General features: G+C 45.1%; 1 protein-coding gene and 1 long non-coding RNA gene across 3 annotated transcripts; one reads left to right on the top strand and one right to left on the bottom strand.

Moving 5' to 3' along the window:
• Positions 1–16,978: 16,978 nt before the first annotated feature.
• Positions 16,979–22,526, bottom strand: LOC123063335 (vesicle-associated protein 1-1). Of its 2 annotated transcripts, none has more exons than XM_044487093.1 (8): positions 22,152–22,526; positions 20,841–20,911; positions 20,452–20,533; positions 19,887–20,002; positions 19,272–19,796; positions 18,707–18,769; positions 18,470–18,547; positions 16,979–17,651 (listed from the first exon to the last, which is right to left on the bottom strand). In XM_044487093.1, exons 1-8 carry the CDS (start codon positions 22,198–22,200, stop codon positions 17,544–17,546), a joined length of 1,092 nt encoding a protein of 363 aa, XP_044343028.1. In that variant the 5' UTR covers positions 22,201–22,526; the 3' UTR covers positions 16,979–17,543. The 2 variants fall into 2 exon arrangements, with proteins under 2 accessions (XP_044343028.1, XP_044343029.1); XM_044487094.1 differs by having other exon boundaries at positions 19,320–19,796; positions 22,152–22,385.
• Positions 22,527–52,333: 29,807 nt separating this feature from the next.
• LOC123059249 (uncharacterized) lies at positions 52,334–54,847 on the top strand. The gene is made up of 3 exons (XR_006427395.1): positions 52,334–52,600; positions 53,462–53,564; positions 54,402–54,847. It is a non-coding gene; the product is annotated as an uncharacterized lncRNA (long non-coding RNA).
• The last annotated feature ends 17,242 nt before the right edge of the window (positions 54,848–72,089 follow it).

The raw sequence follows: 72,089 nt of genomic DNA, 5'->3' as shown, positions 1-72,089 counted from the left end.
TCTTTGACAAAAACAACATGTGCTAATAAAACAAACTTGATGGATATCACCTGATTTGTTTGGACGACGAATGATCCATTTATCGCGACAGAGGTGGCTCAAGCAGACCAGTGACTCAATATAGTTTCGGCGGCTCAGGCAGACCAGCGATTTAATATACCCCGGCGGCCCAAAGTGGTAAGGGTGGCTCAACGCGGCTCCGGCGGGTTAATGTAGATTAAACTGCACGGGCGGCGACTTGCACACACTTGCTCCATCAGTAAGCGGGCGCAGATGCCGGTGCGTGATGGTCCTTACGTATACTTCATAGGCACAACATGGCACCACCTTTGTTAGAGGGATGTCACCGGATTCGGCCGGACAACAGATGAGTCGGCCGCGGTGTTGTAAGCCAGTGCGGATGAGAGAGTCGGCCACGGTATTGTAAGCCGGCGCGGATGGGCAAGTCGGCCGCCGCGTTGGAAGCGGCGCAGACGCGTGCGAATCGGCCGCGGGCACGGACGATGAGTTAACCGCGTGCGTTTATGTAGTGGGGGTGACGACTCTCTCGTCCGCGCTAGTGCTAAAAATAATATTGGCGCACGTCCCTTTGCGACACCTTTGTAATAATAGTCCTTAAATTGATTGCAGCTTCACGTAACCACGTGACCGAGTACTAGTAGTACTTGGATTTGACTAGTCTCCACCACAGGAAAAAATAACAACAGCACCAATTCCTTCAGGTCTTGAAGCTGCAGGTGGATGGAAGTCGGCACTTGGCGGCTCGTCCTTTGTTCCCCTGACAATAATGGGTTAAACGCGGCGGGTCTGGCGTGGCAGGAGCGGAACCAGCGAACGGGTGGATCCAAGTGACAGGCACAACAGCCGGTGGTTGGCATCACGGGGCCAGTTATGCAGCAACTCGACGCCAGAGAAAGGCAGGGGCGGCTCAACGACTCAGTGACCACGTGAATCAGAGGTGACAGCGACTCTCCCACTGCTTGAAACGGTAGAGGCAAGGCGCGGCCGGCCCGATGACGCGGGCCCGGCGGCTGAGGCGGAGGTAGAAACTGATTCCCTGGCTTCATCCACTTCCAAAACTGCAGGCGATTTTTGTCTCCTTCCTATGAGGATGACCCGGTAGTGGCTCTTGATGTAACAATCGATCTGTCTCCTAAATCTTTCATGAATCTCACGTAGAGTAGAAAAGGTACAAAGTGCTCAGGACTAGTACTCCAAAATTTTAGCAAAATATCGCCTGATTTCATCGGGGCTTGAGCTCTGTATCAATTGATGTCAGACGCGGGACTTTGATTTGCAGTGGCCACGGAAATTAACCCGGACTCGACGGATCCTCTGGTCGCGTGTGCTGGCGCATCACAACCCTAATTTTCTCTTGATCTGTCGCTTTCACTATTTGTTGATGATCTTATCTTCTGCGCCGGCTTTTCTTCATCCGGCACATCGCGAACTTCTTGATCCCTGAAGAAATCCCTTCAAGAACTCAACACTACCGTGTGCAGGCCCCACGGTGGGCGCCAACTGTCGTGGAATTGTCACGGCAGATGTCCTTAGTGTTAGGACTTAGTCGCGAGGCCAACGCATCTATGCGGTAGCTTGAAGGGGTTGGTCGGAATCGAGAGATGCACGGCGGATCAACACACAAGACAAGGATTTAGACAGCTTCGGGCCCCGGGAAACATCATCCGGTAAAAACCCTACATGTTGTTTGGGGCTAGGTCTCATTATGATCACGAGAGAGTCGCCGGTAAGCCGGCTCTTTGTGTCTAGCCCTAGAGATTTGTTTCTTATTGCTTGTCCCTCTCGGGGTGCCCTGCCCCTCCTTATATAAGTTAGAGGGGCGGGTTACATGTAGAGTCCTATTAGGATTAGAACTAACTTATTCTCTATTACAAGTCGGATACAAGTACGGGTCTTGCTTCCTTGTAAAGGAAATATTCCTCATGCATTCTGTCTTAAGCCGGCCCACCATAATATGAGCCGGCCTACTGGGCCTTGGGCTTAGTCTTCTATGTGACCCGCCGTCGGGGTCATTCGTGAGTCATCAGGCTCGTGAGTCGTCTGCCCAGTGAGCCGCCAGACCCGTGAGTCGCCAGTCCTCCAGCGGATCATCGGTGAAGCGCCAAGTCCGGTCGGGTCATACTTCCGGCCGGGTTATACCGCAGGGTATATCCCCGACACCTACAAAATCATATAGTCTGGCTATGCTCCATCTTCCCCACACAAAGTATTTAAATCATGCACAACCCCGTTGACAAGCCAAGCAATTGTTTCATACTCTATCTTTTTCAAAACTTTTTCAATCTTCACGCAATACATGAGCATGAGCCAAGGATATAACACTATAGGTGGAATAGAATGGTGGTTGTGGAGAAGACAAAAATGAGAAGATAGTCTCACATGGACTAGGTGTATCAACGGGCTATGGAGATGCCCATCAATAGATATCAATGTGAGTGAGTAGGGATTGCCATGCAACGGATGCACTAGAGCTATAAATGTATGAAAGCTCAACAAAAGAAACTAGTGGGAGTGCATCCAACTTGCTTGCTCACGAAGACCTAGGGCAATTTGAGGAAACCCATCATTGGAATATACAAGCCAAGTTCTATAACATAAAATTCCCACTAGTATATGAAAGTGACAACATATGAGACTCTCTATATGAAGAACATGGTGCTACTTTGAAGCACGATATATGAGACTTGCTATATCATGGTGCTACTTTAAAGCACAAGTGTGGAAAAAAAAGATAGTAGCATTGCCCCTTTTTATTTTTTTATTTTTTGGGGCCTTCTTTTTTTCTTGGCCTTTCTCTTTTTTTCATACAATGCTCTATTGAATGATGATCATCACACTTCTATTTATTTACAACTCAATGATTACAACTCGATACTAAAACAAAGTATGACTCTATATGAATGCCTCTAGCGGTGTACCGGGATATGCAATGAATCATGAGTGACAAGTATGAAAGAATTATGAACGGTGGCTTTGCCACAAATACTATGTCAACTACATGATCATGCTAAGCAATATGACAATGATGGATGTGTCATGATGAACTAGATGGTGGAAAGTTGCATGGCAATATATCTCAGAATGGCTATGGAAATGCCATAATAGGTAGGTATGGTGGCTGTTTTGAGGAAGGCATATGGTAGGTGTATGATACCGGCGAAAGTTGCGCGGTATGAGAGAGGCTAGCAAAGGTGGAAGGGTGAGAGTGCGTATAATCCATGGACTCAACATTAGTCATAAAGAACTCATATACTTATTGCAAAAATTTAGAAGTTATCAAAGCAAAGTATTACACACATGCTCCTAGGGGGATAGATTGGTAGGAAAAGACCATCGCTCGTCCCCGGCCGCCACTCATAAGGAAGACAATCAATAAATAAATCATGCTCTGACTTCATCACATAACGGTTCACCATACGTGCATGCTACGGGAATCACAAACTTCAACACAAGTATTCTTTAAATTCACAACTACTCAACTAGCATGACTTTATTATTATCACCTCCATATCTCAAAACAATTATCATGCTTCAATCTTTTCTTAGTATTCAACACACTCAAAAGAAAGTTTCACAAATCTTGAATACCAAGCATATTATTATTAGAAAAATTACCATGCTATTAAGAGACTCTCAAATTAATTTAAGTGAAGCATGAGAGATCAATAGTTTCTTTAAAATGAATCCACCACCGTGCTCTAAAAGATCTAAGTGAAGCACATAGAGCAAAATTATCTAGCTCAAAAGATATAAGTGAAGCACACAGAGCAAAATTATCTAGCTCAAAAGATATAAGTGAAGCTCATAGAGTAAAATTATCTAGCTCAAAAGATATAAGTGAAGCACATAGAGCAAAATTATCTAGCTCAAAAGATATAAGTGAAGCACATAGAGTATTCTATCAAATTTTAATTTGTGTATGGCTCTCTCAAAAGGTGTGTACAGCAAGGATGATTGTGGCATACTAACAAACAAAGACACAAATAATACAAGACGCTCCAAGCAAAACACATATCATGCTGGTGAATAAAAATATAGCTCCAAGTAAATTACCGATGGAAGTGGACGAAAGAGGGGATGCCTTCCGGGGCATCCCCAAGCTTTGACTTTTTGGTGTCCTTGTATTATCTTGGGGGTGCCATGGGCATCCCCAAGCTTAGGCTCTTACCACTCCTTGTTCCATGATCCATCAAAAGAATTCACCCAAAACTTGAAAACTTCACAACACAAAACTCAAAATAGAAAACTCATGAGCTCCGTTAGCAAAAGAAAACAAAAGACCACTTCAAGGTACTGTAATGAACTCATTCTTTATTTATATTGGTGTTAAACTTACTGTATTCTAACTTATGTATGGATTATAAACTATTTTACTAGCCATAGATTCATCAAAATAAGCAAACAACACACGAAAAACAGAATCTGTCAAAAACAGAACAGTCTGTAGTAATCTGTCGCTAGCGCAAGATCTGTAACCCCAAAAATTCTAAAATAAATTGATGGACGTGAGGAATTTATCTATTAATCATCTGCAAAAAGAATTAACTAAATAGCACTCTCCAAATAAAAATGACAGCAGTTCTCGTGAGCGCTAAAGTTTCTGTTTTTTACAGCAAGTTCAACAAGACTTTCCCCAAGTCTTCCCAACGGTTCTACTTGGCACAAACACTAATTAAACACAAAAACACAACCAAAACATAGGCTAAATAATTTATTTATTACTAAACAGGAGCAAAAATCAAGGAATAAAAGTAAAATTGGGTTGCCTCCCAACAAGCGCTATCGTTTAATGCCCCTAGCTAGGCATAACAAGCAAGGATAGATCTAAGTATAGCCATAGTAATAAGATAGATTGATGAAACTCATTTCATATTCTCTACGCTCGGCAGCAAGTTTTCTTTGAGGCAAGCAAAAGTAATCAAAAGGATTAAATTTAACGGGACAAAAGTCCCCAAGATCAACCTTGGGAGGTATAGGTTCCTCCTTTGGTCCTTCATAATGCACCACTAATTCATCATTATAAGCATTCTTTTGACAGAACTTTGTGAGCCTATATTCAAGAGAATATCCTAGTTCATTATTTCGAATAGCCAAATCATCATTAAGATCAGAAATTCTATCAACTAAAACATTGGTAGGAACCTTTCTTCTAAGATTTTCATTGAAAGCAACATAATCTAGAGATTGAAAACGCATTATTTCTTCTTGATCAAAGAGGATAGCCTCTATGGGAGGATGGCAAGCGTCCACCCTATAATGCGCAAAGATTTCTTTGGCTTCTCTTATTATGAATCTAAACTCATGAGCCAAAAAGATAGTAGCGGCACGCTTAACAGAAGAATGCTCAATATTAGAAAATTCCAGAAAAATCCTTTGTATAGAAGGATGCATGTGCATGAATTGTCTTTCAAGTTCAACTACAAGCATAGCAATAGCATCCGCAAGACTACTAGTTCTGCGAAGGATAGAACTACCCATAGAAGGTAAAGCACCGGCACAAGTAAAGAAATCTTGAATAACTCCTTTTCCAATAATATTACCACTACCAACACGGAATTTTTTTGTATGAAAGATGGTAGGTTCTTTAGCAGGAGTATCAGAATTTTCTATGATATTGTTGTCGCCCAAATTGGCGATAACTTCCCCAGTTTCAGACATAACGATAAGCAGGCAAACAAACTAACACACAAGCAAACAAAAAAGGCAAATAGAGAGGGAGGATAGAGAGAGAGGGCAAATAAAACGGCAAGGGTGAATTGGGGGGAGAGGAAAACGAGAGGCAAATGGCAAATAATGTAATACGAGAGATAGGGATTGTGATGGGTACTTGGTATATTGACTTTTTGCGTAGACTCCCCGGCAACGGCGCCAGAAATCCTTCTAGCTACGTCTTGAGCTTGCGTTGGTTTTCCCCGAAGAGGAAGGGATGATGTAGCAGAGTAGCGTAAGTATTTCCCTCAGTTTTTGAGAACCAAGGTATCAATCCAATAGGAGCCCATGCTCAAGTCCCTTCTACCTGCACAAAGCGATAGCTACTCGCAACCAACGCGATTAGGGGTTGTCAAGCCCTTCACGGTCACTTACGAGAGTGAGATCTGATAGATAGAACATTTTTGGTATTTTTGATATAAAGATGCAAAGTAAAAAGTAAAAGCAAAGTAAATAGCAAAATAATATAAAAGTGATGGAGATTGATATGATGAGAATAGACCCGGGGGCCATAGGTTTCACTAGTGGCTTCTCTCAAGAGCATAAGTATTCTACGGTGGGTGAACAAATTACTGTTGAGCAATTGATAGAATTGAGCATAATTATGAGAATATCTAGGCATGATCATGTATATAGGCATCACGTCTGTGACAAGTAGACCAAAACGATTCTGCATCTACTACTATTACTCCACTCATCGACCGCTATCCAGCATGCATCTAGAGTATTAAGTTAAAAACAGAGTAACGCCTTAAGCAAGATAACATAATGTAGAGAGATAAATTCATGCAATATGAAATAAACCCCATCTTGTTATCCTCGATGGCAACGATACAATACGTGCCTTGCTGCCCCTTCTGTCACTGGGTAAGGACACCGCAAGATCAAACCCAAAGCTAAGCACTTCTCCCATGGCAAGAACTACCAATCTAGTTGGCCAAACTAAACGGATAATTCGAAGAGACTTGCAAAGATAACCAATCATGCATAAAAGAATTCAGAGAAGATTCAAATATTATTCATAGATAGACTTGATCATAAACCCACAATTCATCGATCTCAACAAACACACCGCAAAAAGAAGATTACATCGAATAGATCTCCACAAGAGAGGGGGAGAACTTTATATTGAGATTCAAAGAGAGAGAAGAAGCCATCTAGCTACTAACTATGGACCCGAAGGTCTGAGGTAAACTACTCACACTTCATCGGAGGGGCTAGGATGATGTAGAAGCCCTCCGTGATAACGGCCCTCTTCCGGCGGAGCTCCGGAACAGGCCCCAAGATGGGATCTCGTGGATACAGAAAGTTGCAGCGGTGGAATTAGGTTTTTGGCTCCTGTTCTGATCGTTTGGGGGTACGTGTGTATATATAGGAGGAAGGAGTACATCGGTGGAGCACCGAGGGGCCCACGAGGCAGGGGCGCGCCCTAGGGGGGCGCGCCCCCACCCTCGTGACCACCTCTTTGATCCCTTGCAGTAGGGTCCAAGTCTCCTGGATCACGTTCGGTGAGAAAATCACGTTTCCGAAGATTTTATTCCGTTTGGACTCCGTTTGATATTTTGTTTATCCGAAACACTAAAATAGGCAAAAAAAATAGCAATTCTGGGCTCGGCCTCCGGTTAATAGGTTAGTCCCAAAAATAATATAAAGGTGGAAAATAAAGCCCAATATAGTCCAAAATAGTAGATAATATAGCATGGAGCAATCAAAAATTATAGATACGTTGGAGACGTATCACATTACTTGTTGAAAGTTTTTACCTGGCGCAATACCAGATAAGTATGACCCGTGAAATCTTATGGGTTCGCACGATTTTAGAGAAGGTATAGGTTCAACCCATAGGGGCATCTTAGGAACATATACCACAAACTTCAGGAGCAAATAACTCAAGCTCGGAAGTAGAGCATGGTTGACAAAGCAGAAGATATAGATTGTCAAAGACATTATGTATCATGGGAATAACTCACAAGAATTTTCACTGTGAAGGATACTAACGGATGATAACCCAGCAATGGGACTGGCGGTCCACAATGGAGCTGATGTGAGTATCGGTACTCAATAAGAGGAGGAAAGAATGCAAATGCATCAGATTATAGTACAGCTAAATAATTCGATGCTTAGATAACAAAGGAATTATCATTTACAAATCAAGGGATCAGAAGCCAATGGTCTGATTAAGAATGCATAAGTTGAACAGACATTAGGGGTACAATCGACGTCAATTTGATTGGTCGATAACCAGCTCATGTTCAAAATGACCTCTGAGCCGGAAAGATAATTTAGAAGGGTCAATTGATGATTGTGTGCATTCGCACACATGTTGAATCAATAGGATCAAAATGATGGTGTCAAAAGATACAATGAATATTGATAGTCATATAGGAACATCCATAATGTAAGCATACAAGTACTTGTAGAGCAATAGTTCGAAGAGGATCCTCAGAAGGTCGGAAAGTATTACAGAGTATCTTATGAAGCATACGAACAACTGGGGATGAACGGATACTCGATAAGTGCGGGGAATTATCCATAGGGGTATTAATGTGGTAAGAACCGCAAGGCAGTAAGCTCAAAGGATTTTCGGAACAACGGAGAGAATTTCGGGGTATCTTGTAATAACAAGATCAACTGGGAAACATTGTATGAATGGCGAGTATATGTGATTATTCGTAGGGGTTTATCAATGGGAGGGAATTGCAAAAGCGATGGCATAAAGTCTTGAGAGAACATCGGAGAGTATCTTCGGATTCTTCTGGTGCAGCATGCGATCAGCTGTAATAAGGGGCTCTCCGGGAGAAAGTTGTTACGAGAACCTAATGTTAGAGTTTAGCAAATTCATTTAACCCGAATAGAAGAGAGATCAGAATCCTAGAGTATAGGTCGAGGAATAAAAGATCCTAATACCACCCAATGGTGACGTGGGCCCATGGGCTGCACAGCCATGTTAGTAAATCAATTTTCATTGGCTAGACTCAACTTCGGCCAAGGAGTGTGGAAGGGAGATTCCTACAGGCAGTCGGCTCTGATACCAACTTGTGACGCCCCCAATTTGACCGTACACTAATCATACACGCAAACGTGTACGATCAAGATCAGGGACTCACGGGAAGATTTCACAACACAACTCTACAAATAAAATAAGTCATACAAGCATCATATTACAAGCTAGGGGCCTCGAGGGCTCGAATACAAGAGCTCGATCATAGACGAGTCAGCGGAAGCAACAATATCTGAGTATAGACATAAGTTAAACAAGTTTGCATTAAGAAGGCTAGCACAAACTGGGATACAGATCGAAAGAGGCGAAGGCCTCCTACCTGGGATCCTCCTAATCTACTCCTGGTCATCATCAGCGGGTTGCACGTAGTAGTAGGCACCTCCAGTGTAGTAGGAGTCGTCGTCGACGGTGGTGTCTGGCTCCTGGGCTCCATCGTCTGGTCGCAGCAATCGGGTATAGAAAGGGGAAAAAGGGGGAGCAAAGCAACCGTGAGTACTCATCCAAAGTACTCGCAAGCAAGGAGCTACACTACATATGTATGCATTGGTATCAAATGGAAAAGAGGTATCATATGTGGACTGAACTGCAGAATGCCGGAATAAGAGGGGGGATAGCTAGTCCTATCAAAGACTATGCTTCTGGCAACCTCCATCTTGCAGCATGTAGAAGAAAGTCGACGATAAGTTCACCAAGTATCATCGCATAGCATAATCCTACCCGGTGATCCTCTCCTCGTCGCCCTGTTAGAGAGCGATCACCGGTTTATATCTGGCACTTGGAAGGGTGTGTTTTATTAAGTATCCGATTCGAGTTGTCATAAGGTCAAGGTACAACTCCAAGTCGTCCTGTGACCAAAGATCACGGCTATTCGAATAGATAAACTTCCCTGCAGGGGTGCACCACATTTCCCAACATGCTCGATCCCCTTTGTCTGGACACACTTGTCGGGGTCATGCCCGGCCTCGGAAGATCAACACGTCGCAACCCTACCTAGGCACAACAGAGAGGTCAGCAGGCCGGTCTAAATCCTATGGCACAGGGGTCTGGGCCCATCGCCCATTGCACACCTGCATGTTGCGTACGCGGCCGGTGAGCAGACCTAGCAACCTCCATTACAAAGGAAGTTATTTTACGCGGTCCAACTCAGTGCGTGCTGCTCAGTCGCTGACGTCACGAAGGCTTCGGCTGATACCACGACGTCGAGTGCCCATAACTGTCCCTGCGTAGTTGGTTAGTGCATATAGGCCAGTAGCCAGACTCAGATCAAATACTCAGATCTCGTTAAGCGTGTTATTTTGAAGTAACCGCGAACACCAACCAGGGCCAGGCCCACCTCTCTCCTAGGTGGTCTCAACCTGCCCTATCGCTCCGCCACAAAGTAACAGTCGGGGGGCTGTCAGGAACCCAAGCCAACCTCTACCGGGATGGAGCCACCTGTCCTTTCAGCCCCCTCATCAGAATCACTTGCGGGTACTCAACGAGCCGAGCCAACTTTAGTCACCACCTGTATAGTATGTATATATGTATGTAAATACCCGTGATCACCTCCCGAGTGATCACGGCCCGATAGTATAGCACGGCAGACAGACAAGAATGTAGGGCCACTGATGATAAACTAGCATCCTATACTAAGCATTTAGGATTGCAGGTAAGGTATCAACAGCTGTAGCAACAATGACAGGCTATGCATCAGAATAGGATTAACGGAAAGTAGTAACATGCTACACTACTCTAATGCAAGCAGTATAGATAAGAGTAGGCGATATCTGGTGATCAAGGGGGGGCTTGCCTGGTTGCTCTGGCAAGAGAGAGGGGTCGTCAACACCGTAGTCGTACTGGGTAGCAGTGGCGTCGGTCTCGGTGTCTAGCGAGAGAAGAGGGAGGAAACAATAAATATTAAGCAAACAGATGCATAGTGATGCATGACATGACAAGTAGCGGTGCTAGGGGTGCCCTAATGCGGTATGAGGTGGTACCGATGAAGTGGGGAAACATCCGGGAAAATATCCCCGGTGTTTCGCGTTTTCGAAAAGATGAACCGGAGGGGGAAAGTTGCGTGTTCGCTATGCTAGGGATGCGTCGCGGACAAACGGGCTGCCTATCCGGTTTCGTCTCGTCGTTCTGAGCAACTTTCATGTAGAAAATATTTTCATCTGAGCTACGGTTTATTTTATATGATTTTCTAAAGTTTTAATTCATTTTCAGAATTTATTTAATTTATTTAATTCAACATTATCCAGAATGGTGTTTGCTGACGTCATCATGACGTCAGTAGTCAACAGAGGTGTTGACTGGTCAAACTGACGTGTGGGTCCTGCATATCATTAACTGTCTAATTAATTAACAGGTGTCAATTAGGTTAATTAGTTATTATGTTAATTAGTTAATTTAAACAGAATTAATTAAGTTAATTAATTGATTATTTAGTATTTAATTTTATTTCTTATTATTATTTTTTAAATCGTTCTGGGGTGTTGGGGTCCCCTTGTCATTTGCCCTAGGGGCCAACCGGGGCGGGTGCGGCTTAACGGGCAGCGGGCGCGGGTGTAACGGGCGACGGGCACCCGTAGCCTGCCCGGGGCGGGGCGTGGCCGTGGCCACGATGGGGGTTGCCGCAGCGGGGCACGAGGGCCACGGTGGGTGGAGGCGGGGCGAGCGGCGAACGCCATGCCGGGCCGCCGTGGAGCGGCAGCAACGCAGCAACCAGCCACAGCACGGGCGCGAGCGCGTGAGGTGACACGTCGGGCAGGGCGGGTCGCGGTGACCGGGCGGAGCAGCGGCGAGGAGGGCAAGGCCAGGCGCGGCCAGAGCGCGGGGCAGCGGGACGACGCGGGCGACGAGCTTGGGCGCGGCCCGGGGCATGAGCGGGGCAACAAGGCAAGTGCGGCAGCAGCAGGAGATGCAGCGCGCAGGGGGAGCGAGCAGCCGGAGCGGGGACCGAACCGGGCGGCGGCTACGGTGAGCGCGCACGGGGCACGGCCCGGCGCTACGAGGCGAGGGGGAGAGGAGGACCGGGGTCCTCACCGGGACTGTGGGGGTTCAGGCAGTGGGCTCGGGGAGGAGCCGAGGAGGTCCGGCGAGGCGGCACCGGCATCGGAGAGGCGGAAGTCCAGCGGGATCCGGCGACGGCACGGTCGCGAACGGGGCGATGAGGCCTTGGTCGACGACGTTGAAGTGGCATGGCGCCGCCTCTGGGTTAGGGAGGCGACGGGCGTCAGCGGTCAGCGAGGTGGCGGGATCGACGGGGACGCAGGGGCGAGCGTCGGGGTTGGCCCTGGTGCCCGATCCGATCCAGACGGGAACAGGGAAGAGAGGGGGGAGTGGGATAGTGGGTGGATTAGGGTTTCGGGAGTGGGGGTGGCCTAAGTAGGGGGTGGGCCGGCAGGCCACACGACCAACTGGGCCAAGGCCCAGTCAGAGGGAGATAAAGTTGTTTTCCTTTTATTTTATTTTTGTTTTATCTTATATTTTTGTTTTATTGTTTTTATTTTAGTTTCCTTTTGAATTTTGTTTTATAAACTACACCACTGGTTCCTAATTTAGTTTTAATAAGTATGCCACTGCTTCATAAGTTTTTGGCAATAAAACAAATTGTTTAATACTTTATCAAATTGAAAAGGGTAGTTAGTTAAATGTTTTGCTGCTGTTTTAAATATTTTAGTGCACTTAAACCTTTTATAAAATTGGGGTTTCTCCACAATAATTACCTATGCATTATTTGGCAACACCCCAACATTTTAGTTTTAGTATTTGAAAATATTTTATTGTTTGCTTGATTTTGAATTTGAATTCGAACCGGTTTCGAACTAACGCGTGATTAGCAATAGTAATCGAGGTGACGTGGCATCATTAACGTGGGATTACTGTAGTCTAATTATTCGGGCGTCACACCTTGTTTCCTAGCATTGCAATACCGTTTACGCTCATTTTTACCACTTGCTACCTTGTTGTTTTTATGTTTTTCAGATTACAAAAACTTATATCTACCATTCATATTGCACTTGTATCACCATCTCTTCGTCAAACTAGTGCACCTATACAATTTACCATTGTATTGGGTGTGTGGGGGACACAATAGACTCTTTATTATTTGGTTGCAGGGTTTTCTTGAGAGAGACCATCTTCATCCTACATCTCCCACGGATTGATAAACCTTAGGTCATCCACTTGAGAAAAATTTGCTACTGTCTTACAAACCTCTGCACTTGAAGGCCCAACAATGTCTACAAGAAGAAAGTGTTGTAGTAGACATCATCAGGCCATGTGTAACGGCTGACGGCAACTGAATCAGAAGGTGGTGGCGTGGAGGGAAGGGGAAGGGAGAAAATGGGACGAGCTAGGGTTGGGCCGCTGTGGCCCGGCTTAAATAGTCGGAATTGGTACCTCTGGTAGCCCACCGGAGCGGCGCCATGCGGAGCCATGAATGCCCTCATCGAAAAAACGAAGGAGGTGCACGTCAGACTGATAAGTTTTCGCTTGGGATATGCACGTCAGTCCGACGTGGCGGGCGCGTCCGAGCATCCCCATATCCACCTCACATATGGGTTGAATATGGGGTTGTCGGTCAGCCCGGATGTTTCGGCCGGATTTGCCCGGTCCGGTTGGATGGCAAAATCATGACCGGGCAGGCCGCCCGTGCGTTTGCGATTGATGTGGGAAGTTCGGCTGATGCTTTAACAACATATTCAAGAAAATGCTTTTGATGGTCAATTAAAATTTCTGACTCGGTTACTAAAAAAACTAAGCTCAACGCAATAGGTGGCCAATGGGATGGCCCGAACACGACACATCCTAACACAGCGCCCGGCACATGGGCTTCACCTGGGCGGACTAGAATGCCATGCATGATAAACAGGCCGGCCCAGCACGGCACATGTACCGGCGGCCCGCGTGCTTTTCAGCCTTTTGTGTCATTTAAAAAAGAAAAATGAAACCAATAAACAGGTCATGTCGTGCCGGCCCACGAACCTCACCTCGGCGAACAAGCACAGGACATAGTGGGCCACAGGCCAGCACGGCCCATTTAGTCGCGTGCCTGGCTGGGCCCTTTACGTGCCAGGCACAGGTGCTCGTGTGCCGGCCCACGAAAAACGACTACTTGTTTGGTTTGCCTAAGAAAAAAACTTGTTTGGTTCATGGTTTTTTTTATATTGTTTGGTTCATGTTGTGCTACAGTACGATACTCCCATCCATGTTTGCCAAAAAAAAAAAAAAAAACTACTCCATACACACGCCGCCTCTTGCTCAACACCGCCACCGGCCGGTTCCTCCACAAGGAGCTCCCGGCGCTCCGCGACTACTGCGTCGTCGCCACCACCCTCCGCGGCTTCTTCGTCCTGGAAGACAGGAGCCCTCCTCACGCCGCACGCGTCTTGAACCCTCTCACCGGCGACATGATCCGTTTCACGGCGCAGGTCACCGCTGGCGTCAGCACTGGCTTCTCTCCGCACATGCTCGCCTTGTTCTGCAACTCATGTTGCAAGATGTACATGGCCAGTCCTCACAGCTTTGACGCCCCAGACATTGATCCTTCGGTTTACAGTTTCTTCCGGAGGGCGGTTGGAGGTGGTTTGGTCGGCCATTGGCGAGAATTAAGCACAACAACTGACATGGCTCTCAAGATCTGCGAACTGAGGCAGTTGCTTAGTGTCGATCTGTCAAATTACATTTTCGGTGGTGCTACCAAGATGGGAATCGCAGACGATGCCCTGTGTTTCCCAATGGAATTTGGTGGTCAGATGCTGGTCGTCATCGAGGGACAAAGCTTCTTCTGGGTTTTAAGATTCCAAGCCGAGAGCGGCATGCTTTTGCCTGCGAAGAGCATCGGCAACCATGCATTCTTCATTGGTCATCATAGGTGCCTTCCTGTGGATGCTGATATGTTCCCATCAATCGAGTCAGACTGTATCTACTATACTGAACACCACGCTTCGTCTGCTCACATCCGGAAGTACAAAATCAAGGAGTGTAAAGCAGAGAGGGTCTCTGAAGCCGTCGATTTTGTGAAGCAGCGCAAGCAGTTTGTCCTCGTGGGCGAACGTCCTTTCACGATCATCCAGCTTCTGTCGAGTTACACCATCAGCACCCGGGAGGGATTCTGAACTGGCTAGCACTGCTAAACTTGATGTTTGAGCCTATGGTATGCATTGCTTAGAAAGGTTTGCTCTTTTGTAGATTGTTATTTGGCTATGCCTTCACTTGTTCTGGGCAATAGAACCTAGGTTGTATCTTCTGTGATGGAATTACTCTTAGCTATCTTAATTAGGACATGGTATGTACCCAGTGCTACGCTGTTTAGCTTGATGCTGTTATCTTGTGTGCAATGTGGTTCTTAATTTCTGCAGCAGATGATGTCAGATCAACCTTTTCCCCCCTTTTTCTATATTTTAGCCCTGCCAGTGAATCTATGAATATATGAAATGCCTCGTTGTTGTCCATAAGCTTTGAATTTTGCAACCCCTTGTATATATCACGTGCCTGAAAGGTGTTTATAATCTATGGATATATCACGTGCCTTGCGAAAAATATTTCTGACAGAATTTATTGTTGCTGCTTCTGGATGTATTTTGTAGATTCAGCTGTTCACATAGATTTGCCTGAAAGGTGTTTTATTTTAGCACACACAGTATGTTGTTCGGAGAATTCAGGTGTTGATTACAGTAGCATACCATGAAATTTAATTGCGGAATGCTCATCGGCCGGAGATTGCAGTCAAGAACCAGTAACTCAAATTGGTTCCCGGGTGAGTACTGTTAATGCAAGGCCTGGTTCCCGGGTGGCCCTGGTTCTTGGTGGCTTCTTGGTGTCGTGGTAAGTTGGATCTTCAGCTAACTAGAAAATTAACTTTGGAATGTTTGCCAACGAAATCATCAATTCCAGTTAACATCTCAAGCATATACTACTAGTTCTTTTGAGAAAGAAAACCATGCACTAGTCGTTCAGGTTTCCTGCTCCTCTGAAGCTTCCTTTTCTTTCCGAGGCTGAGACTCTGAACGAATGCTCCTTGTGCAGCTTCTGAGCTGCAACATCGATGACCCGCATCCTCAACTGGCCTTGGAACAAATGTTTTAAGGTGCCGAGGAATCTTCTTCCATCTTTTGGGATAGTGATCTCGATGGCCAACAAATGTTAATGCTATTCCTAAGGTTTCCTGTTCTGTTAATTTCACTGTGACTTACAGCTTGCCCTGTTCCGGGCAAGAAATAGGTTGACCCAATGTTCCATCCCTTTCAGTCGATGCTCTCTCGTGTCTGTGTCCGTGCGCACTCATTACACTGCAATTTGGTGCTTAATTTCTGGCAGTAGAAATCGTCATCTCAATTTGCCAAATTTCGGTCCGGTTAATTTCGGAATGCCTCATTCTAGGCAAGGAACATGTTTTAGGTTTTGGCTTACGGGTGGCCTGTGGAACAGCTGTAGTGCTGTGCATCGTGTGACCAGGGAGGTAGAAGCTTTCGTCCTCTGAAGCTTTATTTATTTTTCTTTTCGAGACGGAGATCTCTCGAGTTTGAACCAGTGGTTCCTTAGGGCATGTACAACGCCGGGTGCTTAGCACGGGCGCCAGGATCAGATTCCTGGTTGATTGGGCAGTTATCACTAGAATCCCAGCGTTATGTGTAGCATCGACGCAAGACCGTGCGCCGGGCGCTTCCTTGTTTTTCTTCCCATGCGAAGCGCCCGGGTAGTTCAATTTAACGCATGTAATTAGCGCCTGCCATTGCAATGTAGGACGCTTAGGCACTTTTTAAATTCGGCAATATTTATTCTTTTCACTATTAGCGTCTTTGCAAGCGTCTACCATTGTAGATGCCCTTATGCAGCTTCTACCTCCTCTGTTGTTGCCGCCTGCCGCAAGATTGCTGTGGCACGGTCTTCGCACACCAGGGCCTACTGACAGAATGCCAAACATATGCACCACGACAAATAAGACAATACAGTCCTTGGCTCGCTAAATAACTCACTTGCGCGCTGTCATGAACACTACAACCATGTAACATCATCTGTCATGTATGCCTTTCAAATCTTTGCATGCACTACAAAGCTTTTAAATAGCGGACTGCGAAGCAATTGCAGATTGGGGTCGGCATTCCAAAATGTGCATTACAGACAATACAAGTGATATGCCCGCATAAGGAATTTGTAAAGAACAGCCCATAAATTTGAGATATTATATACTCCCTCCGATCCAAAATAAGTTTGACACTTGTTTTGGTTCGGAGGGAGCAACCATTGGCAACAAATATGACATAATCTAAGAAATGGTGACATGTAAGAAAAGACTATAACTGAACAATATACAATCAAAGAATAATAGCTGCATGATGGAGCAGCCGCAAAAGCTTGCAGAGGTAGCGGCAGCTATTTAAAAGCTTGATGCAATATTACCTAGTTACCTAGTACTAAATGAAATTCACCAAGGTTTGTACCTTGTTGATACATACTCAATAGTTCACAAATCAGACACCGACTAAAGTAAATAATGCAGAAAATTATGCTGTTTTGTTCTCGCTAGAAGCCTAGAACTGAACCCAAACACGCAAAAAGAATCACCAAGAGGAACAAACTCAAGGCTAATTAGCCCACAGGAGTACCCAAGCACTTTTTCAGGCGGTTCTATATAATGTAAACGCTGTTCTATACAGGCAGGCTACCGGCAATAACCCTGGTATGTTCAAAACCGTCTCAACTAATTAATAACAAACGATGGTGCTGCTAACAGGGATGCTCCTGCAACATTTATGTATATAGCTGCCCTTCAACTCTTGACGAAGACTGAAGCACCCGGCGGCTTGGATCTCCAACATACTCCAACTCATAGGCGCAAGAGGTAGCCGAGGGAGGTGCCGAGAAGCGCCACATAGACCACAAACAGCAACGGGAAGCCTAGCTGACTCTTTGGGGTTCCCTTCTTTAAAAATACCTGCCCAAGCCAATGCATAATGTTAGAAACTAATAGACGCAGATCAACAACAGGTAGTCATGAACAATTTTTAGTAACCAAAAACATCAAAATTTCAAAGCAAAGCAGATTCAAGAGCAAATTTGTCTGCAGTGTGCTGAAATAGCATCCAGTAAATATTGCAAAGTACACAACACATATACCTCGGCATACACTGCTTGAGAAACAATAGTGACAGTGACCATACGTTTCAACAAGATAAAGAATTCTACAAAGAACAATCACATTTTGTCCTGAGACTCTTTCAAAGTGTGCTACTACTTAATATTTCAGATTACTTGACCAACACTTTTAGTTTTTTCAAATAAATGCGTCGTAAGTAACAGATTATTTTCCGCAAGAAACAGATCTAGGACGCATGATAGATCATTGTAGTGTCTTATGTAAGATCATTGTACTGCCGCCTGGATTGTTTTATGTGCAAGCTTTAACATGAAAGATCATTGTAGTGTCTTATGTAATTTGCAATGAATGACCCCCGTAGTAATTGGTAAGACATTGTGACATGCAGGGGGGTAAGGTCTGGAGGAAGGCGCTTTTAGTTTTCTCTGCTTCTTCTTTGTGAATAAAAGGCTAGAACCCAATCTCTAGAGCAGCAAAGGATGTACAGGTTTCAGGCCAAGTTAATAATCCATTAAATAATGTTTTGTTCTGAACAACCAAGATATTCTGGAGACTGGATGTTGTGTTCTGTTATTGTAGAATAGCGGAACCTGGACAATGGTGCTTTTGTATGAAGAAAAAAGAAGAATCTAGATGTTTCTGTGAACAAGTCATACCATCTCTTGCTGCAGCCTATCCCGCTCCTGGGTTGTAGTCCGGCTCTCTTCTCTCAGTTTTATTATCATCTTTTCAGCCTACAAAACAGAAGTATAATATTGTTTCACGTCAGAGGGTATTCTCCAAAATGTAAGCAATCTGAGATAATAAGACAACATAAGCTCTATTGTGTCATGAGGATCTTATCAAGAAACTTGTTTGAACAATCCAAACACATTTTATGGTGGTCAACTTACCCCTTCCAATTTTGATTCAAGGTTGTTGAGTTTTGACTTCAGATTCTGAACATCTTCCGTCACCTGTTACATATCGATACATGAAAGAAGTCAATTAAAATAACCTCGGTCTCTGCAAACTGAAAAGATCCGGACTATACTCTGCAGTGTTGAGATCTCCAGGTATATCATAGTTAAAGTGCATTATGAGGATTTTCTAGCAAGGGCAAGTCTTGGTCAAATAATACAGGCAGCACTTGTCCAAAGTTATACCAAGTTAGACAAATTTGTGGCCACTAATTAAGCTGATTCCAGCTATTCTTTTCAGTATTTTTTACTGCAACTGTTCTAGAAAATACGAGTGATTTAGACTTTAGACCATTTAGCTAGAAACATATAGGTTTCTACCAAAATCTAGCCAGTCTCAAACTAGGTTCAACTTGGGGGCTGTGCAAGATCTTGTCCAGCTTGAGACTAGCAACCCAGCATTACAGTAACAGAACATGTTTAAAAGCCTTATATGTTCTTTTTTTGTGGAAAACATAGGGAAAATAGGCATAAATAAAACTATAGTATGGATCCTTACATGAGATAATTGATGATTCTGCACACTGAAAAAACCTCGGTCACTTACGGTGACAGTTTCTTTCGGAAGAGTTTCTTCCAGAGGAGACACCTTTGAAGTTACAGTCTCTTCCTTCAGAGGAGAAAGCTGTTCAATGGTAACCGCAGACGTATCCTTTATATAGGAAGGAGATTCATGTTTTAGAGGGGGAGGAGATTCGTCTTTTAGAGGGGGAGGAGATTCTGCCAAAATAGCAGGTTCTTCATGCGGTAGCACAGGAACTTCTTGAAGGATTGGAGACTCCCTGACAGGGGAAGGTATGTTAGGAACAACAGCTGAAATTTTCTCCTGGGGGGCAGGAATCTTTTTCTCCATAGCTGGCACTTCATTCTGAACATTTGGTGTATCTTTTAACACCGGAACCTCAACTGCCGCATCAGTGCTGGGGACATTATTTATCAGTTGCTCCACAGGAGGACGAGATGCATCAACAAGGACAACTCTCAATTTACTTTCCTCAATATATGCGTTGGTTTCTTTGGAGAACTGTGGAAAAGAGTTAAGAAGATGAGGACAAGTAACATATAAGGAATATTATGCATGTAAAGCTTCTGAACTGTGTGCTTAGTTACTTACAAAAGCAGGAATGAGGTCATCATCTGATGTACCAGGAGGAACAACTGTGGTCTGCACCAAAAATTTGTCTTTTAATTGCATGTCTGGTGGCGCAGTACGCTGTGCTTGCATGGTAACTGCATTTAAGAGGCGATAAAAATATACAAATCAAGAGGAATATAACCGAAGAAACCAAACAGAATCAAGGCATGAATAGTTGAATGCAAGACAAACAAAATTATATAATTGCTACCCTCTCTCTGAAGCAAGCACATTATGACATGTTTGCTTTAAGGAACAGATGGGTTGGTCCATCATGAGTGTTCATGCTATGATTTTTGTGGGATGACCCGTTTCCTCATTTTTTTAAAGTGTTGTGCTTATGAGGAACGAGGTGGCAACGGACCAACTTAGTTCATTCCACAAACCAAAAAAGAAGATGAGAAAGCAACTTAACTAAGAATGAGCCCACTTACATAAATATAGAACGAGTAAAAAGCAATTCAGCTTTAGAGAGTGGTTAAAACTCAACAAGTTGTCTATCACTATAAGGTATCAAAAAGGTCAGTAGCAGTAGTGTACACACCTGTGAAATCACATGTTGCCCTTGGAAGGATAACTCCAATATTTGGTCGGACGCAATATCTTTTAGGGGAAGTTGTCTTAACCTAGCAATTTCAAAATGGTGATCAGATGCTGCAGTTTCATTTATGCTCAAACCATGATCATCCAATTGAAAATAAAAAGCGACAGAACAGACAGTGTTTAGACACCAACCAGAAATGGCCCCTCTGCTACTATAAATAAGTATTACTCTACCAATTTGAGATAAATGCATCATACATTTTCCCTACATTGTACATACGCATACCTAGTAAACTGAAATGTGCTTTTGCACAACATGCGGATGTACAGTATAAGGCTATTAAATCAAAGCTATCAAGACCATCATCAGAAAAAAGAAGGGGCAAAAACCTTGAAAGCGACATATTCATCGGATTTGTTGACAAGATGGACAGAACATGAACTCTGCTTCTTCAGCTCAACTGACAATAACAAAAAATGAGAAAACCAAGTCAGAATTTTATCCAGATATATTATACTGAAAATAAATTCACTCAGATTTTTTTGGGCATTCTGCAAATTATACATGATTATCAACCGTAGGCATAGAAATTCAGAACTGCGTGAAACAAAATAAGCACAACAAGCAGGAAGCAGCCACACTAGAATCACATGCTGAGAGTAGGTGCCAGCACTGAGACATTTTGAAATGTGAAGAATTAAAGATCACTTGATTTGCACTTACTAACAGAGCACGTTGTATGATTCATAATTTTATAGGAAACCAACAATAGAAACTTGATGGGAAGATTTTCCATTTCACTAGCGGCCCACTTCCTATTATCAGTAGCATGTGCATCACTGCATCAGGGACATTAACAGGTGCAACAATGAATGCACCGGACCCTGCATTGCATACTGGAATACTAACTTTACAGTCTTTGTAAGCCTTAGCTCCCCTTTGTGTCATCACAATCAGTGGAGTGAACAAGCTACTCACACTTGGCCGAGTATGTGCCAACTGCCAACTACCGAGAGAGACTTTACAACCACTCGTACCACAAAATCTACCTGTCTGTAACCAATCGAACCGAAAAGGCGGCAACCAACTAATAACATGGTAGTAACGCAAAAGCTTTGGAAAAACAAAGCCAAGCCTGAATATAAAAATTACAGGAAAGAACTCTGTCATTTATATATGTTACAAAATACTACTGCCGGGTTCGCTCGGAAAAAGAATACAGCCATTCCTGCTTTCCCTGTGCCCTGAGGTTCAGGATACGAAAACTGCAAGTACCTAAACCTCGGAAAATGTGGAACTAATCCTCGGAAAATGTTTACAAATCTGTTGCCTCCAAACTTCATGTTCGCCCGTTCGGTCAGACCAATTTCCAAGTCAAATCCCATCTTCCAAATCGCAGCACAAGCACAGAACAAACTAGATAGCACTTGGCACTGCTCCAATCAATCCCAAGGAAAGGAACGCGCACACACAAAAAAACTATTGGAATAAACCACCAATCGACTGAACGAGTCCCAGATTACGCGGCACACACCGCCGAAATGGCCGAATCCGCGGCCGTGCGGAACATCGAATCGGCGCAGGCGGGGCGAGAGGCCGCGCACGAACGCGCGGCGACGACCGGACTAATCCGTCGCCCGAGATGGATCGGAATTACTGAATAATCAGAGAGAGGGGAGAAATCGTGCGCGCGGGCTTACAGGTGAACTGGAGCTCGCGGGGCTGGATCTCGACGACGCCCTGGCCCATCGCCGCCACGGAGAGGGTCAGACGGCAGCGCCTCGCAAGCGAATCGGTGAACCGCCGCCGCCGCCGGTGGTTGCTGCGGAAGCCCCCGATTAATCCCTCCACCGGTAGGCAGGAGCGGTGGTGGTGGAGGAGGGGCGGGGGGTTTGGACGGGGGTGGGGAGGGAGGGAGGAGTTGGAGTGGAGGGGGGAGAAGACGAGGGGAGGGGGATTTGAAGGCGACGGGCACTTCGTCGCCGTCCTCCCCCTTCGTCGGCGGGTTTGACGAGGGGGCGGTTGCGACTCTCTCTCCCTCTCTGGGGACGCGGAGCAGCAGAGGGGCGAGGTTTTCCAGGGGGAGCCCGGTGGGATGGGGCCACCTTTTGTGGGTGTGGGGGCTGCGCATGATTGCTTCTTTTTACACATTGGCCCCCAAGAAAAGGCTATAATATATGTACTCCTTTCACTCCCTAAGATTCAAAAAAACAGAGCAACACGAAAAACACCACTACCTCTCGTACATATTAATTGTCGCTGATTTTGTTTGTACTAATATTTCATAGGACGACCACCCGAAACCTCTCGAAAGGAATCTTTTGTTTCTCTTTTGTGATCCAATCGAACAAATCGAAATCTTGCATGATTCAAATGAACATGTCATTCCGATATCGTTGCCTCTGTTGCCATGCTTTTAGAATCTGGTGGGTCAAAGAAGTCTTGCCTATGAAATCAACACACACACACACACACACACACACACACACAAAATAGCGAATTAGGAAATCATAGTGACCATCTTGAAAAATCGTTTCTACAGCGGTTTGGGCCAGTGGAATTTTTTCTTTGAAATCAAACAATCGATGTAGCTGCGACTGAAAAACTCACATGAGGGTGGAACAGTTCCTCTAGTTGCCGTTTGGAAAATATGTTAAATATTTAAGAAAAAATCATAAGGATTCTAAACTTGTGAGTCAAACGACCTACGTAGGTCTCAAGAATTAGAGTCCTCTACAAATCCATGGATATTTATTCGAATCAAAGAAGACCAGCATCTCGCTAACCAACATAGGCAACATGGATTTGCACTTCATTCAGGGCATGGCCAATGCATAGCCCCAGGGTGATGCCTCACATGCCATGTAGGATCGGATGACAGAAAAAGTAGGTTTGGATGGGGAAGCAGGATCCTCTCCAGGAGGCGGGTGCTTAGAGAGAAAAGTGTGGTCCGGTGCATAAAGTTGGAAAAAGTTGAAGTAAAGAGGAGGGATGCAAATGTAGTGAGAGTAACTTTTTATTTTTTATGAGGCCACTAGTAGTAGCTTGCATTGGGGAGAAAAAATCAACACATATGCCTCAAATTATTTTTGGTTATGAAGCATATGTATCCATATGCTACCATTGTACATGCCCTCAAAACATAAGGTTTGTCTGCATTTTAAATTATACATGTAATCATGACATTGTGGCCCTACCAAGGGATTAGTTGAGACCGCACATGAACGATCCAGGTAGTGAACAATCACAACATGTACTCACCAATAGCGCGGTGTGGGTACATCCCCGAGATTTTGAAGTCTGGCAGTGGCTCGGAGGAGGCATGCTGGCGTGTGGCCGGGTTGCAGATGGAGAGATAGGCACGAGAGCAACCCAACCTGCAAATAGGAAAATCACAAGCAAGATGATAACAATTGTCGAAAACCATTGCCACTGCATCCGCAGAACATCCTCCGCGGTTCATGGTATCAATGACCTCCATATTGTCGGAGTTAATAACGAGGCGATTGCAGCCCAACCTTTGCGCAAGGGACAAACCATATCGGGGCGCCAAGGCTTCCGCCGCCAGGATATCTGCGCACCAGTCTATCTTTCCATTCCCCTTGCAATGAAAATTCCTCTGTCATCCCTAAGGACCGCCAGACAGTGCCCCTGAGCTCATCATGGTCAAAAGAAGCATCAAGAAGTGCCAATCTCAAGGGATAGAAAGATGCAGATATCAAGATCATCTCAAGAAGGCAATGGAGCCTCGAAACTCACATCCCCGCGGGTTTTTACCCTAATAGGGGACGGGGATGGGCCAGTTTATATCCCCATGGGTTGTTGCTTGGTAAATTTGAGAACCCGGCTGGTTTCATGGGTGCAAACCCGTTCCAGTACTACCCGCACCTGAAATCTGCCAAACATGTGAAATGAATGACACATGGGCCTCATAATAGACCTAGGTTGGCCAAAATCCTATCATCCCGCCACTATCTCTCGAAAATTCCACTTTCAGTCGCTAGTCTGCCACACTACAACATCTAAACACTAGGCCTAGCCCCAAGAAAACCCAAAAAATGTTGTTTTGCTGAAATGTTGCTGATGTTTTTGCTTATCGCTTGCCGGGACAGGTTCCCCATGGGTATAGAAAAACCGACGAGGACGGGGATGGTCAAAAAACTGTTTCCCATGTATGATGATGGGGACGGGACATGCTTCAATTTTTGTCACAGGGGACGGGGATGGGCAAGCAAAACCCATCTCCGTTGCCATCTTGAAGAACATCTATACACAAAATCCATTTTGAAATTTTGCACGACGCACTCCTTAATTTCCCTCATCAAGTTACCACTGCTCTAGAAATTGTAGATCTATGTTCCTTTTGAAGAAGTTCGATGTGATACCAACCAACGCATGAGCTTTAAGTGACCTCTCACTGTTTGCTAAAAAACCAGCATGGAATTGTATGACATCATGTCATTAATATAACAGATCAAATTGGAGGAACATATATTTCGATGCATACGAAGTTATTTTTCTTTTACAGAATAAAATGAAGAACGAGGAATGATCAACCTTCTCAAAGACACATATTGTTGAATTCCCATCGAAGGAGAACCACCCAAGTTGGCGGAGACATGAGGAATTAAACCATTGAACTATTAACACACGGAATAGAATGTTGTCGCCAAAAAGGCATATGGAAACTTCGTCTCCCTTATAAACATAGTCGACCTCCTGACAACATATGCTTGCAACCAATAAGAATAAATGCACATTGGAGAAGACACTCATTGACAGGACATACGCTATAATTTCCTAATACTTCAAACTAAGCTAGGTAATCTTCATGTAGCTAGCAAGCTCTATTGGGATATTAAGTAGACATATGAAGATACTTACAAATACTTAAATTTTAAATAATAACACATATAACCACCACGTCGTATATCTAAGTGGCACAAATTATTGTACAAGGATGTGATTTTGTTGTAATTTAAGCTTGCATATGTTTAGATATAACTCATTTTCAAGAAACATCCTGCAAAAAAACTCATTTCAAGAAACATCTCAAACTAAAAATAGAATATTTTCATGAAAATTGTTGTACTTATAATGTGTATTTGTAATAATATTTGTTTGAATCGTGCAATAGACAACTTTGTTAGTAGTTATGTCCTTAATGTTTTTGATACGTTAGAAGAATACAAAGATTGTGTACTTAAGTTGACTAAACTCATATGGAGCTATAAAAAAATAAAAAAATCAGTATAAATTGTTTTACTATCAACCATGTTTCTTACCACTTTGCTCTTAGTGTAATGTTTTTAAATTTAGTTGTCTTCCCAGTTGTTTCCTCCTCCGGCCTTCCCCAAACGTCATAGAGGAGTAGAAATATACTATAATGTTATTTTGGAAACAATCAATCTAGAAATACACACATGTGTTATCAATTTTGGAAACAATCAATTTGTTAGTGACAAATTAATTCTAGTCTTAATTATTGACAAAAATAAACAATATTTGTCTCTACATAAATTATTTCCACACCATTGTTACTGAAAAAACAAGCAATATTTATCCCTAAATAAATTGATTACATACCACTGTGTTGTTACAGAAAAAACAAGTAATATTCAACTGTGTTGTCAATATTCCACTAACAAAAACAAGTGATATTTCACTATGTTGTCAATAATTTGTTACTGACAGAAAAATCAATATCCACTATGTTGTCAACAATTTGTTATTGACAAAAACAAGCAATATTCCAATGTTATTAATGTTAGATAGTTAGAGTTATGCTCTTCACAATGAAAATATTCCATACCACTATGTTGCATGGTTAGTTCAAACATGGGTGTTGCATCCTAAATTTCCAAGGAACATCACCTTGATTCAGTGGAAATATTTTCTTTAATAAGAGAAGGTTACTGCTTTTAATAAAGAATGAATTTTCCCTCAAAGATATAAGATGAATAATTTTCTGTTACATGATACCAATGTGTGCGGAGAGCTATTTACATGAGCATAGAAGAATATGAAAAACAAGCAAATGAGTGAATGATACTATACCTTCAAACATATAAGAAATTGAACTAAATGTTAATGTTAACTTATTTGATGCTATAATAGATAACATTGAATAGAAACCAAATTAAGCTTTATTATGTTCTCATGTGAATGTTGCATATTTCGCTCAATACAAAAAGGTTTGGTTTATGAGTGGACAACTCAGTATGCCGGCAGAGCGCAAAGTGCCCTACGATCTTGAACAAGATGAGTGTTGTTTTAGTTGCATAGTTATAGTGAATAAACTCATTTCTTGTTTCTGTTCACACATACATACAATTTTTTCTGAGCACATAATGCTTTTCTAATTCTTATGTGCACATACTACATATGGTTATTATTTACTTGTAAGATCTACTTGTAGAGAACAGAGATGCTTATGTACACAAATTTTATGCTCTTCATATACAGAAACAGATATAAAAAAGAAGCTGAAGCTGAAGCTGAAGCCACAGTGAAATGGTTCACCTGAACCTGAAGCCACGGTGGAATGGTTCACCTGAACCTGAAGCCCTGGTGAAATGGTTCGCCTGAATATGAAGCCACGGTGAAATGGTTCAATTTCTATTTATATTAAGATGACCTCAAGTTCTATTTATAATCATCACTAGTTTTAAGATATGAAACAAGATGCATTTGAATGTGATGTTTATGTGGATTTTTGAACTTTTCCTAAACTTTTTTGAGCATTTTGAACTTTTTCTGAACAATTAGATGAAGAGCACTAGCTCACCTACTACTCCATTGCTAGTTCTAAAAACGGGGCATTAGGAAAGTAGTATAGCATAAAGACAAATCTTCCATGCTAGTCATGCTTACTCTAACAAGCTACTGCTACCCCCAATGCATATTTATCTTTGCTACTCCAAGGTAAACATTGGAATCCACTGAAATTCTTTCTTCGTAACTAACACTGGATCACTAATGTGTTCATGATGCCATGCATTTCTTTATTTATTTCTACTCCAATGTGATATCCAACTCACTAATGTGTTTAGCAATAAAGCAGGCAGGGCACTCTTTGATAAACAGGAAAGCAGAGCAGATCAGATGCAAATGAACTCACTAATGTGTTCAGACTTGAATCATGGGTAGACTTCATGATAGATTCCATAAGAAACTCTTCTCAGTGCATCACACATAATATTGCTAATCTTTCCATTTTTAAGTCAATACTTGCTCTCATTTTAAGTTTTGGTTATGGTACATACTCCTAATCTTCTCATTTTCAGTCAATACTTGCTATCATTTTAACCGGAGTAGTTTAGATCACACCTAATCTTCATGATATTTACTTTTAACTGGTGGTAAGAGAAAATACACACAAAAACTTGAAGTCCGACGACAAGTTGCGGTGTTGCTTGTCAAGAACCGAAGCAGCCGGAGTGTATTGCCGAACACATTATTCAAGTGAGTAAAACCACACTGGAAAGAAAGCGATACACACAAAATTTTGATGTGGGTAGGAAGCTAGAACCTTATGATGTAATGCTGCTATGCTGGTACAATAGCACACCGTCGAATACACCAGACGTCCCCATCAACCGGGAAAAGACCTGTGCCCATCACAAAATTCGGTATTTCCGCAAGGATACCCTGCACCCACCATGATCAAACTAGGACTGAATCAAATAGCTGCTACTCATTTTTTAATGCTTTTGAAACATTTATTTACTATTTGGAAATGATTAGATCACTAAAAACAATTTAGGAACCAAACTTTGGAACAAGCCTTGCAGTTGTCCCTTAGGATATGCTTAGCTAAATCCGGATTAGAGACGATGAGGTAATACTGGAGGAGGAGGAAGAAGAACATGATGATGATGATGAAGAAGAAATGTACAGACCATTAATTAGCAACAATACATGGTTCAAACGACAACAAACTTTGTTTTTTGGGGGGGGGTTGTAATTCGTTGGATGGCTCGCTCACCTTGGGCCCGAAGCTGAGGCGGAAGACACCACCGTAGGTGAGGAAGATCTCGTAGAGCGGCAGGAAGAAGGCCTCCCCGGCGACGGAATCCAGCCAACCCGACTGCTTGTGGGAGCTCTGGTCCCCTGCCCAGGGCGCCTCGTTGCCGTGCCCCGACAACGTACACTCCAACTGCTCCGATTCTGGATAAGCACCACTGCAACTCGTCGTCAATGACAAGATTGGCAAAAAATATCCAAGCTTCAGCGCGGCAGTGCGACGGTGGGGGACGAGGCGATGACAACGTGGCGTGGGGAAAGCAAGGCGGCAACGGTGGCGTGGGGCAGGGGGGGGGGTTTGGGAGGGGGAGCAGGCAACATGGTGCGGGAAGGGATCCATGTTATAAAATCTTTATCAATTTTTGGGGGCTACATGCTTCTTTCATCGAAAATAAAATTTATAAGAATTGCAATAATCTAGATTTGTTAGAAAAATCCGTTCCATGTTAATCGCATAACTTTCATATTGTTGATGCACTAATACCAAAATAATTACTATATGTTTATCTTATGCTCTATTCCTTCAAATTAAATGGATGAATAGGCCAGTAAGTGTAATATTTCTAGTACATACGTTCTCTCTACACCTTTCTTGTGATGCAAATGAACATGAACTCCCTTTTTTTTGCGTGTAAAATGAACATGAACTTGGGAACTCGGCACAACGGTTTACGCACACAAGCTTGGAATTTCGAGTTGCAATTCTAGCATATGCGCGTACTTGCAAATACGAGATCCTTTGGGTTCTTTGGACTGAAATGCAGGCATGAAACATTGTGGTGGATCTGTCAGGTGGAGAGTGTCAGGCGGGCCCGCAGCTTGCACGGCCATGTCGGCGGTGACGTGGATAGCGCAAAAAGCCCAGGCAGCGGGCGCCCCTCTCTGCCACGGCACATGCTGGATCATCAGGTCACTGTTTTTTTGTTTAGAATATAAATTTGAACTTATCAGTTCACTGTGGGTCACCCGATTCAGACGCTGTGCTGCTGCTGCCTACCGTTACTCTATCGTTGTCGATGGACGGTCCAAGCACGCGGCATGTCCAATGCGATACTGCCATCTGGAACCTCTGCATTGGTTGGGAGGTGCATCCGTGCATGGTTAAAGAGATAGTAGCTCCTGCTAAGCCACCAAGGTCTCCACGTGGATGCATAGTTCGCCACGTCATGTCTTCATCACAATGACACCATGTCAATTACTGTAGTAACAATATGTTGCAACAACATTGTGAGAGCATCTACAATAGATGGTCCAAATGTAAAAGTATCTAACTTTTAGACCGTCCGGCGCAAAAAACGCTGCTCCAACAGACAGTCCATATGCAAAAAAATTGGACCGCGGCCTCCTTGTGATGTAAAATACAACACCTCGCGGTGCAAATTTACATCACGAGGTGCATCTGGTCCAAAACCAGCCGCCGCCCGCGAACGCCCAACCGCCACTTCCTTTCATTTCCCGCCCGCGCCCGTCCGCCCGCCCGAAGACCAGCCGGCCGGAATCCGCCGTTGCGACCGCCCAAAACCTCGCAGTCGGCGCAGCCACCGCCCCACAACCCCGTCGCCGCCCTCCGCCGCCGTCGCCCCCGTCGCCTCCCTCATCGGTAGCTGGCTCGCAGCCGCCCGGACGCCGCCGAATCGGGAGGCCGCCAGCGCGGGATTCGGCGCCTCCGGCGGTCCGGCTGCCGCGGTAGGCCTCCGTCGGGTCTTAGGCTGCCGCCAACCTCCTCCCCGTCGGCCGTGAGCCTGTCCACGGCAGTTGCGCCGGCCGCACGACCGCCACACCAAGCCCTCCGCCAGGCTGCCGAACTATTCTTCGCCGCCCGCCGAGCTCCTTTTGGCCGGCCTCCAAACATGGATTTAGCATGCATATTTTGGTTTCCCGGTTCTTGCAACGACATCAACGTGCTCGACCGGTCACCTCTCTTTGCCAACTTAGCAAATGAAGAAGCACCACCGGTGACCGTCGAAGCAAATGGCCGCACCTACAACTATGGGTACTATCTTGCAGATGGGATCTACCCGAGGTGGAGTACATTCGTCAAGCCGGTTGCAAAACCTGAAGGTAAGAAAGTACTTGTCTTTCATAATGCACAAGCGGTGGCTAGAAAAGATGTTGAGAGGGCATTTGGGATTTTGCAATCCCAATTTGCTATTGTGCGAGGACCATCTAGATTTTGGGATCAAAAGATCCTTTGGTATATCATGACCGCTTGCGTGATCATGCATAACATGATCATTGAGAACGACCGTGGAAAAAATTTAGATTACAACTTCTATCAGTTGATGGACATTCGTGTTAACCCCATGCGCAAAGAGAGGAGGGCATCAGACGTTTCATGAAGGTGTATTACGAGATTAGAGACACCGATGTGCATGACCAACTACAGAAAGATTTGATGGAAGAGCATTGGAAATGGCATGGCGAAAGATCCGCATAGATTCATTATTTGTTTGTTCAAAACTATGTTGTATTGTGTAAAACTATGTTGTATTTGTGTTGCATTTCACCTCCTGGATCTGAAGAACTATGTAATAATTCAATATTGTGGACATGATTTTTTTATGTTGTTTTAAAACATGTTTTATACAATATGTGCGGCTGTACAGGGGCTGGACAGCGGCTGAACAGCAGCCGCGCGACTGCTGGCCAGTTTTGGACCATGAATTTGGATCATCTATTGGAGTTGCTCTTTTGGACCCTGAATTTGGACCATCTGTTGGAGTTAGTATTTTTTGGAGCTCCAAAACATACTTTTTGGCGGTCTAAATTTTACATCTTCAGTTTTGGACCGTCAAAATTTGAACCATCTATTCAAGATGCTCTGACAAGGGCGCAAGGGTAGCTGAACGCTTGCTACGGAAGAGTACCATCTAGCTAGTGCAGTACTGGTGCTAATGGCGGTGGTTGCAAAAAAGAAGCAGCGGCATTTCAGCCTTTTATTTTTCCTTCCGGTTTGGTTAGTGGAGTACCATATGTTTCCATGCATGTTCGCAAAGTTTGTATACACATATATATGGTGCAAAGCACTTTAGGGAAAAGAAATGGCTTTGCATGCTTGTTCTGTTGGTTAGCCAAACAGTAGCACGTAGGTAGACGGTAGCTTGGTTGCCCCCTTTTCATTCATTTTTGTTTAGCGAGGCGGTGGAAGCTAGAGAGGATGATCCGTGGAGAAATGTTTTCTAATGCAATGATGCAGATGACTCACATGATCAGAGTCATCATGGGTACACCAAAGTTGGCTGATTTGTGAAGCCAATCTTTCCGCAAAGGCTGACGATTTGGTGGATCGATACGATGCCTTTCTGATTTGTATGATGATAGTCTAAGATATCCATGTGATTTGAAAGTAAACTAGAATAGGGGCCATACCGTACGTACTGCATGCTCCGTTGTGCATACACGGACATATATGTATTATAATGTATATATGCATGTATACAGTGTAGTGTACAGAGTAAACTCACACATAGTGAACCTCAGAATTTTAGGCATGGCATCGAACGTCTTTCATGACAAATTATGTTTGCCGAGGGTGACAAGTTTCATTGGCGAGTATGGTAAATCAATCTAAGTTCTTTTTTTTTTGGGTAGAACATTGTTGTGTTCGCCAAGTAAATTTGCCATCGTCACACCAACACAAATTGCCATAAAAATGTTCAATTTGCCATGCCTAAAAATTGGATGCTAGATTTCTGGTCGTACCGCTCGGACAAGAAAATCATCGTATGCAAAGCAGTTTCGCGCACGTATCTACACACCAAAGCGCTGGCCTGATTCCCATCAATTATTGTGGAAAGCAAAGCTTGGATAGCCAAGGTAGTCAGGAGTACCACTAGAACTAGATAGCGAGTTGGCTGCCTTGAACAATTAATATGACTGACTGCAACATTCCTGCCGGTGATCAACCAAAGAAGCTCCTGATCCGATTCTTTTAATCGTAGACTGTGCACACTAATCATATACTACTACTACTATTACTATCTCAACCGAAAGGGCGGCTCATGATATAATTCTTCATCCCATTTTATATATGTTTGCCTTGGTCAGGTTGGTTGGTTGGTTTCCTTCCAAGCTACTCCCAAAGTCGCCGGCTCTTCTCCTCGCGGTGTGCGGTGGTTGAGGTCTCGTCCGCTTCGTGCGTCCTCCAGCCCAACCGAGCCGAACCGACGGCCACGTACGCCTCACTCCTTTCCAGCCAGGCCGTGCCAAGATTTCCTGTTGGCCCGCATCGCTCGGTGGTCACCGCCCACGTAGTAGTACGACATTGTGGGTGCTGGTAGACTGCTGCCAGTGCTGAATCTTTTCTGGTTGGCCGAGAAGAAAACGACGTGCGTGTCGTCTTCGGCGCCTCTTTTCTCTCCCTCCTTTGTGTCATGCCACGGAAAGGTGCGTGACGTGACGCCACCGGTCAAGACTTAGGAGCGAGGGAGAGAGAGGACGCACGCACGCACTCACCGCAAAGGGCGCTCATCACCCTCGTTCCTCTTTTTTTCCATCAAGCTTTCAAACTATTCATTAATGGCCAAAGTAGTGCAAAGAATATCAGAAGTAAAAAAAATACATTCAGGTCCGTAGACCACCTAGCGACGACTACAAGCACCGGAGTGAGCCGAAGGCACGCCGCCGCCTTCGCCTCTCCCTCATCGGAGTCAGGCAAACCATGTTGTACCAGACAGTCGGGGAGTCATCGTGCTAAGATCCCATAGGACCAGCACACCGGAACAACAGCCGCCGCCGATGGAGAGAAAGTAGATCGAAAGTATCCAGCATGTGGACACACGAACACAGACGGACAAAAGACATGATCCACACGGATCCATCAAAGACAAACATCGAAGACAAACCTCAAAACGGCCCCCGACGATGCTAGAAACACCACCGGAATAGGGGCTAGGCGGGAAGAACCTCATTCCATTTTCAGAGTTACCGCTGCCTTGCCTTCCTATGTAGGACACAAACCCTAACAAAACTTAAAAAAATATAAAAAAATGAAGCCCTTCTGTCGACAAGGGCCGAGATCCACCGTGCCTCCATGGCTTTAAGATCACAGGAAATAAGGTAGATTAATGGCGGTGCCGACGAGAGACACAAGAAACCCTAGCGCTAGGTACACAGCCAAAGGGTACGAGCAGGCGACACGAAGCACTCGTTCCTTTGCGTCGGTAGGCCCTCGCGTGCGTGCTCCTCGTTGGAGTTACATGGACGGCGTGTCCGCTCGTCGGCGTTAATTGCGCGGTGATGCTCAGTCGCCATTGATCGAGCCGCGTTTGATGTTTTCATAGGGGATGGATGACCGGACCGCGTAGATTGTCAATTGGTCGCTAGAATGGGTTGGCCCATCCGAGCGTGCGAGATCATCAGTCTTGTGACAGGGTTCCTGACTGGTTTTCGGAACCTTCTAAAAGGTTCCAAAACCAACATTTTTTTTTCATTTTTCAGTTTCTTCTTTTGGTTTTTCCTTCCCTTTTCTCTTCTTTCTTAACTTTTCCCTTTTTTCATCCAGTTTAATTTTTAACATTTTTAAAATGTTCAAAAATTTCAAACTTTGTTCATATTTAAAAAAATCCTGCTTCTAATTATTTTTCAAAACTTTAAACTTGGTCAAGAATCTCAAAAAAAATATTCTTGTTTTTCAAAATTGGTTCATAAGTTCAAAAAATTGTGTTTGAAAAATGTTCAAGGATTTCAAAAATTATTCGAGAATTCACATATTTTCCACAAATTCAAAACATGTCCAGGAATTTCAAAAAATGTTTGTGGTTTCAAAATTGTATTCGGAATTTCATGAAATGCTCCCTTTTTACAGCTTTTTGTTCACAAATTCCAAAAATGGTCACGGTTTCCAAATTTATTCACAACTTAAAAAATGATCCACATTTATCTTAAAAAATTGAGTTATTCTATTCTTGTTCACATATTGAAAAAAATTCATGTTCTTGAATTGTTTCTTAAGAAATTCAAAAAATATTCATACTTATTCAAAATATACACTTTAGAAAATGTAACTTCTTTAAAAAAATGTTTCTCAATTTGTTTAAAAATTGTCTCTACTATAACTTATTCTGATTCACTACAGTAACTGGTTCTGGTTAGCTACAATACAACAGTCCGGTTCTACGGCTACTGTTTGTTCTTTTAAGTTACGGGTCGCTCTACAATGAACAACGCTAGTCAACAGGAGTGGCAATGAGGTAATCACCAGCAACTGGTCGCCAATTCGAAACCTCGCATGGCGGATGACTTGCTTTTTTCCTATCCATTTCGCCTGGTGGTACAACTTGAAGGGCCGGACCAGTCAGGTTGCCTCTTATGTGTGGAGCCGCCTATCTATACTTCTATACTACAATTAAATAATCCAACATTTTCTTTTCTATAACCACCCCGCTTTGTGTATCCAGACTAATTTCTGTCGTTAGATTATCCCACTTAATGAGATCCAACGAACTAAATACATCTGATTAGAGGCAACGATTACATGTAGCAATTAGCTTTGACTGACCATACTCCATCGGACGAACTCCCACGCCACGCCCAGTCTGCATAGAGAAAAAAAATAGCCTCGCACGATCTGGATAATGATTGTCCCATCTATTTCACACGACGCCCCAGCCCCGCGGCGTCCTCACGTGATGCCCGACCTGTTACCCTAGCTCCGGTGGCCACACTGCCGCCTCCGCCGCTGATTTATACTGGTAGGTCGCGGACGACCGAGGCGCCGAGGCGGAGTTCCATGCCTGCAATCCTCCTGCCCACGACGCCGGCGACGGCGACGCCCAACACCGCCAATCTGTTCGTCCTCGAGAGAATATGGTCCGCGCAGCCGGCGGCATCGCCTCTAAGTAGTGGATCCTCTCTCCTCCAAACGTCCAAGGTGCAGGTCCCCTCTTCTTGTTTCCCCTATCCCCCCTTTTTAAAAAATTTCTGAACCCAAGACAAAATGCATCAATCCACCCATGTTGCGCTCGTCTATACTACTATTAAATATTCCAACATTTTCTTTTCTATAACCACCCCGCTTTGTGTACCCAGACTAATTTCTGCCGCTAGATTATCCCACTTAATGAGATCCGACGGACTAAATACATCTGATTAGAGGCAACGATTGCATGTAGCAATTAGCTTTGACTGACCATACTCCATCGGACGAACTCCCACGCCACGCCCAGTCCGCATAGAGAAAAAAAATAACCTCGCACGATCTGGATAATGATTGTCCCATCTATTTCACACGACGCCCCAGCCCCGCGGCGTCCTCACGCGATGCCCGACCTGTTACCCTAGCTCCGGTGGCCACACTGCCGCCGCCGCCGCCGATTTATACTGGTAGGTCGCGCACGACCGAGGCGCCGAGGCGGAGTTCCAGGCCTGCAATCCTCCTGCCCACGACGCCCAACACCGCCAACCTGTTCGTCCTCGAGAGAATATGGTCCGCGCAGCCGACGGCGTCGCCTCTAAGTAGTGGATCCTCTCGCCTCCAAACGTCCAAGGTGCAGGTCCCCTCTTCTTGTTTCCCATATCCCCCTTTTTTTTTAAAAATCTGAACCCAAGACAAAATGCTGTTGGAAATATGCCCTAGAGGCAATAATAAAAGTATTATTATTATATTTCCTTGTTCATGATAATTGTCTTTTATTCATGCTATAACTGTATTATCCGGAAATCGTAATACACGTGGGAATACATAGACCACAATATGTCCCTAGTGAGCCTCTAGTTGACTAGCTCGTTGTGATCAACAGATAGTCATGGTTTCCTGGCTATGGACATTGGATGTCGTTGATAACGGGATCACATCATTAGGAGAATGATGTGATGGACAAGACCCAATCCTAAGACTAGCACAAAAGATCGTGTAGTTCATTTGCTAGAGCTTTGCCAATGTCAAGTATCTCTTCCTTCGACCATGAGAGCGTGTAACTCCTGGATACCGTAGGAGTGCTTTGGGTGTATCAAACGTCACAACGTAACTGGGTGACTATAAAGGTGCACTACAGGTATCTTCGAAAGTATCTATTGTTTTATGCGGATCGAGACTGGGATTTGTCACTCCGTGTAAACGGAGAGGTATCTCTGGGCCCACTCGGTAGGACATCATCATATGCGCAATGTGACCAAGGAGTTGATCACGGGATGATGTGTTACGGAACGAGTAAAGTGACTTGCCGGTAACGAGATTGAACAAGGTATTGGATACCGACGATCGAATCTCGGGCAAGTAACATACCGATAGACAAAGGGAATTGAATACGGGATTGATTAAGTCCTTGACATCGTGGTTCATCCGATGAGATCATCGTGGAACATGTGGGAGCCATCATGGGTATCCAGATCCCGCTGTTGGTTATTCACCGGAGAACGTCTCGGTCATGTCTACATGTCTCCCGAACCCGTAGGGTCTACACACTTAAGGTTCGATGACGCTAGGGTTATAAAGGAAGTTTGTATGTGGTTACCGAATGTTGTTCGGAGTCCCGGATGAGATCCCGGACGTCACGAGGAATTCCGGAATGGTCCGGAGGTAAAGATTTATATATGGGAAGTCCTATTTTGGCCACCGGAAAATGTTCGGGATTTTTCGATATTGTACCGGGAAGGTTCTAGAAGGTTCCGGAGTGGGGCCCACCTGCATGGGGGGACCCACATGGACGTGGGTAGTGGGGGCAAGGCCCCACACCCCTGGTCAAGGCGCACCAAGATCCCCCCTTAGAAGGAATAAGATCATATCCCGAAGTGATAAGATCAAGATCCCTAAAAAGGGGGGATACCAATCGGTGGGGAAGGAAATAATGAGATTTCTTTCCTCCCACCTTGGCCAACGCCCCAATGGACTTGGAGGGCAAGAAACCAGCCCCTCCACCCCTATATATAGTGGGGAGGCGCATGGGAGCTATACACGAAGTTCTGGCACAGCCCTACCTCTCTTCCTACTCCTCCTCTCCCATGGTGCTTGGCGAAGCCCTGCTGGATTGCCACGCTCCTCCACCACCACCACGCCGTTGTGCTGCTGTTGGATGGAGTCTTCCTCAACCTCTCCCTCTCTCCTTGCTGGATCAAGGCGTGGGAGACGTCACCGGGCTGTACGTGTGTTGAACGCGGAGGTGCCGTGCGTTCGGCACTTGATCATCGGTGATTTGAATCACGACGAGTACGACTCCATCAACCCCGTTCACTTGAACGCTTCCGCTTAGCGATGTACAAGGGTATGTAGATGCACTCTCTTTCTACTCGTTGCTGGTCTCTCCATAGATAGATCTTGGTGACACGTAGGAAAATTTTGAATTTCTGCTACGTTCCCCAACAAATGCATCTATCCACCCTCGTTGCGTTCGTCTATACTACTATTAAATAATCCAACATTTTCTTTTCTATAACCACCCCGCTTTGTGTATCCAGACTAATTTCTGCCGCTAGATTATCCCACTTAATGAGATCCGACGGACTAAATACATCTGATTAGAGGCAACGATTGCATGTAGCAATTAGCTTTGACTGACCATACTCCATCGGACGAACTCCCACGCCACGCCCAGTCCGCATAGAGAAAAAAATAGCCTCGCACGATCTGGATAATGATTGTCCCATCTATTTCACACGACGCCCCAGCCCTGCGGCGTCCTCACGCGATGCCCGACCTGTTACCCTAGCTCCGGTGGCCACACTGCCGCCGCCGCCGTCGATTTATACTGGTAGGTCGGGGACGACCGAGGCACCGAGGCGGAGTTCCAGGCCTGCAATCCTCCTGCCCACGACGCCGGCGACGGCGACGCCCAACACCGCCAACCTGTTCGTCCTCGAGAGAATATGGTCCACGCAGCCGGCGGCGTCGCCTCTAAGTAGTGGATCCTCTCGCCTCCAAACGTCCAAGGTGCAGGTCCCCTCTTCTTGTTTCCCCTATCCCCCTTTTTAAAAAAATATTCTGAACCCAAGACAAAATGCATCTATCCACCCACGTTGCGCTCGTCTATATTACTATTAAATAATCCAACATTTTCTTTTCTATAACCACCCCGCTTTGTGTACCCAGACTAATTTTTGCCGCTAGATTATCCCACTTAATGAGATCCGACGGACTAAATACATCTGATTAGAGGCAACGATTGCATGTAACAATTAGCTTTGACTGACCATACTCCATCGGACGAACTCCCACGCCACGCCCAGTCCGCATAGAGAAAAAAATAACCTCGCACGATCTGGATAATGATTGTCCCATCTATTTCACACGACGCCCCAGCCCCGCGGCGTCCTCACGCGATGCCCGACCTGTTACCCTAGCTCCGGTGGCCACACTGCCGCCGCCGCTGCCGATTTATACTGGTAGGTCGCGCACGACCGAGGCGCCGAGGCGGAGTTCCAGGCCTGCAATCCTCCTGCCCACGACGCCCAACACCGCCAACCTGTTCGTCCTCGAGAGAATATGGTCCGCGCAGCCGACGGCGTCGCCTCTAAGTAGTGGATCCTCTCGCCTCCAAACGTCCAAGGTGCAGGTCCCCTCTTCTTGTTTCCCCTATCCCCCTTTTTTTTTAAAAATCTGAACCCAAGACAAAATGCTGTTGGAAATATGCCCTAGAGGCAATAATAAAAGTATTATTATTATATTTCCTTGTTCATGATAATTGTCTTTTATTCATGCTATAACTGTATTATCCGGAAATCGTAATACACGTGTGAATACATAGACCACAATATGTCCCTAGTGAGCCTCTAGTTGACTAGCTCGTTGTGATCAACAGATAGTCATGGTTTCCTGGCTATGGACATTGGATGTCGTTGATAACGGGATCACATCATTAGGAGAATGATGTGATGGACAAGACCCAATCCTAAGACTAGCACAAAAGATCGTGTAGTTCATTTGCTAGAGCTTTGCCAATGTCAAGTATCTCTTCCTTCGACCATGAGAGCGTGTAACTCCTGGATACCGTAGGAGTGCTTTGGGTGTATCAAACGTCACAACGTAACTGGGTGACTATAAAGGTGCACTACAGGTATCTCCGAAAGTATCTATTGTTTTATGCGGATCGAGACTGGGATTTGTCACTCCGTGTAAACGGAGAGGTATCTCTGGGCCCACTCGGTAGGACATCATCATATGCGCAATGTGACCAAGGAGTTGATCACGGGATGATGTGTTACGGAACGAGTAAAGTGACTTGCCGGTAACGAGATTGAACAAGGTATTGGATACCGACGATCGAATCTCGGGCAAGTAACATACCGATAGACAAAGGGAATTGAATACGGGATTGATTAAGTCCTTGACATCGTGGTTCATCCGATGAGATCATCGTGGAACATGTGGGAGCCATCATGGGTATCCAGATCCCGCTGTTGGTTATTGACCGGAGAACGTCTCGGTCATGTCTACATGTCTCCCGAACCCGTAGGGTCTACACACTTAAGGTTCGATGACGCTAGGGTTATAAAGGAAGTTTGTATGTGGTTACCGAATGTTGTTCGAAGTCCCGGATGAGATCCCGGACGTCACGAGGAGTTCCGGAATGGTCCGGAGGTAAAGATTTATATATGGGAAGTCCTATTTTGGCCACCGGAAAATGTTCGGGATTTTTCGGTATTGTACCGGGAAGGTTCTAGAAGGTTCCGGAGTGGGGCCCACCTGCATGGGGGGACCCACATGGACGTGGGTAGTGGGGGCAAGGCCCCACACCCCTGGTCAAGGCGCACCAAGATCCCCCCTTAGAAGGAATAAGATCATATCCCGAAGGGATAAGATCAAGATCCCTAAAAAGGGGGGATAACAATCGGTGGGGAAGGAAATAATGAGATTTCTTTCCTCCCACCTTGGCCAATGCCCCAATGGACTTGGAGGGCAAGAAACCAGCCCCACCACCCCTATATATAGTGGGGAGGCGCATGGGAGCTATACACGAAGTTCTGGCACAGCCCTACCTCTCTTCCTACTCCTCCTCTCCCATGGTGCTTGGCGAAGCCCTGCTGGATTGCCACGCTCCTCCACCACCACCACGCCGTTGTGCTGCTGTTGGATGGAGTCTTCCTCAACCTCTCCCTCTCTCCTTGCTGGATCAAGGCGTGGGAGACGTCACCGGGCTGTACGTGTGTTGAACGCGGAGGTGCGGTGCGTTCGGCACTTGATCATCGGTGATTTGAATCACGACGAGTACGACTCCATCAACCCCGTTCACTTGAACGCTTCCGCTTAGCGATCTACAAGGGTATGTAGATGCACTCTCTTTCTACTCGTTGCTGGTCTCTCCATAGATAGATCTTGGTGACACGTAGGAAAATTTTGAATTTCTGCTACGTTCCCCAACAGTGGTATCAGAGCCAGGTCTATTGCGCAGATTCTTTGCACGAGTAGAACACAAAGTAGTTGTGGGCGTTGATGTTGTTCAATATGCTTACCGTTACTAGTCCAATCTTGTTTCGACGGTATTGTGGGATGAAGCGGCCCGGACCGACCTTACACGTACTCTTACGTGAGACAGGTTCCACCGATTGACATGCACTTGGTGCATAAGGTGGCTAGCGGGTGCCAGTCTCTCCCACTTTAGTCGGAACGGATTCGATGAAAAGGGTCCTTATGAAGGGTAAATAGCAATTGGCATATCACGTTGTGGTCTTGCGTAGGTAAGAAACGTTCTTGCTAGAAACCCATAGCAGCCACGTAAAACATGCAACAACAATTAGAGGACGTCTAACTTGTTTTTGCAGGGTATGCTATGTGATGTGATATGGCCAAGAAGAATGTGATGAATGATATGTGATGTATGAGATTGATCATGTTCTTGTAATAGGATTCACGACTTGCATGTCGATGAGTATGACAACCGGCAGGAGCCATAGGAGTTGTCTTTATTTATTGTATGACCTGCGTGTCATTGAAGAACGCCATGTAAACTACTTTACTTTATTGCTAAACGCGTTAGTCATAGAAGTAGAAGTAGTCGTTGGCGTGACAACTTCATGAAGACACGATGATGGAGATCATGATGATGGAGATCATGGTGTCGTGCCGGTGACGATGATGATCATGGAGCCCCGAAGATGAAGATCAAAAGGAGCAAAATGATATTGGCCATATCATGTCACTATTTGATTGCATGTGATGTTTATCATGTTTATGCATCTTGTTTGCTTAGGACGACGGTAGTAAATAAGATGATCCCTTACAAAATTTCAAGAAGTGTTCTCCCCTAACTGTGCACCGTTGCTACAGTTCGTCGCTTCTAAGCACCACGTGATGATCGGGTGTGATGGATTCTTACGTTCACATACAACGGGTGTAAGACAGTTTTACACAGCGAAAACACTTAGGGTTAACTTGACGAGCCTAGCATGTGCAGACATGGCCTCGGAACACGGAGACCGAAAGGTCGAGCATGAGTCGTATGGTAGATACGATCAACATGAAGATGTTCACCGATGATGACTAGTCCGTCTCACGTGATGATCGGACACGGCCTAGTTGACTCGGATCATGTGATCACTTAGATGACCAGAGGGATGTCTATCTAAGTGGGAGTTCATAAGATGAACTTAATTATCCTGAACATAGTCAAAAGACCTTTTGCAAATTATGTCGTAAGCTCGCGCTTTAGTTCCACTGTTTAGATATGTTCCTAGAGAAAATATAGTTGAAAGTTGATAGTAGCGATTATGCGATCAGTAGAAAGCTTATGTCCTTAATGCACCGCTCAGTGTGCTGAACCCCAACGTCGTTTGTCGATGTTGCGAACATCGGACATACACGTTTTGATAACTACGTGATAGTTCAATTAAATGGTTTAAGTAGAGGCACCAAAGACGTTTTCGAAACGTCGCGGAACATATGAGATGTTTCGAGGGCTGAAATTGGGATTTCAGGCTCGTGCCCACGTCAAGAGGTATAAGACCTCCGACGATTTTCTTAGCCTGCAAACTAAGGGAGAAAAGCTCAATCGTTGAGCTTGTGCTCAGATTGTCTGAGCACAACAATCACTTGAATCGAGTGGGAGTTGATCCTCCAGATGAGATAGTGATGTTTCCCCAAAGTCATTGCCACCAAGCTGCTAGAGCTTCGTGATTAACTATAACATATCAGGGATAGATATGATGATCCTTGAAATATTCATGATGTTTGACACCGCGAAAGTAGAAATCAAGAAGGAGCATCAATTGTTGATGGTTGGTGAAACCACTAGTTTCAAGAAGGGCAAGGGAACAAAGGGATACTTCATGAAACGGCAATTCAGCTGCTGCTCTAGTGAAGAAACCCAAGGTTGAACCCAAACCCGAGACTAAGTGCTTCTGTAATAAGGGGAACAACCACTGGAGCAGCATTACCCTAGATACTTGGTAGATGAGAAGGCTGGCAAGGTCGATAGAAGTATATTGGATATACATTATGTTAATGTGTACTTTACTAGTACTCCTAGTAGCACCAGGGTATTGGATACCGGTTCGGTTGCTAAGTGTTAGTAACTCGAAATAAAAGCTACGGAATAAACGGAGACTAGCTAAAGGTGAGCTGACGATATATGTTGGAAGTGTTTCCAAGGTTGATATGATCAAGCATCGCACGCTCCCTCTACCACCGAGATTGGTGTTTGCGTTGAGCATAGACATGATTGGATTATGTCTATCGCAATACGGTTATTCATTTAAGGAGAATAATGGTTACTCTATTATTGAATAATACCTTCAGTGGTCTTGCACCTAAAGAATGGTTTATTGAATCTCGATCGTAGTGATACACATTTTCATGCCAAAAAGATAGTAATGATAGTACCACTTACTTGTGGCACTGCCATGTAAGTCATATGGTATAAAACGCATGAAGAAGCTCCATGTTGATGGATCTTTGGACTCACTCGTTTTTGAAAAGTTTGAGACATGCGAACCATGTCTATTGGTGTATATGCATGAAGAAACTCCATGCAAATGGATCGTTCGGACTCACTTGATTTTGAATCACTTGAGATATGCAAATCATACCACATGGGCAAGATGACTGAAAAGCCTCATTTTCAGTAAGATGGAACAAGATAGCAACTTGTTGGAAGTAACACATTTTGATGTGTGCAGTCGAATGAGTGCTGAGGCATGCAGTGAATATCATTATGTTCTTACTTCACAGATGATTCGAGTAAATGTTGAGTATATTTACTTGATGAAACACAAGTCTGAATTATTGAATGGTTCAAGTAATTTCAGAGTGAAGTAGCAGATCATTGTGACAAGAGGATAAAATGTCTATGATATGATCATAGAGATGAATATCTGAGTTACGAGTTTTGGCACACAATTAAGACATTGTGGAAATTGTTTCGCAATTAATACCGCCTGGAACACCATAATGTGATGGTGTGTCCGAACATCATAGTTGCACCCTATTGGATATGGTGCGTACCATGATGTCTCTTATCGAATTACCACTATCGTTCATGGGTTAGGCATTAGAGACAACCACATTCACTTTAAATAGGGCACCACGTAATTCCGATGAGATGACACCGTATGAATTATGGTTTAGAGAAACCTAAGTTGTCGTTTCTTAAAAGTTTGGGGCTGCGACGCTTATATGAAAAAGTTTCAGGTTGATAAGCTCGAACCCAAAGCGGATAAAATGCATCTTCATAGGAAACCCAAAACAGTTGGGTATACCTCCTAATTCAGATCCGAAAGCAATATGGATTGTTTCTAGAATCGGGTCCTTTCTCGAGGAAAAGTTTCTCTCGAAAGAATTGAGTGGGAGGATGGTGGAGACTTGATGAGGTTATTGAACCGTCTCTTCAACTAGTGTGTGACAGGGCACAGGGAGTTGTTCCTGTGGCACCTACACCAATTGAAGTGGAAGCTTATGATATTGATCATGAAACTTCGGATCAAGTCACTCCCAAACCTCGTAGGATGACAAGGATGCGTACTACTTCAGAGTGGTACGTAATCCTGTCTTGAAGGTCATGTTGCTAGACAACAATGAACCTACGAGCTATGGAGAAGCGATGGTGGGCCCGGATTCTGATAAATGGCTTGAGGCCATAAAATCCGAGAGAGGATCCATGTATGAAAACAAAGTGTAGACTTTGGCAGAACGGCTCGATGGTCGTAAGGCTAATGAGTACAGATGGATTTCAAAAGGAAGACGGACAATGATGGTAAATGTCACCATTAAGAAAGCTCGACTTGTCGTTAAGATGTTTTCCGACAAGTTCAAGGAGTTGACTACGATGAGATTTTCTCACTCGTAGCGATGCTAAGAGTCTGTTGGAATTATATTAGCGATTACTGCATTATTTATGAAATCTTGCAGATAGGATGTCAAAACATTGTTTCCTCGACGATTTTAATGAGGAAAGGTTGTATGTGATACAACCGGAAGGTTTTGTCAATCCCGAAAGATGCTAATAAGTATGCAAAGCTCCAGCAATCCTTCTAAGGACTGGAGTGAGCATCTCGGAGTTGGAATGTATGCTTTGATGATGATCAAAAATTTTGGGTTTGTACAAAGTTTATGAGAAACTTGTATTTCCAAAGAAGTGAGTGGGAGCACTATAGAATTTCTGATGAGTATATGTTGTTGACATATTGTTGATCAGAAATGACGTAGAATTTCTGGAAAGCATATAGGGTTATTTTGAAAGTGTTTTTCAATGGAAAGCCTGGATTAAGCTACTTAAACATTGAGCATCAAGATCTATAAGGATAGATCAAAATGCTTAATAATACTTTCAAATGAGCACATACCTTGACATGATCTTGAAGGTGTTCAAGATGGACCAGTCAAAGAAGGAGTTCTTGCCTGAGTTGTAAGGTACGAAGTTAAGACTTAAAGCTCGACCACGGCAGAATAGAGAGAAAGGACGAAGGTCGTCCCCTATGCTTAAGACGTAGGCTCTTCAGTATGCTATGCTGTGTACTGCACCTGAAGTGTGCCTTGCCATGAGTCAGTCAAGGGGTACAAGAGTGATCCAAGAATGGCTCACAAGACAGTGGTTAAAGTTATCCTTAGTAACTAGTGGACTAAGGAATTTTCTCGATTATGGAGGTGGTAAAAGAGTTCGTCGTAAAGGTTACGACGATGCAAGCTTGACACCTATCCGGATAGCTCTGAGTAGAGAGACCGGATACATATAATGGAGCAATAATTTAGAATAGCTCCAAGTAGAACAGTTGTTTGGAATAGCTCCAAATAGAGCGTGATAGCTGCATCTAGGAGATGACATAGAGATTTGTAAAGCACACACGGATCTGAAAGGTTCAGACCCGTTGACTAAAACCTCTCTCACAAGCAACATGATCAAACATAAAACTCATTGAGTGTTAATCACATAGTGATGTGAACTAGACTACTGACTCTAGTAAACTCTTGGGTATTAGTCACATGGCGATGTGACCTGTGAGTGTTAATCACATGGCGATGTGAACTAGATTATTGACTCTAGTGCAAGTGGGAGACTGTTGGAAATATGCCCTAGAGGCAATAATAAAAGTATTATTATTATATTTCCTTGTTCATGATAATTGTCTTTTATTCAAGCTATAACTGTATTATCCGGAAATCGTAATACACGTGTGAATACATAGACCACAATATGTCCCTAGTGAGCCTCTAGTTGACTAGCTCGTTGTGATCAACAGATAGTCATGGTTTCCTGGCTATGGACATTGGATGTCGTTGATAACGGGATCACATCATTAGGAGAATGATGTGATGGACAAGACCCAATCCTAAGACTAGCACAAAAGATCGTGTAGTTCATTTGCTAGAGCTTTGCCAATGTCAAGTATCTCTTCCTTCGACCATGAGAGCGTGTAACTCCTGGATACCGTAGGAGTGCTTTGGGTGTATCAAACGTCACAACGTAACTGGGTGACTATAAAGGTGCACTACAGGTATCTCCGAAAGTATCTATTGTTTTATGCGGATCGAGACTGGGATTTGTCACTCCGTGTAAACGGAGAGGTATCTCTGGGCCCACTCGGTAGGACATCATCATATGCGCAATGTGACCAAGGAGTTGATCACGGGATGATGTGTTACGGAACGAGTAAAGTGACTTGCCGGTAACGAGATTGAACAAGGTATTGGATACCGACGATCGAATCTCGGGCAAGTAACATACCGATAGACAAAGGGAATTGAATACGGGATTGATTAAGTCCTTGACATCGTGGTTCATCCGATGAGATCATCGTGGAACATGTGGGAGCCATCATGGGTATCCAGATCCCGCTGTTGGTTATTCACCGGAGAACGTCTCGGTCATGTCTAAATGTCTCCCGAACCCGTAGGGTCTACACACTTAAGGTTCGATGACGCTAGGGTTATAAAGGAAGTTTGTATGTGGTTACCGAATGTTGTTCGGAGTCCCGGATGAGATCCCGGATGTCACGAGGAATTCCGGAATGGTCCGGAGGTAAAGATTTATATATGGGAAGTCCTATTTTGGCCACCGGAAAATGTTCGGGATTTTTCGGTATTGTACCGGGAAGGTTCTAGAAGGTTCCGGAGTGGGGCCCACCTGCATGGGGGGACCCACATGGATGTGGGTAGTGGGGGCAAGGCCCCACACCCCTGGTCAAGGCGCACCAAGATCCCCCTTAGAAGGAATAAGATCATATCCCGAAGTGATAAGATCAAGATCCCTAAAAAGGGGGGATACCAATCGGTGGGGAAGGAAATAATGAGATTTCTTTCCTCCCACCTTGGCCAACGCCCCAATGGACTTGGAGGGCAAGAAACCAGCCCCTCCACCCCTATATATAGTGGGGAGGCGCATGGGAGCTATACACGAAGTTCTGGCACAGCCCTACCTCTCTTCCTACTCCTCCTCTCCCATGGTGCTTGGCGAAGCCCTGCTGGATTGCCACGCTCCTCCACCACCACCACGCCGTTGTGCTGCTGTTGGATGGAGTCTTCCTCAACCTCTCCCTCTCTCCTTGCTGGATCAAGGCGTGGGAGACGTCACCGGGCTGTACGTGTGTTGAACGCGGAGGTGCCGTGCGTTCGGCACTTGATCATCGGTGATTTGAATCACGACGAGTACGACTCCATCAACCCCGTTCACTTGAACGCTTCCGCTTAGCGATGTACAAGGGTATGTAGATGCACTCTCTTTCTACTCGTTGCTGGTCTCTCCATAGATAGATCTTGGTGACACGTAGGAAAATTTTGAATTTCTGCTACGTTCCCCAACAAATGCATCTATCCACCCTCGTTGCGTTCGTCTATACTACTATTAAATAATCCAACATTTTCTTTTCTATAACCACCCCACTTTGTGTATCCAGACTAATTTCTGCCGCTAGATTATCCCACTTAATGAGATCTGACGGACTAAATACATCTGATTAGAGGCAACGATTGCATGTAGCAATTAGCTTTGACTGACCATACTCCATCGGACGAACTCCCACGCCACGCCCAGTCCGCATAGAGAAAAAAATAGCCTCGCACGATCTGGATAATGATTGTCCCATCTATTTCACACGACGCCCTAGCCCCGCGGCGTCCTCACGCGATGCCCGACCTGTTACCCTAGCTCCGGTGGCCACACTGCCGCCGCCGCCGTCGATTTATACTGGTAGGTCGCGGACGACCGAGGCACCGAGGCGGAGTTCCAGGCCTGCAATCCTCCTGCCCACGACGCCGGCGACGGCGACGCCCAACACCGCCAACCTGTTCGTCCTCGAGAGAATATGGTCCACGCAGCCGGCGGCGTCGCCTCTAAGTAGTGGATCCTCTCGCCTCCAAACGTCCAAGGTGCAGGTCCCCTCTTCTTGTTTCCCCTATCCCCCTTTTTAAAAAAATATTCTGAACTCAAGACAAAATGCATCTATCCACCCACGTTGCGCTCGTCTATACTACTATTAAATAATCCAACATTTTCTTTTCTATAACCACCCCGCTTTGTGTACCCAGACTAATTTTTGCCGCTAGATTATCCCACTTAATGAGATCCGACGGACTAAATACATCTGATTAGAGGCAACGATTGCATGTAGCAATTAGCTTTGACTGACCATACTCCATCGGACGAACTCCCACGCCACGCCCAGTCCGCATAGAGAAAAAAAATAACCTCGCACGATCTGGATAATGATTGTCCCATCTATTTCACACGACGCCCCAGCCCCGCGGCGTCCTCACGCGATGCCCGACCTGTTACCCTAGCTCCAGTGGCCACACTGCCGCCGCCGCCGCCGATTTATACTGGTAGGCCGCGCACGACCGAGGCGCCAAGGCGGAGTTCCAGGCCTGCAATCCTCCTGCCCACGACGCCCAACACCACCAACCTGTTCGTCCTCGAGAGAATATGGTCCGCGCAGCCGGCGGCGTCGCCTCTAAGTAGTGGATCCTCTCGCCTCCAAACGTCCAAGGTGCAGGTCCCCTCTTCTTGTTTCCCCTATCCCCCTTTTTAAAAAAAATTCTGAACCCAAGACAAAATGCATCTATCCACCCACGTTGCGTTCGTCTATACTACTATTAAATAATCCAACATTTTCTTTTCTATAACCACCCCGCTTTGTGTATCCAGACTAATTTCTGCCGCTAGATTATCCCACTTAATGAGATCCAACGAACTAAATACATCTGATTAGATGCAACGATTACATGTAGCAATTAGCTTTGACTGAGCATACTCCATCGGACGAACTCCCACGCCACGCCCAGTCCGCATAGAGAAAAAAAATAACCTCGCACGATCTGGATATTGATTGTCCCATCTATTTCACACGACGCCCCAGCCCCGCGGCGTCCTCACGCGATGCCCGACCTGTTACCCTAGCTCCGGTGGCCACACTGCCGCCGCCGCCGTCGATTTATACTGGTAGGTCGCGGACGACCGAGGCACCGAGGCGGAGTTCCAGGCCTGCAATCCTCCTGCGCACGACGCCGGCGACGGCGACGCCCAACACCGCCAACCTGTTCGTCCTCGAGAGAATATGGTCCACGCAGCCGGCGGCGTCGCCTCTAAGTAGTGGATCCTCTCGCCTCCAAACGTCCAAGGTGCAGGTCCCCTCTTCTTGTTTCCCCGATCCCCCTTTTTAAAAAAATATTCTGAACCCAAGACAAAATGCATCTATCCACCCACGTTGTGCTCGTCTATATTACTCTTAAATAATTCAGCATTTTCTTTTCTATAACCACCCCGCTTTGTGTACCCAGACTAATTTCTGCCGCTAGATTATCCCACTTAATGAGATCCGACGGACTAAATACATCTGATTAGAGGCAACGATTGCATGTAGCAATTAGCTTTGACTGACCATACTCCATCGGACGAACTCCCACGCCACGCCCAGTCCGCATAGAGAAAAAAAAATAGCCTCGCACGATCTGGATAATGACTGTCCCATCTATTTCACACGACACCCCAGCCCCGCGGCATTCTCACGCGATGCCCGACCTGTTACCCTAGCTCCGGTGGCCACACTGCCGCCGCCGCCGATTTATACTGGTAGGTCGCGGACGACCGAGGCGCCGAGGCGGAGTTCCAGGCCTGCAATCCTCCTGCCCACGACGCCGGCGACGGCGACGCCCAACACCACCAACCTGTTCGTCCTCGAGAGAATATGGTCCGCGCAGCCGGCGGCGTCGCCTCTAAGTAGTGGATCCTCTCGCCTCCAAACGTCCAAGGTGCAGGTCCCCTCTTCTTGTTTCCCCTATCCCCCCTTTTTTAAAAAATTTCTAAACCCAAGACAAAATGCATCTATCCACCCACGTTGTGCTCGTCTATACTACTATTAAATAATCCAACATTTTCTTTTTTATAACCACCCCGCTTTGTGTACCCAGACTAATTTCTACCGCTAGATTATCCCACTTAATGAGATCCGACGGACTAAATACATCTGATTAGAGGCAACGATTGCATGTAGCAATTAGCTTTGACTGACCATACTCCATCGGACGAACTCACACGCCACGCCCAGTCCGCATAGAGAAAAAAAATAGCCTCGCACGATCTGAATAATGATTGTCCCATCTATTTCACACGACGCCCCAGCCCTGCGACGTCCTCACGCGATGCCCGACCTGTTACCCTAGCTCCGTTGGCCACACTGCCGCCGCCGCCGCTGATTTATACTGGTAGGTCGCGGACGACCGAGGCGCCGAGGCGGAGTTCTAGGCTTGCAATCCTCCTGCCCACGACGCCGGCGACGGCGACGCCCAACACCGCCAACCTGTTCGTCCTCGAGATAATATGGTCCGCGCAGCCGGCGGCGTCGCCTCTAAGTAGTGGATCCTCTCGCCTCCAAACGTCCAAGGTGCAGGTCCCCTCTTTTTGTTTTCCCTATCCCCCCTTTTTTAAAAAATTTCTGAACTCAAGACAAAATGCATCTATCCACCCACGTTGCGCTCGTCTATACTACTATTAAATAATCTAACATTTTCTTTTCGATAACCACCCCGCTTTGTGTACCCAGACTAATTTCTGCTGCTATATTATCCCACTTAATGAGATCCGACGGACTAAATACATCTGATTAGAGGCAACGATTGCATGTAGCAATTAGCTTTGACTGACCATACTCCATCGGACGAACTCACACGCCACGCCCAGTCCGCATAGAGAGAAAAAATAGCCTCACACGATCTGGATAATGATTGTCCCATCTATTTCACACGACGCCCCAGCTCCGCGGCGTCCTCACGCGATGCCCGACCTGTTACCCTAGCTCCGGTGGCCACACTGCCTCCACCGCCGATTTATACTGGTAGGTCGCGGACGACCGAGGCGCCGAGGCGGAGTTCCAGGCCTGCAATCCTCCTGCCCACGACGCCGGCGACGGCGACGCCCAACACCGCCAACCTGTTCGTCCTCGAGAGAATATGGTCCGCGCAGCCGGCGGCGTCGCCTCTAAGTAGTGGATCCTCTCGCCTCCAAACGTCCAAGGTGCAGGTCCCCTCTTCTTGTTTCCCCTATCCCCCTTTTTTAAAAAATTTCTGAACCCAAGAAAAAATGCATCTATCCACCCACGTTGCGCTCGTCTATACTACTATTAAATAATCCAACATTTTCTTTTCTATAACCACCCCGCTTTGTGTACCCAGACTAATTTCTGCCGCTAGATTATCCCACTTAATGAGATCCGACGGACTAAATACATCTGATTAGAGGCAACGATTGCATGTAGCAATTAGCTTTGACTGACCATACTCCATCGGACGAACTCACACGCCACGCCCAGTCCGCATAGAGAAAAAAAATAGCCTCGCACGATTTGAATAATGATTGTCCCATCTATTTCACACGACGCCCCAGCCCCGCGGCGTCCTCACGCGATGCCCGACCTGTTACCCTAGCTCCGGTGGCCACACTGCCGCCGCCGCCGATTTATACTGGTAGGTCGCGGACGACCGAGGCACCGAGGCGGAGTTCCAGGCCTGCAATCCTCCTGCCCACGACGCCGGCGACGGCGACGCCCAACACCGCCAACCTGTTCGTCCTCGAGATAATATGGTCCGCGTAGCCGGCGGCGTCGCCTCTATGTAGTGGATCCTCTCGCCTCCAAACGTCCAAGGTGCAGGTCCCCTCTTTTTGTTTCCCCTATCCCCCCCTTTTTAAAAAATTTCTGAACTCAAGACAAAATGCATCTATCCACCCACGTTGCGCTTGTCTATACTACTATTAAATAATCCAACATTTTCTTTTCTATAACCACCCCGCTTTGTGTACCCAGACTAATTTCTGCCGCTAGATTATCCCACTTAATGAGATCTGACGGACTAAATACATCTGATTAGAGGCAACGATTGCATGTAGCAATTAGCTTTGACTGACCATACTCCATCGGACGAACTCACACGCCACGCCCAGTCCGCATAGAGAAAAAAAATAGCCTACACGATCTGGATAATGATTGTCCCATCTATTTCACACGACGCCCCAGCCCCGCGGCGTCCTCACGCGATGCCCGACCTGTTGCCCTAGCTCCGGTGGCCACACTGCCGCCGCCGCCGCCGATTTATGCTGGTAGGTCGCGGACGACCGAGGCGCCGAGGCAGAGTTCCAGGCCTGCAATCCTCCTACCCACGACGCCTGCGTCGGCGACGCCCAACACCGCCAACCTGTTCGTCCTCGAGAGAATATGGTCCGCGCAGCCGGCAGCGTCGCCTCTAAGTAGTGGATCCTCTCACCTCCAAACGTCCAAGGTGCAGGTTCCCTCTTCTTGTTTCCCCTATCCCCCTTTTTTAAAAAATTTCTGAACCCAAGACAAAATGCATCTATCCACCCCGTTGCGCTTGGTCGTGGATATTATAGCTTGGACCAGCATGAACATGACGTCTATTATCCATTGGTTGGGCTAGCCCTTGCGTACGTCCATGTTGCCGTAGGCTTCCAATCTGTTTAGAGGAAATCCATCTTTTATGTACGTACCTGTCGGAAAGCATAAAACACTCTAGGGAGTAACTATCAGAGATCGTGGTTGTGACAAAAATTGGTACCAGATCACAGGTTGTTGATCCATGATTTTCAAAAAGCAAGTACAAGATCATGGTGTTACTGACGTTAGGAGATAACTGATCTATAATCCACTTGTCTATCAAGCTGTCAATGGTATTTCCAATTATCAACTACCCTCTCTTTTGTAGTATTGACAAAGACTACAGTTTCTTTCATCGCCCAAAAAAAGCACCCTGTTTTGGTAAATGTTAGTCATGTTTATAACCCATTTGCAAGATTTGGCACATGGAATTTAAGAACAATGAATCAACAAATCTTAATTAATTTAAGATCACATCTCACTGTGTATGATGTAGTGTGTTCTGTCTTCTGTGTACAAATGATGTTGTGTGCAGCTCTCAAACTCTTGACATTTATGACGCCACAGTTAGAATGGGTCTTGTTATCAGTAACTACACAAATGTATAGTCTTTTCAAAGAAACCAGTTCTGTTTTATACAACCAATGTCCTATTATTTTATCTCCATTCCCCTTCTAATTAATCTGTTCACTTACCTTTCCATTTAATGTGTGTATGATGTTTTCATGGTCATTGATTATTTGTACAGGAGATGATGTGGGGCCATGTGTCTTGGTATTTTTTTTCCTTCAATAATTGCATCGGTGCATGTGATTCCTCCATGGAGTCTTAACCTGTTCTTGTGATGAAGGGTAAAAGAAGCAGCAAATCTGATGTTTTGTGTTCTCTAGCTTTTCTGTATAACCTTTTACCCTTCAACAAGTCCATCTAAGAAGAAAAACTTCATACGGAGAGACTGAGAAACAAGCCAGGAAAGAAAAGTCATCCCCACAGTAATCATAAACAAATATCATGGTTCACTCAGATTTTTTCCTAACCAATATTTGTTACATATTTCTCCACATGCATTTTATTTTGACATTTATAGAACCAGTATAGTTTGCTATTGGATAAGGACTTTAACTAGCACTACATTGATATACTGTTGCACATAACACATTAAAATATGGATAAATGGCTAAGAAGTTGAAGGTGCAGAATGTTCTTTGTTAAACTGGAAATGATTTTTTTGCAGTAGCAAACTTCAATGGTTTGAAAACTGGTAGTGCATATCATTTCTATACAGTTATTTCCGCACCAAATATGCATATCATTCCGGTTAAAACCATTCTGATTGTTCAACCCCCTAAAGAGTAATTGACATTGTGATTTATGTTGCTTTGATACATCGATAACCAAATGTTGAGTATCCAGAAAAGCGGGTATGCACACGACCCCCTCCTATTATGCTATATGTATCAAGGAAGTTGTTTGCTGTCTTTATGAATTGAGACAATTAGATAATATGTCTTGAATTATGTAAGATGTATTTTTCGGTTCCTAAAAGGCATTACATAATGACTGTGGTCTGCCATTTTTCCCACTCGATGCATATAGGAAGCCTAAAGTCTTGTGATCAAAGTTGTTTATGCCTGAATCAGTCTATTTTTGGTAATCACATGTATCAGATTGTTTAACATTGGTTTCAGATTGGGATGACTGAGCTGTCATCGTGATGCAACGGAGGGTTAAGACAAGTGACGACGAGGGAAGGCGGAGGCTTGATATAGATGCTACAGCTGTTGTGGCGGTGGTAGAAGCTTGCAATTTGGATGGTAGAATTATGTTATGTTTACAAGGCCAGGTTAATAAAATAGAGAATGCACTTGGAGAGATGGCTTGTGTTGATTCTCACCAAATTACTTACTATTTCGTTCAGCAGTATAGACTGAACTGGGAGAAAGAAGCAACTAATAATTTCATTGAGAAGGCATATGTGAAGCTGTAGTATATGAGCTAATGTTTAGGTACATTATTTCTCCAACCATTCAAACTTCGAACTGTATATCATTGTTGTAAATCAAGTGGAATATATGTGTTGCCATAGCTATTCTATTCTGAGTTCAAGCTTTGAATATACAATTTTCGCTCGGTAGTTTGGGCTTCTGTTGTGCAATTGGGTCATCCCAAAATATGCTATATAATTTTGGCTTGGTAGTTTGTGCCTCTGTTTTGTAATTGGATCATCACAAAATATGATATGAAGTCTTAATGTGGTGCTTTAAATGACAACTTCAGTGCAAAGATTTTGGTTTTCCGTATATGACAAAATGGACAACTTCAGTGCAAAGATTTTGGTTTTCTGTATATGACAAAATGGATGAACATGTCACTGTTATCCATAGCCCGTCCAGTTTTCAAACAACTATGGAGAGCACTAGAATGCATTGTTGACTATTTTTTTAGGATGCCCAAATGGACATACCATATGATTATCTCTTAATTGTACATTGTTTTCAGATTAAATTTTGTTATTGTTTCATTTATGTGTAGACTGAAATTTAAGTCTAAGCTGAATATACTCCCTAAATTATGCTTAGTAAGGTCCAATTACGTACGTAGTATGTTACTGATTACTATGTGACATTTTAATGTATTATTTTTTGTTTTACATGATTCCAGTAGTGTTCATTAGTATTCATGATTTCTTTATACCATTACTTGAAACTAAGCTTTTGCATGACCAGATCCCTAGGGTTGTTCTAGCGCCGTTCGAGTTGGTAGCTTCGATACAAGGCCTCATCGTGAAGAATCTTAACAAATACGTCACATTTCCAACTACTTTTCTAATTAATGAAACTGACACTTGGGATTGATTTTTATCATGAGTATTGCTGAAGTTCTTAGAGTATTAATTCAATTTTCATGACCAAAAAATTGCATGAGCGCATGCTTTCTCCATCATTATTTGTGACCCAATTGCCATGACCAAACACATGTTGTAGACAGATGGCCATCTTAGTATACTTGCACTACGATAAATTCTAGCATTTCGTCAAACTAATTTAAATTATATATGGATTTTGTAATATTATTTGTTACTATCATAATACCTTTTCTGTGGATGTGACCTCTCAAATCTGCTTGCAATATTAGTCGGAACGTGCGTTGCACGTGCACCCTTACTAGTTTGATGCAACGAGAAAACACGTGATTCAGGGGTGGACCTCCTATTACACGTGCAACGCGCACATTAGAGAGGAAACCCACACCTCAGGCTACACAACGCGTACCGGGCCACTCTCGCTGCACATCACGTGTTGTTTCATCAGTGATTTGTTTTTTACGGAGGGACTACGTCCAAACCATTCAGACTCCAATTTTCCTGCTCTAATCTGTCCTTTTACTACGGAAAAATATGAAAACATTTTTTAGTTCAGAAAAGTCCTTAAAATGTGTATTAACAAAAAATGTTCAGGAATGTGAGAAATGTTTGTGATTTAAAAGATGCCCACGATTTTTTTTGTGATCCAAAAAAGTGTTCATGAATACGAAAATTGTTCCCAAATTCAAAAAATCTTTCCAATTTTGAAAAAGGTTTGCTTGTAAAAAAATATCGGTGGTTTCAAATAATGATTGAGAATTGAGAAAATCTGATTTGAAAAATTGTTCATAAATTTTAAAAATATTGTTGAATACGTAAATGTTCTTGAATTGAAAAATATTTGAAAATTTTAAGAATGTTTAAGATTTTTTATAAAGAATCATGATTTAGAAAATGATTGTGAATTACAAAAATGTTCGCAATGAAAAAGGAAAAGGCAAAAGAAAAGAAATGGAAATATATGTGTGTAGTAAAAATCAAGCTGGCAAGGTTCTAGAACCTTCCAAAAACTGGAATAGGGAGACTTCGAATAATTTCTACATGGGCCGGCCCAATATTTGTGTGTAGCGAAAACACAGAGATATGCGATTGGTCGCTACCCAACAACCTGTGTGATAAATAGGATGAACTAGCAAACTTTTTCGTCAAATGGAACAATAGCTTAATATAGTAAGAAACAAACATACATACATTATGGAACAATGGGGAGTCCAACATTCACGCAAAGTAAGGAGTCCAACATTCACGCAAAATAAAGAGTCCTCCTTAGGGTATATACAACGCAACCGCTTGTGGTGGGCGCTAGGATCGTATCTGTGGCCAATTTGACAGTTTCTGGATTCAGATTTGTGTCGATCTCTAACCAGTCATCGAGTGCTACATGCCGATTTATTGCACCCACTAATTTTACTAGAGGCTGGCGCTATGCATGGTGCAAACAAAGCTACAAGAATCTAGGCTTGTTTCAACTAACTTGGTAGAGGCACTTGGTCACATGGGTTTGAGAGGTAAGCGCTAGCCAGTTTTTTGATATTTTCTCATGTCAATTAGTCAGATGTAATCTCGCCCCAACACTTGTGAAATTTTCTCTCCACGTGTGCTCTTTAATTTCCGTGTCAAAACCTATACACCCTATATTTAGGAACGGAGGGAGTATATTCTTTTTTTGCTCTTGTAGCGCCCGCCGAGTTGCAGACAAGGACTCTACCATCAACACTAAAGTAAATTGCAAAACAAAAAAACCTCTAGCGTCCGCACAAGCGGCTCATTATTGGAGATGCCCTTAGGGAATTCCTGTTCGGTGCATCCGGCGCCATTTTCTTCGCTGCTCATAGAAAGCGCACGGCGGGGGGGGGGGGGGGGGGGGGGTCGCCACATACTTCTTAAAACGGGTCGGCCCATATAGCGGGGAAACACAACACTCTTTGGGAAAGTTCTACAAGCTTCCTTCGGTCAACTTTTCTTTTCCTGATTTTTTCTATTCCTCTGTTTTTTCTGGCTGGTTTTCTCCTGATTGTATTTCACTAGTTTTTGTTTAGTTTCTCGGGTTTTCATTTTGCCCTTTTAGTATTTACTTTTATTTTCTATTTATCTTTTTAATGCATGAAATTTTTCATCAAATTCAAGAACTTTTAAAATAGTGAAAATTTATTAATTTCAATTTTTTAAAATAGATGAATTTCCTTCAAATTTGTGAATTTATTTCAAATTCCATTTTTTGCAAATACATGAGCTTTTTTCAAAATTCACACTCTTTTTAAAACTTTGTTAACTTTTTTTCAATTCATGAACTATTTGTAAACTTGTAAACTTTTTAAATTTTAAAAACCAGCAATAGTTTTTTTTAGTGCATAAGAGCAGTAGAGAAAACTAAAGAAAAAACTCGAGCCGGTGAGGCACGCTGGCCCGTGGCCCATGTGGGCACCTACGAATGCTACATACCTTAGATGGGGCGTTTCCTATTTGGCACTGCAAGCGCCCATTTATTTCTTTTGGTTCCTTCAAATACCAAAAAATGGCATACTTGGGGTTCGATCTTAGAACATCCCGGTTCCGTGCTTACCTACCTTTTTTCTTCTTTTGTTCTGCCTTAACTTCTAGAAGCTTCTGATAGTGTTGTTCTTTTAGTTTTCTGACATTATTTATTTGGTTTTTTCTTCTTTCTTTTTCTTCCCTTTTTCTTTTCTTTTCATTTTTCCTTTCCTTTATTTTTTATAAATGTGTGAACTTTTTCAAATATGAATACTTTCTTCAAATTTATAAACTTTTCTCTCAAATCCATGAACTTTTTTAAATATTTCGTGAGATGTCTTTTTCAAAATCAATAAACTTTGTTTCAAAGTCGATGAACCTTTTTTCAAAAACGATGAACAATATTTTTGAATTCGTGATTTTTTTTCCAAAATCGCTGAACTTGTTTTCAATCTTTTGAACTTTTCTTCATATCAATAAACTTTTTTTCATTATTGATGAATTTTTTTTCGTATTTGATGATTTTATTTTCAAAATTTGATATTTTTTTAAAGGAAATGATTTTTTTTAAATTGATGATTTTTTGAATTCATGGATTGTTTTAATACATGAACTTCTTTCAATTTTGTAAACTTTTTTTTGAATATGTGAACTTTTTCCCATGTTCTTGAACTTTTTTTGAAATCTGAGAACTTCAAATGTTGTTCAATTTTTTCAAAAAATCACGTATTTCCTAAATGTATTCTAGTAATTCAAAAATCTAAGGTATAGAGTAAGCCATATAATATGCAGTGCAATAAATAGTGCGGCTAGAGTTATTCTTAACTAGTTCGCCACCAATTTCAGTCACTAGTGATAAGTAGTGTGGTGGTTCGCCAAACATGTACACTAGTATAAAGGTGTGACATAGATTCCTTGAAGAGGCCACCTTTTTTTTTGGGGGGGGGGGGGGGGGGGGGAGGGGGTGTCGCGGTATAAAATAGAATTCGTGTGCACTTGGCGTTCGTGAGCCGGCCTACCATGGACTGCTGTGAGCGCCAGCTTCCTTTCAAGGCGCTGGAGGTGCTGCATCGGAGCTCCCCTTAGTTGTCGCTTAAGGCGCTAACTAGGAGGTCTTTCTCTTTAGCGCTCACGCGGGACGTAGCCCGCTGCGGCCCATGGGCTAGTTATTTGCCTGTTTTGCTCGCTCGCTCGTTTGAAGAGTGATTGGCACTCACGCCTCTCCACCGTCAACATGACTGTTGACTTTTTAAGAAATATTCATGGATTTGTTTTCCTTGATAATTTAAGTAAAATTTTGTTGATTTTAAAAATGTTCACGGATTTGAAAAGGTACACTATTTGAAAGCGTTCATTTTTTTTTAAAATCATGAAATTGAAAAGTGTTCACGGATTTGAAAAAATGCTCACTGATTTGAAAAATGTCCATGAATTAAAATGAAAAGGAGAAAAAGGGAAAATAAAGAAAAATGACCAAACAGTAAAGAAACAAACAAAAGGAAAAAACCAGCGTTGCGCTCCAAATGCACCGTAACTGACGTATAAAGCTCCAAATATATTTGCGCAAATTGAGCACCGTATAGTAATGTGAGAAATGGCTATTCTATACTATGTTCCAAAATATTTGTCGTGGTTTTAGTTCAAATTTGTGAAATAAAACAATGACAAGTATTTTGGAACGGAGGGAATATTAAGGATGCAAAACTTTTTAAGCAATTCGGCCGTAACACGTAGATATTATTAATTCATGCCGAGGAGAACTATATCTCTTAGAGCATCCAAAACCGGGACTGCCAAAAAAGACCCATCACACGTAGATATTGTTAATTGCAACGTAGATCAAACCTACAAATATATGTCGTTCAGAACCCGACATGCCAAAAAAAGCATGCAAATCCATAAGTATTCTGATGCCTCTACTTTAAGTATGATGGTGACCCTTATTTAAGAGTCCTTCACCATGGCGTAAATAAATGTCACCATGGCCTCAATGCATATGCTCCCCCCCATTTACATCGACATCATCTGCATCTTCAACTGCATTTCTACGTAGGAGAGAGTAACAATTGTCCATAACGGTCCTATCTCAATGTGAAGTAGGGATCATAATTCTTCACAACGTCCACTACACGCAAGAACAAATGACAAGTGACACTGACCCCCCCTCCCCCCGCCCTCATGGAATATCGGGTCAGTTTCAAGTAGCCATTGTAGAGACTCTTTCCGCCACTTATTCTATCTCAGGCAACAACAATCATGGCATTTATCGAACCCTTGAAGTTAAGAACACGCTCCCGTTTCTTATCAATTTCTTCCTGGATGCCAATCACCACCATCATTTCATCATTCGTCATCATCAATGTCTCAAAAATCGAATGAATCAATGAACTCTTTGAATATGTAGTCATCAAGCTCAGCGTAATCAAATCATCATCCGACGAATACATCATTTGCCAACAAATGAGTAAAAGAATTAGCTCCATCTTTTAACTTCTGATCGGTTGGGACGAACAGTAAGGGCATCTCCAACACGGACCCCCAAACTGCCTGCATCCGTCCGGACCGTGCAATCTAGATGGATTTTTCCATCCAACACATTACCCCATCGGCCCGCTGATCAGATTGGTCGTCCAATTTCGTGCAAACAGGAGGTAAACCAGGAGCTTTGTGATGGTCTGCATGTGCATAGGGTTATGTAGCAATTTCGTGATAAGTAAGGTTTGTTGATCCCACTGGGAGCAAATAGGATGGCACCACAATCCCGGTGATGCATTGTTACTTAACATAACTACGTTCACTTAAGTAGGTTGCTAGGGAACGGAAAAAGAGCGAACTAAACTAAGGTACTAGAGAAACGGAAAATAAATACTAAACTAAACCAAGGAAATAAACTATGAAATGTGATGCTTTAGATGAGGTTGTTGTCATCTAGGTACACGTCTCATTAGGTATGTGCACATAATGGAGTTAAGCTTTATGAGTTATGACTATGCCACATGGTGGCTAAGTCAGTACCTGCATTATAGGATACACCAATCTACTGATGGTAGGCCGTCCCTCACATAATGTTATCCCTCAAGACATGCCATATTGATATATATAACTCATTCGTCCTATTTCTTGTCTCATACCCGCGGAGGCTAACGTAAAGATATTAAGGTCACGAGGACCGGATGTAGGCAATAGGTTCTATGGACAACCTTGATCCTAGAATAATTGTGTTCCCCTAAGATGTTTGCACCTGTCACGAGGTTGCAGGTCTATCGGTTTCCACAACCATCCATCAACTTCATGTGTGGTCTAAGAGTTGAACGTCTCCAACTATGCAATGGATTGAATGTCTAAATTACCGCAGAGGTAAATAAGCAACACGAAGAAACATACATAAATCTTCTCTACTATTAAAGGAGAATCGAACGTCGTGATGGTTCAACCTGCCGATGGTTCGACCTCCGCCTCCTATCGACCAACCTCTCCCCCAGCCTTCATAAGCACGATAAGAAAATCAAGAAAACTACCCCTCGCATGAAAAGAAGGAAAATAATCCATCGCAACAAATATCGGGAGAAAACAACTGCAAAGCGATCCAACCGCATGCGACACACACGATTGCAAAAGCAGTCCTCCCCTCCTCTCTCATCGAGCTCCTGTCCTGTGTTCTCCACCGGCGAGACCGCAGGTCCCCGTTCCCTCCTCCGACTTCGTCGACTCTAGGGTGTCGTAGCACTGGATCCGTCGCAGAACTTCTCGAGACACTCCTTCCCGCACAATCTCGAGAAGTCGCCGCCGTAACCGTCTCGGCATCTGCGCCCTGTCGCCCTCCTGCGAGCCGGGCGGCCGGGCCTCTTGTAACACCCCGGATATGATTTACCTAATATGTAATCCAACTCTTACCGTTTCCGGCGTTAAGTTATTTTATTTCCTCGGGTTTGGGTTTTTGTCTCCGTGTGTTGTTGTTGTCGTCATGCATCTTATATCATTTCATCATGTGCATTGCATTTGCATACGTGTTCGTCTCATGCATCCGAGCATTTTCCACGTTGTCCGTTTTGCATTCCGGCGTTCCGTTCTCCTCCGGTGGTCATTTCTACCTTCCTTTCATGTGTGGGGATTAAACATTTCCGGATTGGATCAAGACTTGCCAAGCGGCCTTGGTTTACTACCGGTAGACAGCCTGTCAAGTTTCGTACCATTTGGACTTCGTTTGATGCTCCAACGGTTAACCGAGGGACCGAGAAGGCCTCGTGTGTGTTGTAGCCCAACACCCCCTCCATTTTGGCCCAAACCCACCAAAACCATCTCCATCATCTAGAGCATTCGGTCACGATCGCGTGGCCAAAAACCGCACCTCATTTGGACTCTCCTAGCTCCCTCTATGCCTATATATAGCCCCCCTCCGAAATCCATGGGTCCTTCTTCCCCAAACCCTAGATCCATCTACCCCGCCGCCGCCGGACATGTCAGTGTCCTAGCGGACGAAACCCGCCGCCGCGCCTAGCCTGTCAGGGAGCGCCACGTGTCCCGCCGGGGCTCCCTCCGCGCCGGCCCGCCCGGCCCAGGGAGGGCCCCCGAGAGCCCGTGCCTGCCGCCGCCCTCCTTCCTCGTCGCGCCGCCCGGGGCTTCTTCTCCCCGCGCTCGGGCGGCCGAGCCACCTCGCCGCCCGACGCCCACCGGCCGCCGCGCCGCTGCAAGTCCACGCCGCCGGCCACCGCCTCCCCAAGGCCTCGCCGCCGACGCCGCCCCTCACCGCCGCGGCCAGCGCCGACGAGCTCCTCCTCCACTCCGATGCCCGGCCCCCGGCAAACTCCTCCTTGTCCTCGACTCCGGCTACCGCGGGCCATAGCTCTGGCGAGCTCGGATCCGGTGATCCTCGGGATCCGTGCCAGCTGGATCTAGATCCAAATCTCAGGATTAACTTTCCTCCCGTAACCCTAATTAAATTGCCATGTTCATCGTGCCGTAACTTTGCATCCGTAGATCCGTTTTGGACATATAGCATATCAAAATGTTCGCCTCAGAGAGTACATCATTTCATCTCATTGCATCATTTTCATTTGAGCTCATCTTGATACCCAAAATGCTGTTGGAAGAGTTCTATTTGAGTTAATTGTCAGATCTGCCGCTCCAATTAGCTATTTGTCATTTTTGCCATGATTATTGTATGCATGATATGCCCATGAGCTCTACATATGTTTTGTTATATGCTTTGTCATCTTTCCAGAGGTGCCATCCATGTATTTTTGTGATGTGTGTGGTGACTAGCACAAGCTTGCAAAGTGGTGCATTCGTTAATGCTGATTTCAAGGACTTAGTAATTCCACTAAGTCCTTGGACTGTTTTTATCAATATGCCATATGTTCATGTTGTTTCCTAGTGATCTGTGCCTCTTTTGAGGATGATCAGTAAGGATGTTTTGTTAATCTTGTAGTGCTCTATCCATCCATGTCTTTGTTTGCAATTATGGAGCACCCTAGCTTGAGTCAATCGAGCTCTACTTTTGCTATTTCGTGAATCTGGGCAGATTGTCTAGTTAGCGATTTTGCCGAGGATGTTGTAGTTGATCCGTGCACGCTATGATGTAGTTCTTGCCATGAATAGCTTGTATAATGTGTATTCTTGATGGGTGCATGCTTAAATTGTCATGACTTGCTCTGTAGTGAGTGCATCGAGCTCGTAAACATGTCTACTTGATATCTGATTCGCATGCTCCAGTTTTTCACTAAGTCTGTGATCTGATTATGTTTTTGCCATGTTCACATGCTTGCAATTGTATTTTCTGATCCCTTTTAGCTCAGGGTCACTAAGGGACTTTTGTTAAGCTCTTTGAGTAGCTCCATGCCATGCTTTGCTTTGCCATGTTAAGTTCCTGTAGCATATAGTTTTCTTGCTCCAAAATGTGCTACCTGATCTGAAATTCCAGGCTTGTGTTAATTTCACTAAGTCTGAAATCTGTTTATCAATTGCACTTTTGCCATGCTTGTTTGAACCTGTTAATGGATGAATTGGCCGTAGCTCAGTGTCCATTTTTTGTTAAGCATCATGAATGGATCCCTGCCATGTATTTTGTTGACATGTTTGGGTGCTGTAGCATGTTTAACTTGTTGCATTTAGATGGCTACATGTCGGGGTGTTGTGTCGATGTCGGGGTAGTGCCGTGTCGGTGTCGGGGTGTTGTTTCAGAGTCGGGGTTGTGTCTGGGTCAGGGTGTCGGGTCAGGCTCGGGGTCGGGGTGTCGGGTCAGGCTCGGGGGTTGGGGTGTCGGGGTCGGGTCGGGGTGTCGGGTCAGGCTTGGGGCGCGGTCGGTCGGGTCGGGGTCGGTGTCGGGGTCGGGGTCGGGTCGGTGTCGGGGTCAGGGTCTCGGGGTCGGGGTCGGGGTGTCGTGTCGGGGTGCCGGGTCGGGGTCTGGGTACCGTGTCGGGTCGGTCGGGGTGTCGGTCGGGGTCGGGGTGTCGGGTCAGGCCTGGGGGTAGGGGTGTCGGGTTGGGGTGTCGGGGTCGGGTGTCGGGGTCGGGGTCGGGGTCGGGGTGTCGGGGTCGGGGTCTCGGGTCGGGGTCGGGGTCTCGGGGTCGGGGTCGGGTCTCGGGGTCGGGGTGTCGTGTCGGGGTGCCGGGTCGGGGTCAGGGTACCGTGTCAGGTCGGTTTTTTTTCCTTTTCTCTTCTTCTTCCTCTTTTTCCTTTTCTTCCTTTTTTCCTTCTTCTTCTTCTTCTTCTTCTTCTTCTTCTTCCTTCCTCTTTCCTTTTTCCTCTTCTTCTCCTCCTCCTCCTCTCCTCTTTTTTCTTCTTCTTCTTCCTCCTTTCCTTTTTCCTCTTCTTCTTCTCCTCCTCTCCTCTTTCTTCTTCTTCTTCTTCTTCTTCCTCTCTCTTTTTCTTCTCCTCCTCCTCTTCTTCTTCTTCTCCTAATCTCCTCTTTTTCTCTTTTTTCTTTTCCTAAAACTAAACTAAACCTAAAACTAAAACTAAAAAACAGAAAAAGAAAAAAAAAAATCTAAACCTAAAACTAAACTAAAACTAACCTATAAACCTAAAACTAATCCTAAAACTAAAACTAAATCTAAACTAAACATAAACCTAAAACTAAAAAAACAGAAAAAAGGAAAAAAAAAGGAAGAAGATCACCTACAGGGTGGAGGAGGGGGCGGTGCGGCCTGGGGCGGCGGAGGAGCGGGGCGGGGCGGCCTGGGCGGAGGAGGGGGGGCGGGGCGGCCTGGGGCGGCGGCGCCGGGCCCGCCGCGGCGGCGGCGGAGGTGCCGGGCACCGGGGCGTGGCGGCGCCCAGACAGCAGGCGGTGGGGGCGGCGGGGCAACGGGCAGGAGGCGCCGGGGCGGCGGCGGCGGGGCGCTGGGCGGCGGTGGGGCGTGGTGCGACGGGGCGGTGAGGTGGGAGGAACGAGAGAGAGGGGGTGTTGGGCGCGTGCCCCGTTAGACTGTTAGTGGGGTCTCTTTGTCTGACCACCTGTTGACGTCCGCCTTCTTGCTCTTTGCCGTCCCTAGCGCGGCAATAGGGCGGCCGTTGGTTTTTTATTGCAGCGTCGTCAGATAGGGGCCCTCCACTCTTTGCCGTCGCTGCCCGACGAAAAGAATCTTTGCGTCTGCTAGCAGACGGCAAAAACTGCTGATGGCAAACTTGGTCTTGCCATCAGCCATTCTTTGCGTCTGCTTTTGAAAGCGATGCAAAGAGCTCTTGCCTCGCTAGCGGACGACAAAAGAATGGCAGATGCAAACTAGCTGATTCCGTATGCTGCTGCATCTCCACATATTTACCTTTGCTTACCTATAAGCTTAAATAGTCTTGATCGCGAGGGTGCGAGATTGCTGAGTCCCTGTGGCTCACAGATTACTTCCAAACCAGATGCAGGGCCTGATGACTCTGTTCCAGATGACGCGCTTGAGCTCAAGTGGGAGTTCGACGAGGACTCACGCTGTTACTATGTGTCTTTCCCTGATAATCAGTAGTGGTGCCCAGTTGGGGCGATCGGGACCGTGTCGCATGTTGGGTTGGTCTTCTATTTTGGCACCGTAGTCGGGCCATGAGTGATTGATTGATGTAATGCTATTTATGTACTTTGTTTGACGTGGCGAGTGTAAGCCAATTATGTACCTTCCCCTTTTTATTATCTATATTACATGGGATGTTGTGAAGATTACCTTACTTGCGACATTGCTTTCAATGCGGTTATGCCTCTAAGTCGTGCTTCGACATGTAGGAGATATAGCCGCATCGAGGGCGTTACAAGTTGGTATCAGAGCCTTCCCCGACCTTAGGAGCCCCCACTACTTGATCGTTTTTAGCAGCCGTTGTTGAGTCTAGAAAAAAATGTTTTGAGTCATTTAGGAATTATATATCGGAGAGTTTAGGAATTCTTTTTACTCCCCAGTCCCTTCATCGCTCTGGTAAGGCATCCTGACGTAGAGTTTTGACTCTTCTCTTCTCAAATTTCACTAAATTTTTTTAGGATCACGCGGGTATCTTGGAATCGTTCTGATGGATTTGTGACGAGAACGTTGTTCTTGGTGCCTCCTGTCATTTAGGGGTTGTGGCAGTGTCCCGAGGAGTTGAGCTCCAAGGTGTTGTCGTCACAATTTTATCGTTGCAGTTCTGGAATACCTGAGTTTAGTACGCCGACATCGAAAATCTCTTTTATGCAGTTGTTGGTGAGATAACCTCGACGCCACCCACTACTGGGGCGGGAGTTCGGGAGTATTGCCATAACTTGTATAACATATGCTTTTCGAAGGTTGAGGTAGATGGTTTCCGAAGTTTTTCTCGGTTATGTGTTGAAGGATGGATACAGCTGGATGTAGGATTTGCTAGATTTGGGTGAGATATTGTGCTTCCCCTGTATCCCCAACACCTGATTGCATAACCGTAAAGGTTCGGGAGTTTCATAGGTGGGAATTCTTGTAGCTCTAGTTCTTCTTCCATGGATATTTGGTTTGAGATTGGGATTTCTTACCGAGTATTCGTTCTTGTTCCGTACCTTGTTGATTTATTCCTCTACCTAAATTCTAAGTGGCTTCTCAATTTATGGATATGTGACCATTTCAAGTGGAATGCATTCATTCATTTTGTTCGGATGTGAAGACTATATGTTGCAATTTCAACCCGCTTGATTCAGCTTCAATTTTATCTGTCAATGTGCTAACGGTTGTCACCCTCTTCAGGATGGCTCCCGCTAAGAGCAGCAATCAGAATCAGAATCAGGATCCGCCACCACCTCCCCCTCCTCCGGAGGTATGGCAAGCTGTGATGGCCGCAACCAATGCAAACACGCAGTTGATGATGCAAATTCTTCAAGAGCGCAATCAAGCGAACCAAGGCAACCAAGGCAACAATCAGAATCACTTTGCTACACTCAACCAGTTCCTTGCAAACCAACCAAAGACCTTCAGCAATTGTGTTGAGGCAACTGATGCTGACGATTGGCTTGTGGACTTGTGCAAGCATTTCGAGTGCAGTAACGTCAGGCCTGAGGACTTTGTCAAGTTTGCTTCCTTCCAACTCAAAGACCAAGCTGCAGAATGGTTCCAGCAGTACAAAGATTCCAGAGGAGGCCGTGTGATTACCTGGGACGAATTCCGTCAAGACTTCAAAGCTCATCATATTCCTCAGAGCGTGGTTGAAAGCAAGCGTGAGGAATTCCGCAACCTGAAGCAAGGCTCTTTGTCTGTCTATGACTACAACAAGTTGTTTCAGAAGCTCGACCGCTTTGCTAAGCAGGACGTCCCTGACGAGAAGAGCATGATATACCAGTTCAGGGGTGGTCTCAGAGAAGAAATCCAGCTAGCTCTTGTTCTCTTTGAGCCCTTGAGGTATGATGAGTTCTACAACATGGCATTGAAGCAAGAGGCTGCTCAACTGAGGTGTGATGCTTCCAAGAAGCGAGTCAGTGATGCTACTCCTTCTTCCTCTACTCAAGTGGCCAAGCAGTAGAAGTATTGGCTTCCTCCTCCTCCGTTCCGTCAGCCGTATCAGAAGAGCAAAGGTGGCAGTGGATCTTCCCACCCACCCAACCCTGGCTTTCAGAACAAGACTTCGTCTCAAGCTCCAAGATCGAGTGCTCCGTATCACCGTCCGCTTTCAGAGGTCACGTGCAACAAGTGCCAACAGAAGGGTCACTATGCCAACAAATGCTTCAATGAGAGGCGTCTCCCTCCTCCTCCTCCTGTGAGATCGGCAAGTACAGCTGTGGTCAAGCATAACCCCAAGCACGCCAAGGTCAACTTGCTGAATGCAGCTCAGGCAGAGGACTCGCCAGATGTCATCATGGGTAACCTTCCTGTTAACGATGTTCCTGCAAAAGTTCTTTTTGACACTGGTGCATCACTTTCTTTTATTTCAACACCATTTGTTACCAAGCATGATTTTGTGACCGAAAGGATTCCTGTCCCATTGAAGATTGTGTCTCCGGGCAAGCAAATGACTTCTAACAATTGCGTCCCGGATGTCTCTATCACGTTGGGCGACTACAAGTTCCTTTCTTCTCCGGTGGTTCTTGGAAACTCGGATATTGATCTTATTCTCGGAATGGATTGGTTTCTAAGCACAAGGCGCATCTTGATTGTGCAGCCAGGCAGATTCAATTGACTCATTCATCTGAGGATGTAATTGTCTTTGCCGCTCGTGATGATACCATTCGTCTGTTTTCTCTCAATGAGAAGGGTGAACTGGATGCTATCTCGCAAATTCCAGTCATTTGCGAATATCAAGACGTCTTTCCAGAAGAGCTTCCAGGAATGCCTCCACACCGGCCAGTTGAATTCGTCATTGATCTTGAGCCTGGCACGGAACCAGTGTGCAAGCATCCTTACAAGCTCGGACCTGAAGAGTTGAAGGAGCTGAAGAAGCAACTCGATATTCAAGAACGAATGGGTCTCATCCGACCTAGTTCTTCTCCGTGGGGTTGTGGAGTTCTTTTTGTGAAGAAGAAGGATGAAACGGACCGACTTTGTGTTGACTACCGTCCATTGAACAAGAAGACTATCAAGAACAAGTACCCACTTCCCAACATCAACGAGTTGTTCAAACAACTCAAAGGTGCCCAAGTATTCTCCAAGCTTGATCTCCGTATGGGTTATCATCAGATTCGAGTCCGTGAGCAAGATATTCCCAAGACGGCTTTCAGGACAAGCTATGGTTCATATGAATACACTGTCATGTCTTTTGGCCTCGTCAACGCTCCTCCGACTTTCTCTCGCATGATGAACTTCATCTTCAACGCCTACACCAATGACTTTGTTTTGGTCTATCTCGACGACATTCTGGTCTTTTCGAAGAACGAGGAAGATCACACCAAGCACTTGCGTTTGGTGCTTGATAAGCTTAGGGAACACCAGTTCTACGCCAAGTTCTCCAAGTGCGAATTTTGGCTCGATGAGGTTCTATATCTTGGGCATATAATCTCTGCCAAGGGCATTGCGGTGAATCCTGAGAAGGTGTCTGCAATTGTGAATTGGGAACCACCTCAGAACATGAAGCAACTCCGTAGCTTCCTCGGTCTCGCAAGCTACTGTCGAAGGTTCGTTGAGAACTTTTCAAAGATCACGAAGCCTCTCTCGAATCTTCTCTAGAAGCACGTCAAGTACGTTTGGTCTCTGGAATGTGACATTGCTTTCAACACTTTGAAAGAGAAATTGGTCACTGCTCCAGTTCTGACTCCTCCTGATGAATCCAAACCATTCGAGGTCTTCTGCGATGCCTCTCTTCAAGGTCTTGGTGCAGTGTTGATGCAAGAAAAGAAAGTTGTGGCTTATACCTCTCGCCAGTGGAAGCCCAACAAGAAGAACTACCCCACTCATGACCTCGAGTTGGCGGCAGTTGTGCATGCTCTTTTGACTTGGAGACATCTCTTATTGGGAAGAAAAGTGGACATCTTCACTGACCACAAGAGTCTCAAGTACATCTTCACTCAGCCTAATCTCAACCTCAGGCAAACTCGATGGGTCGAAATGATTCAAGAGTATAATCCAAGTATCGAGTATACTCCAGGCAAGGCCAATGTGATTGCTGACGCATTGAGTAGGAAGGCTTATTGCAACAGTCTGATTCTCAAGCCGTATCAACCCGAGCTTTGTGAAGCTTTCCGCAAACTTAATCTGCAAGTTGTTCCTCAAGGTTTCCTCGCCAACCTTCATGTCTTTCCTACCTTGAAAGACCAGATTCGCCAAGCCCAGCTTCTTGATGCTATGGTGAAGAAGGTGAAGATTGGGATTGCCAAGAGTCAACCCAAGTACAAGTGCTACCGCCTTGATGACAAGGATACTCTCTTCTTCGAGGATCGTATTGTTGTGCCCAAAGATGACCTTCGTAAAGTGATCATGAACGAGGCTCACAATTCACTCCTCTCCATCCACCCTGGGAGCACGAAGATGTATCAGGACCTCAAGCAGGCTTATTGGTGGACTCGAATGAAGCGCGAGATTGCTCAGTTCGTGAATGAGTGTGATGTCTGCAGAAGAGTGAAGGCAGAACACCAAAGGCCAGCTGGTCTCCTCCAACCTCTTGCCATTCCAGAATGGAAGTTCGACCACATTGAGATGGACTTCGTGACTGGGTTTCCAAAGTCCAAGCGTGGCAATGATGCTATATTCGTTGTCATCGACAAACTCACTAAAGTGGCTCACTTTCTGCCTATCAAAGAGTCAATCATTGCAGCTCAATTGGCGGAGCTCTACACCTCTCGGATTGTCTCTCTGCACGGTATTCCACAGGTGATCTCTTCAGACCGTGGCAGCATCTTTACCTCCAAGTTTTGGGATTCTTTTTAGAAGGCCATGGGCACCAACATCCGCTTCAGCACAGCTTTCCATCCTCAAACTAGCGGTCAAGTCGAGCGTGTCAATCAGATTCTTGAAGATATGCTCAGGGCTTGTGTGATCTCCTTCGGCATGAAGTGGGAGGATTGTCTTCCATATGCTGAATTCTCCTACAACAACAGTTTTCAAGCAAGTTCGGGCAAGGCCCCATTCGAAATCCTGTATGGCAGGAAGTGCCGTACCTGTTGGGGGTATTACTACTGGGCGTAAACCGGCCTATCTAGGCCGGGTTAACTTCGTCAGTAGTTAAGTATGTTAAAGCCCAAGAAGACAAAGGAGGGCTCAAGGCCCATGGTCGGTTCAAGGCCTGTAGCCGTAAACCGGCGTTAGTAGTTAACTTGTACTGTAAGTTAGGAATAAGTAGAGACCAAACCGGACACATCTATGAGCCGGTATTGGGACTCTGTAAGCCGACGGGAGTCACCCGTGTATATAAGGGGACGACCCGGAGGCGGTTCAGGGACAACAGACAACAACTCGAGACATACGCGAAGCTTGTTTGCTCCCTAGTCATCGAAACCCCATCAATTCCATCACAACTAGACATAGGCTTTTACCTTCATTGAAGGGGCCGAACTAGTATAAACTCTCTTGTGTCCCTGTGTCCGCTTTAACCCCTTCAAGCTAACCCGTCGCGATGGCTCCATGACTAAGTCCTTTCTCTAGGACATCTGCCATGACAAAACCACGACAGTTGGCGCCCACCATGGGGCAATCGCACGATGGTTTCCGGTTCTTGGAGGGCCGCTTTGAAGGACTCGAGGGCTACGCTATAGGCCGGATGACTAAGAGTCGTCGCGACAAGCTCTACATCGACGACGCAGGCTGCGGTCCCGAGGCCGGCTCAATTGAGTACGGGTACCGGGTCCCCTTTGGTAGCATTCACGTTTTCATTGGCAAGATCGGTGAACTGGGCCCTGAGCCGAACATCTACACCGACCTCGTCGAGACGGCTCAGCGTGCGCGATCCGCCCGGGTTAAACCGGCCATGAAGCGTGCCTTAGTGGGAGTCATCCATGGAGGAAGTTATGAGGATGGATCGGAATCTCGCGGCGATGCCGTCATTTGTTCCGATGACGAGTCATCGACCGGAGAAACCGAATCTCTTTATCAGCTACAAGACGGCCGGATTGGTGGCTGTTCCGATGGCGACAGTATTCCGGACCCCTCTGATCTGCCCAACCGGGTTGGAATATTTATGACTGGCACACAAGCAGCGCTTCATTCTT

This window comes from Triticum aestivum, chromosome 3A, assembly GCF_018294505.1.
Source record: "Triticum aestivum cultivar Chinese Spring chromosome 3A, IWGSC CS RefSeq v2.1, whole genome shotgun sequence".
Taxonomy (NCBI): domain Eukaryota; kingdom Viridiplantae; phylum Streptophyta; class Magnoliopsida; order Poales; family Poaceae; genus Triticum; species Triticum aestivum.
Note: the sequence above shows the minus strand (reverse complement) of the source record. Positions and strands in the feature narration are given on the sequence as shown.

What these genes read in the sequence shown, in the direction of transcription:
- LOC123063335 (XM_044487093.1), bottom strand. Translation starts at nt 22,200, where the DNA reads ATGGGCCAGGGCGTCGTCGAGATCCAGCCCCGCGAGCTCCAGTTCACC. An exon ending in GGCAACATGTGATTTCACAG is followed by an intron (nt 20,003 to 20,451) that starts GTGTGTACACTA and finishes TCTTAAATGCAG; the next exon opens with TTACCATGCAAGCACAGCGT. An exon ending in ATAGGCTGCAGCAAGAGATG is followed by an intron (nt 17,652 to 18,469) that starts GTATGACTTGTT and finishes TGGCTTGGGCAG; the next exon opens with GTATTTTTAAAGAAGGGAAC.